Genomic DNA, 72089 nt, shown 5'->3' on the forward strand with positions numbered 1-72089 from the left:
TTAATAGCTCCAAACTAGAAACAATTCAAATCTTCATTAACAAGGAAATGGATAAACAAATATCGATAGTCATTTAATTAAAATGAAAATGAAAAGTAATGACCTACTAATAAATATGACATGAATAAATTCAAAAGCGTTATGTTGTACAAAAGAAGCCAGACCCAAAGAAGTACCTACTGTATGATTCCATTTCTTTAAATTCCCAAAGTACACAGAAATAATCCATAGTGACAGGAAATAGAGTAGTGGTGACCACGAGCCAGAGGTAGAAGTGGCATTGACTGCAAAGAGTCAAAAGGAATTTTCTTGGGAGATAGAAATACTCTATATTTTGATTGTATTGCTGATTAGAAAATTATATTCATTTGTCAAAATGAATCAAACTATACATTTAAAATAGATGCATTTTATTGTGAGTAAATTATAGCTCAATGAAGTTGACTTAAAAGTCTAAAAATAATAGCACCATTAGTCAGATTCTCTGTATTTTTCAGTGATTATTTCATGAAAAAGGCATTAGGTATCAAGATGTCCTTTAACAGTAGTTCTAAGCAAATATAGATTTTGATCTCTCCAGTTAATCATCTGTACTCCTTATGGCTAAATGGTACCCTGAAATGTATGTGTGTGGGTGTGAGTTTTGACTTTTACTATTTCTACCTTCAGAATTGAAAGATTTTGTGGATGAATAAAAAATTAATTTGACTATGGATTTCTCATATTTTAAATTGTGTCAATAAGACCATTACAAACCCGATATGAACTTCAAGGATATTCATTTCCCCGGAAGCTTTTTAGTCTACTTCAGGAGGTGAATACCAATGCAGTAGTAATGTGATAATAATTGTGATCGAGGAGGTATGCACACTTCTGGAGCTGGGAGAAGAGTAAAATGCTTTACACTGATGCAACTACAGTAATTGGTTTGTTCTGCTCTGAGTTCAATTTAAAATGGCAATTATTTTTTGAATATGTGATTTAAATCTTTCAAGATATATTACAATAAAAAGGGAGGAAAAGAGCTTTGGAATTGAAATGTAGACTCACACAACTAGTTATGGCAGAGAAAATTAGTGTCCACAAGATAACATTTAAATTTTATGTTGTGACTTCAATCAGAAGTGAATTTGAATTTTTAGAATGTATTATAAGAGCATATGAATATATGACTAACCTTTTAAAAATGACTTTTAAACTTATAGTTAAACCCTAATTAAAGATACTAAATGAGGTCTCATTCAAGATGGCCAGCTGTGCCACTGTCTGAATACAAGAAAATCCATCGAAGGCTGTTCCACATTATCACATTCATGTTTCCACAATTACAGGATATTATATTGCAGGTAAGGCTACCTAGGTTAAATGATCTCAGCTCACTAACTCTAAATTTTAGAACTGTTCCAGTCAAGGAATAATGGTTTATTCCTTTTCATCACAAATGTGCACCTACAAATAAATGCTGTAGAGGTGAATATTGAGGAGCATAATATTTGTGATTTTACAAAACGATGAAGCCTCCTTCCAATAATTCACAATGCAGAAACTGTAAAGCAGAAAAATTATTATTATGATCAAAATTCAGTAGGATAAGAATCTTAGGAACTAATAAATTACAGTGAAACTCATGATAGTAAAATCACACTAGTTACATCATTTCCATGCAAACCAGGAAAGTCATATAATTGTTCAAAAACATATTGAGGAATGCTCTTTTCTATGCATAAAAATAGGAGATTGGTCCAAAGAATTTCCTTAAATTAATTACTGAAGAGATATATCTATTATTATTATTATTATTATTATTCCATCTCTTAATTTTTCTTTTTGTGATGCACTAGAATTTGTAATGTTTCTCACTTTTATTTCACAGTGATGCGCCCATTTTTCTTTCTAGTTTACAAATAATTGGACAAATTAAACTAATCTATGCTGCCTTATTACTATCATTATTACTTCATTTTTATTGTATGGAAGGGAACTTATAAGAGTTTATTTGTTACTCTTCAAATTTGCGTTTTAGTTTTCATTTCCCCATACTTAGCCTTACTTAGCCTCACCCCTTAGAATGGTTTTAACGAACATAATTAGTAATGTCATGTTGCCAAAAAGATGAGGGAATGGAAGTATAGTATCTTTACAGGAGACAATGGCAAAAAAACTGGCTTACCATCATTACCGGTTCTCTTGAAAGGGAACACGTTCAAATTAAATGGATCTTTTCACCGGTAAGAATTTAATTAGGAACAAAAGCAGGGCTTTTTAGTCTTGGTAAGGAGGAGCAGTAATAATTCCACTTAATTACACTGTTTTTCTATACACACTGTGCTATGTATTTTATATTTATTCTTTATCTCACCCAAAATTTATTAGTTTGATTGTTATTACCATCAGTTTACAGATGAAGAAATTGAATAAAAAATGTTCAAACCAGGGCACCTGGGTGGCTCAGTCAGGTAAGCATCGGCCTTCAGCTCTGGTCATTTCAGAGTCCTGGGATTGAGCCCTGCATCAGGCTTTCTTCTCAACAGGGAAGTGTGCTTCTCCATCTCCTTCTCCCTCTATTCTCTGTTCTCTCTGTCTCTCTCTCAAATAAATAAATAAAATATTTTTTAAATAAATTTTTTTTTTTTTTTAAAAGGAAATGTTCAAACTATGTGTCAAACTGAGGATGAAAGTAACAAGATACCCATTGTATCTGCCAGGTACAATCTTGCAGATCTTTTAACAGAATTAATTAAACCTTAATAAAAACATACCCCCCAGTTCGGGATGAACTTCAATTGTATTAGCCTCTTGGGGCTGCCATAACCAAATATCACAGATTGAGTGGTTTAAACAAAAGAAACTTATCTTACAGTTCTGGAGGCTAGAAGTCCAAGATCAAAATTTCAGCAGGTTTGATTTCTTCTGAGGCCTCTCATTGACTTGAAGGTGGCCACCTCACATGACTGGCTTTCCACACACCTGTATGCCTGTGTCTAACTTTTCTCCTCTTCCAAGGATGTCATATTGTATTAGGACCTACACTAATGACCTCATCAGCCTTAATTACTTCTTTAAAGCTTTATCTCCAAATATTGTGTAATTCCAAAGTCTTAAGGTTTAGGACTTCATACATGAATGTTTGGGGAGGGAGCATGGTTCAGCATATATACCAGCTCACCAAATTCTCTCAAATTATTCTTATCTGATTCTCTCCCTTGAATATAGCTCCAAATTTTTTATACAAGCATAAATGCAGTGCAATTAGTATCAAAAGTAAAACAGTTTCCAATTAGAAGATCTCTTTTTAAACGGTGTTTATTGTCTTGTTAAAATACAAATATGCTGAGGGAAGAAAAAGCAATTAATATCATATATTTTCACCAAATTATGAAATATTTCAGATCTTTTTCTGTAGAACAACTTTACCAGATCAGTTTTGTAGGGACAGACTTTAATTATCTTGAAAACCATTTCAAAATATACCTACTAGGAGAGGATAATTGCCTTAACTTCTTGCTACTAAATGTATGGTTCAGACGGGAGAATAAACATCACGTAGATGCTTACTGAAAATGCAGAGTCTTGCACTCTATCCCAGTCTTACCAAATCCAAATCTGCATTTTAAGTATCCCTTGAGGTGACTGTTACGAATAATAAAATTTGAAAAAGCTCTGATCTAGAATGTACCAGGTTTTCCCAAAAAAGGCAGGATAAATAAGGAATCAAAGGAAATATAAGTGGGAACAAGGTCAGGAGCAAGGGAAACTGATGCAAAAGATTGATTTTCCTTTTGCTGTATTTTTGTTCTTCGAGCTACTCAACTTATAGATGCGTAGACAGTATATTAAAAGGTATTATTTAAAAATGTGTGGTAATTGTTCTATTTGTTGCTCTGGAATAAATGCACTCCAATAATCATGGTTTTGTATGTGGTATTATAGTAGTGGCTTGCAGATTGACTCCTTGAAATACTAGTACTGAAAATATTTTGGAGACGGAAAAGGACTGGCCAATAACTTTGAGCATGTCTGAATATTATACACTTATATAATGTGCATTAATTAACAATGTGTATTAGCATATCAAAGACCTTGAACATTTCAGCAATAAAGCAACATGTCTAATGTCTCACTCTGCCCATGTGCCAAACTAATTTTACCATGGACACGTCTTATCTAAACCTTTACCAACAGGTGAGAGGATCAGTGTAATTGATAAGTGTGCCTAGACTCTTCTGTGCACACTTTCATATTTAAACTCCATCTCCACTACTTTGAGATAAAACTTTAGGAATATTAAACACATCCAAGTCTCTTGTAAGTAAACTGAAGTGTGATGATATTTATCTATATCACAGTGTCACAGGGTAACAAAAAGTTGCCCAGAATCTAAATACATGTAAACTACTTTCATAGAAAATATCTTGGGGAATCCTGAACAGTACATATATATATATATATATATGCATATAGACATGACCTATTCAACATATATGCCACATGTGTATAAATAATTGTATGAATAATTGCATATTTACGTATATAATATATGCAATTATATATAAAATAATTATGTAATATGCATAATTCTATCATCAGTCATGATTTCAAAGCTCATATAACATTAACAGTTTTCATGCTTCACTAAAACCCCAACTTCATATGTAAAAATGTACTAACTCATCAGTTACTCTCAAGAATGCATGATTTTATCAATATTATTTTGTAATTCTCTTTGCTCTCATTCTATAACTTTCCTGTCAGAATGGTCTTAAACGATTGGTTTTCTATAACTCCCTATGTGGTCTTATAAAAAGAAGGGAAAAATCGCTGGAAGCTTAAGACACAGTTTGAAAAATGTATTTCTAATCTTGCATTAGTAGACAAAGTTATGGTTTTTTTGTGTAGACAGAAATGAGTCTATGTTAAGTTTTAAAAGGATATGTGGCTCAGGATTTCTTCAGGTGTTTCTCCAAGTGATTTCTTCAAGAAAGCTGGCAAGTTGGTATTCACATACTCAAATATATAACTAAACAATGAAACTGAACATGAATTATAGTGTTGGCATAAAAACACATTAAGATACTCTCAAAGTCTCCTCTTTCAAGTCACCGCTAATAGTGATCTGAAAGCAAAAATAAAAATTTTCCTGGGCTGCCTGACTAGCTCAGTCAGTAGGGCATTCAATTTTTGATCTCGGGGTGGCGAATTTGAGCCCCATATTGGACCTAGAGATTATTTTTTAAAAGGTGATTAAAAAAGTAGTCACACACACACATACACACACAAAACAATCAATCATACCAAAAAAGTCACACACAAAAAAAATAGTCAAAAAAACCCAGCCTCACACACACAAAAAATTTTTTTTAAGAAATACCAAAGAATACACAAAGATAATTTCTAATTAGTAAGGGCAAAAAAAAATGGAGATTTTTTCCCCTGAATTCTACGTGTCCCTGGTAAATAAATGTTCAATCTGATAGAATACAGACCAACTTCATATACATTTTATTTATTTATTTATTTTTGGAAAGCAGAGTGAATTCTCTATGACATTTTAAATTACTTTTATTTATTTTGTATGAAATTTTCTAGTAAAATTTAGACTTACTGCTAAATTCTGATATCTTTTGGAATATGTTAATTATAAAGTAAAATGGACTTTAGTTGAGAGCTTTTATCATAAAATACTGTTGACTTTGTCAAATGTTTTTTCTACTGAAAGGATTATATAATTTTTTCCCTTCATTCTATTAATGGGGTATTCTTGACACTTTTTAACAATTCTAATTGGTTTCAACAATTGATTTCAGGAATTCTCAGGAATAAAATTACTAAGCTCAATAGTATGAAAATTGTTGTCTAAAAATAGAATAAATAAATTAAATAATTAATAGATGTGAAATTTCTGATAGGATAGTACCAGTATAACTTCTACCAATATTACTTAAAGCTATCTTTTTTAAAAAATAATTTTAACTGGAATTGAATACTGCAATATTAAAATGTTTTCAAAATTGTTAATTTGTTAGGCAAGTAAAGGAATTTTTGGTTGTTCTTATGTTATTTATATATTTGTTTACACTGTAGTTAAACACTGAGAAAATATTTGGAAGTCCTTGTGGTATTTTTTAAATCTAAATGTTCTCTTGCTTTTTGCCATTTTTTTCAATTGAGACCATATTAGTATTTCTATTGATTGATATTATATTTACTTAAGATTATTGATTTATTTTTATAGTTGTAGCAAATATTTCTCATCTAAATTAGTTTAGCCTTTTTATTTTAATTTTAAGCTTGTTTTGGTTCTATGGTTTTTGTTTTGACCAAAACTTTTATGGCTTTATAGAGACAAATTTATCAATATCTTATTTTGAGATTGATTTTGCTTCTAAGCAAAACATTTCTCAATTCACATATATGCATATATTCTAAGTTTAGCTGTACCTTATTTTGTATTTTGTCTGTACTTGCATTTATGTGTGTGTTTTGGCCTAATGAACTGGGTATCTATTTCTTTCTGAAATTATTGACTCACTTGTCCAGTAATTATTCTCTTATTAAGATGTTAAAATTTGATATGAATTAAGATTTATTCCTGGAAGATTAAGTCAATCTATGCTATCTATTACTGTGCTATTACAACATCATATTATAAGTACTTTTTCTAAGGAGAAGCCATTTCTTTTACTACCTATTATGTAACACTGATTAGCACTGTAGAAAATAAAGAGAAAGTTTCTCTCTTACTCAAATATGTTTGTCAACCTCTTTTCTAATATACAGAAGTCATTACTCTTCAGAACCACTCATGTGAAAACCAAATCAGAGCAAAATGACCCCCGAAAAATCATCCTGTAAGGATCAATTGGCTTTCCTTTACCTCAACACCATAGGCAGAAATGTAAGAAATGTATCACAAATACCCTGCTTATTTCATTTATGTTGTTCTATCACCCCAAACTGAGCCAGATGAATATAAAGAGAGGTCAAGAGACATAATTGAAGAAGAATGACTATATATATTTTCTATATTATATATGTATGTATACAGTATATTTATACTTTTATATAAATATATAATTTATATATTTAGAAATTTATACATTCAACTATTTACATATAAATAAATATGCATAAATAAATAAATAAATAAATAAATAATGCATTCCATTATATGTTACTATACTTATCAACATATGAATCTATACTTAAATAATATTGCACCTGTATCATTTTCTTTTTCTGCTTTCTCTCATTCTTACTCAATAACTATATTATATAACTGTACTTAGGAAAATAATTCATAAAAAATAATCAAATTTCATGGCAAAAGTAGGTGATTGATTCAAAGAGAAAACAGGAAAAATGCATAGAAAAGCATTTCTCCTCCTTCTATTTCCATCAGAGGTAGTGAATATTGTAACCTTATAAATCCAGAAAGAGAAACCTGGAGTGAACGACAAATGTTTTCCTCTCCTTGAAACAGCGAATTTGTGGAAAAATGCATTGTCTTAGAGTCACTACATAAAATTGTATATTTTCCCCCAGAATTATGATATTTTGATAGGCTTATTTATATTTTAAATCAGTCTTTTGTTATCCTACCTTTCTGTAGGATTTTGGTCATCTTATCAATTCTTGTCTTTTCCTATATCCCTGGTTATGAGAGTTGGGCATCTTTCAGATTTTTTTTAGCCCCATTGATAGTGTTTTAAATATGATCGCAGTCGTGTAACAGATAGAAGGGTCAACACCCACTAGCTTCATAATTTAATGTCTCTGTGTACTCTAGGGTGTATTTCTTTCCTTGAGTATTGTTTCTTTGATTGCTTTAACAGAATCAATGTATTTTCCTAGGGTTCATCTATCACAAAACAATTTACAGTACCTCATAAAACCCCACTACCTTGAAAAGAATGTATTTATGTTTTTTTGGCTCTGGGTGAATGACTCAGGTAGCACCATATCCCTAAGGCCTTATTCTTTAGGTTCTTTCTGTTTAAAGAAAATACATGTAGGTCAGATACTGAAAAGGGAACTATGTTTAGATAGCTGTGAGAACTGATGAAAAATTGCCTGACAAGCAAACTTTCTTAGCAAAAGTTTGCTGAACTTAAAGTTGAAAGAGCCTTCAGCATTACTGTATTTAAAATTGCAGAATATTTTAAATTAGTGTTAAAGAAAATAACTGCAACCTTTAGTTAATAAAATAATAAGATATTGTTACAGTTTTCTACCCATATCGATGATATTTCCCCTCCTTGATTCTAAAGCAAAATGAAATACGTTGTTTTCATTCCTTGGATAGTTTTCATTGGGCTTTGCATGTAATTATATACCTGACACGCACTACTCAGGCCATAGTATAAGAATGCATTATATGCAGAACTTCAGGGAATATTTCTTTCATTTTTTACCAATATAATTTTGTAAGCCCACAATCAGAATAATAGAGTTATACAGTCCAGTGGGGGTTTCCAAGGAACTCTAAATTGCTTTATGATAAGTTGAAGGTAAGTTGGAAATATATTACCTAGTTTTCCATTCCCTGTATGTTTCTGGGTTAAGCACGGCCATTAGAGAAATTTCTGCTAGATTGGAAAGGGAGAAGTAAAGCTTTTAATTTACACTAGCTCCCCCGGTAATCAGCACAGAGCTAGGGCACCATGTTGCTAATTGCTTCACTCATAGTGTAGACAGCTTGATTATGGCTCCTTCTCCTATGTGAGACTACCTCCTTTAGTTTGAATCTTAGCCTACACATGTGTGCGGGTTTGGGAAAAGGGGCATGTTTTTCCTTGCAGATCGTGCCACCAGAGTCAAATGTGGTGAGAGGTGGAAGGGAAGTGTTGTTGATCACCACCAGTTCCACTTCGACTTTGTGGATTCCAGTTGGTTCTTGTGGGTTCCAGTCTGTTCTACACTTTCTCTATTTTGGATGGAGCTTTTATTCTTGTTTCCCTGTTCTGCTGATCTATGGCATCAGGCCAACAGCCTTCCACAGACTTCCCCAGCTGCTCTCTTTGTAGTCCTTGATTAGTGTCTTTTCCCATATCTGCTAAAGGTTTCTTTCCAGGATATTACTTTCTAACTATTCCAAGAATTGTGTAAGTTTTAAATATAATAATATACTTTCAGTTCCATTTCACTCTCAGGGTTTTCTTTTTCTGATCTAACCCTAGGGAGACATTTGGTGTCAAGAAGGGAAACTGAGACAGAGGCAACCCTAGTTGTTCGCTAAACCTCTTCTCTCGTGTTTTCCAGGCCCAAAGTTAAATTCTATTCCCCAGACTTCTTTGCAGTTTGGTGGGGATGTGTTTGTTTGATCCATTAAAAATTCTGTATTATTCCTCTAATGCACTATTCTTACTTTTCTGCTTGCTGAATGCAAAGTGTCCTGAGAAGGGTTCTAAAGACTATAAGGAAGCCTGAACCAGTAGAAGAAAGGAGACGGGGTCCCTGAATGATGACATGGAGCACATAGCATTCATCCTCTTCAGTGAGTGCTGCCCTCCGACATAGTGTGAAATAAACCTTATGTGAATAAAGTTTTGCAATTTCGGAGTTGTTCATTGTTTTAAAAGCACCCAACCTACCGTGATTAAAAGGTTTGGAATAAAAGCAGAACAGAGCTTACAGATATACATTTTAAGGTAATTTTGAAGTTAAGAATATAGATAAGCTTCCATAGGGAGTGAAAATAAACAGAGATTTACACAATTAAAAGAGTTTGCCAATTAGTTTGCCAAATTGGGTGACAAATATTTGAAAATATATCCCCTCAGCCCTCATGGTGACATGGTGGCATCTGAGTTGGCTGGAGCTCCTGGAATCTCAGGAAAGACTGATTAGTGTATTCCATATTCACAATAAATATCACTACCAATTTTATCTGCCATGGTGTGAAAAACATTGGGAGGCATCAGCCAGGGGGAGTATCTACCTTTATTAAATAGAAGAAGAAAGATAAACCAAAAATGAAGGCAGATATGCAATATTTTTGGGAGTTGAAAGAGGACCAAAAGGTCCCAAATCAAAGTTTCCAGGTGATGGGGGATATAAAATAAACTTTATAAATTTTTTAATTAAATAATTTTATTTTAAATTGAGTAGTAAAAATAAAGTTTATTTGAAGAAACACTATAACATATTTTCAAAGTTGCTGGTAAAAATCTGTTGGGGTATAAAATCAACATATTAATGCCTGAATCAATAAGAGATTAGATGGAGTTTAGATGGAGAGAGTGGAATAAGAGGGCACAGTGAATTCCTTAAAATTGTGTATTTGACTAGGTAACTGCATATTCATATCTACATTCATAAGCAAATCCATAATTTTAATAGCATTGGAAATTAGGAAATGTCATAAACAGACCTGAAATTGTGAATAATTGCTGAAAAGATTGACAAGAATGAAGAAAATAATAAAATCTTTCAAAAAAGTAAAAATAAATACCATGTATTTAAGCATAACGGAAGTAAGGTTAGAAGCACTAGCTGTTACATGAGTTTAGAGGAATCTCTTCAATGATATACAAGTGTACATAAAGATATTTAAGGTTTTCTTGTTATGATCACTATATATCCTTTTTAAAAAATATTATTTGAGAGAGAGAAAGATAGTGAGAGCGAGACAGAGAGGGGGGGAGAGAGCATGAGCAGAGGGGAGAGGGAGAAGCAGGCTCCCTGCTCAGCAGGGATATGGGGCTCATTCTAGGACCCTGAAATCATGACTGAACTAAAGGCAGATGCTCAACTGATTGAGCCCCCAGGTACCCCTATCTTTTTTTATATTCTTAAAGAGAATTAATAGCTGATAGAATACCACAGCAAAAATTAATCAAGAGGAGATAAAGACATGAAATCTAACTTGCAGGGAAGGAGGAGGAAAAGCTATAGTTAGCATAAATAAATGTTCATTCAAAATTTAAAAATCAGTAAGAAATAAAATTCCAGAATATTATGACAAGGAGGGTTATAGTAAAGGAAAAGGATCTGAATGAGGAAACGAAGGCAAGTGAAAGATTTCCTAGTAAATGGAGGTGGGAGGTTTTAGGTACTGAATCAAATATTCTAAGTTCATCAAAAGAATGGTATTTGCAGAAAATGTGTATTAACCAAGAACACAATCAACCAAGAACCAATAAACTATAAAGAATAATACAAAAGTCATGATAAGGTTGCTGTTCATAACAAAAATCAATAGAATTCTTCTACACCAGAAATAACCAACTAGGAAATAAAATAGAAAATGAAATACAATTTATTATAGGAACAAAAAATATGAAGCACTCAGAATCTCTTTCTAAACAAACACAAAACTATCACGTACATGGACTGAATTATATAACATTACAAATAAGATAACTTTGAATCTAAAAATGCATAAACTCCAAGGAATCCCACTCAATTCCAGATATGATAATAAGATCTAATGAAAAATGTACATAGAAGAAATAAAGTTCACAATTAAGGACCGCAATTTTTCAAATAAAGAGTAGGATTCAGCCCAACAGATTAGAAATATACCATTAAGTCAGAACAATAAAAATATTGTACTGAATACAAAAGATACAAAATATAAAACAATAAAAAAAAATGTGCAGAAATTGACTCAAGCGTTAAATAAAATGAAAACTGATAAAAAAAATCAGTCGGGGCAATAATTATGGTGCTGCATTAAGATCACTGCATGGAGATAATATAAAATATCAATACTAAATTCCCAATATATTAAAACCTAAATGATAATGCAATTGTGAATGATATACCAAAAAGTTAATGGAAAAATGTGGTCTAGGATTTGAAAAATACTTCTTGTAATGATACTCCCTAAAGAAAAGCAGTAAGGAAAAAATAAAGGTCTTGTTTTCTGTGAAGAACAACATAAACAAAATTAACTGATGAATTATCAGGCCTGAGAAGTTGTTTGCAATGTCTAGAGAACACAATAATAATTGTGAATAAATTTGCAATAAATGGCTGAAAGAAGGCAGGAAAAATATCTCTGTGTGTTTGTGGGAAAAGGAGCAGTCATGGAGGATAAAAGAAACCCTTTCAAAGCAACAAGAAAAATGTAGAAGATAAATGAAGAATGGATAAAATATATATATTGACAATTTTTAAAATGAAAATGTGAAATAGAGTATTAAGAAAATGCTCAATCTTACCATAATCAGAGAAATGACACCTAGCAGATTGGATCTCATTAATACTCTTAGGACCCAGGCAAATGGTCAAGAGGTGACCCTTCCCTAGACCCTGTGTATTAGAGGATCCTACTTATTATTATAAATATATTATCTATAATCTTGTAATTCTTTTTTGTGCATATTGTATTTTCTTATTATTCATCCTTTGCATCAGACCCATAAGTGCTGCTAGGATTTGTGTCTGATCACAAGTCAAGAAACTAAGTAGTGAGGGTAGGTCCTTAGGATGATCCGCAAGACACCTACCTCAGGGAAAGCAATTCATTTCTTTCAGCAGTGGAAAAAAATGGTAATTCTATGGAAAAAGGAGGCTTAGCAAAACTCAGGGCTTCAAGGGTCAAGCCAGAAACTTCAACAGATTCAACACAATTCTTATGCCAATTTTTAAGGACCCACTTATTTCCAATCAATGCTATAACCTAAAAGTAGGAGATTTTGAAGGATTTTTAATTCAATTTGCATTATAATGGAGCCTCATGTAAGATTGATTTTGGCTATTGTTTTTAGAAAATTCAATGCTATATTCAAATGTCCTGGGGAATAAACTTCAAGGAATAAACTCTAGGAAAAGAATAAGCTCATGAGGAAATATATAAAGAAAGACACGTATTAGTGTCTTCCAACTTACTAAGAAAATATCTACAAAAATGAGGGACATATGACCAGACTATAAAATCTGATGACGCAGACTGAGAGGTTAAAACTATAAATTAATAAAAGAAAGCTATTTATAGAAAAGTTAGAATAGTGATTAGTTTTGGAGGATAGGAGGGATTTCAGTTTGTGATAGATTACACAGAGAACTTTTTTTTTTTAACCCAAGTGGTGCATAGCAAGTATGTTCTTAAATTCTGTATTGTTATGTATGATTTTCAAAACTTTATTTTGTAACACACAAGGTTAATTAAGAAGAATAAAAAGAGCCTGTGGGTGCATACATTACTCAGAATCCATCAGTCAGCATTAGTTCAGACCAAACCAATGCTCTAAACATTTCTTCTCATATATTACAGCTTTTAGGTCCCAGAAAACCCTTCCCCACAACTCTTGTCCTTTGTCTTTAAAACAAATTTAATCATTTCAAATGCCAGTAAATTCTGTTCTTGGATATATACCCCAGAGAAAAACTTGTAAACATGCACGAAAGAAAGCATGAAAATTACATTCACTTAAGCATATTTTCATATATTTGAAGCACATACTCTATAGTATCAGCAAACCAAATGGGGTAACAAGTAAACATTTAAAAAGGGTGGAAATATGCCTTGGTGGCTCAGTGGTTGGGCATCTGCCTTTGGCTCAGGGAGTGTCCTGGAGTCCCAGGATCAAGTCACACATCAGGCACCTGGCAGGAAGCCTACTTCTCTCTCTGCCAGTGTCTCTGCCTCTCTCTGTGTTTCTCCAGAATGAATAAAAAATCTTTATAAATAAATGAATAAATAGATGGATAGATAGATAAATAAGGTGGAAATATCTGGAAGATATATTATTGAGTAATCAAGATGAATTACAGCTAGATACTATTTATGTAAAAGAAAAATAATATCAACTATATAATGCAGCAAGTTTGGCCAAAAAAGTGCAGCATTTAAATATAGAAAAATATAATCTATAATGATAGATTCCAAATTATCTCTAATCAAAGGAATATAACTTTACTTCTAAGGCTTACATTCTTAGAAGGAAAAATTATTTAAGTATTTACATTCTTAGAAGGAAATAGTATTTAAGTATTCTTAGAAGGAAAAGTATTACTTGTGAAGTGAAATAAATGTTAAAATTTAATGTAATCCTGATAAAAATTCTGATAGGTTTTTATAGATTCCCAAATTCAATTTAAAAAAGAAAGTTCATGAAAAAATTTAAAAATTGCAAAATGTATTGCTAACATAAGAATTCACTTACATAATGTCTGCTGTCAAAGTGTTCTAAGCACTATACATATATTAATTCAATCTTCATAATAACATTATGTGACAATACCGTTATTAGTCTCATCTGGTAGGTTGAGAAACTGAAAATAGATTATGTAACTTGTCTAAAGTTACATAGTTAACAAAGCAGAAGACCTCTGGATCCAGGGTCCACATTCTGAATCAGGGTTCCATTCTCCATTCTTATGAGGGCTCATATTCCTTTGGATATCAATTCATAGCCATGTGATAATTATGCAAAATAAATGAATAGACCAGTATATCCATATATATGCATATATATGTGATTCTAGTTGATGATAAATGTGCCATTTTCAGTTAGTGTGCTAGAAAATACTCTTTAATGTTATCATGATAAATTGTTACTTATTTAGAAATATATATATATCTTACCCATTCCTCAATAAATACCCAATGGTTACAAGAATTAAATTCTATGTTAGGAAAGATGTCACAAAGTCAAATATAAGAAGAAGAAACTAAAAAGAAATGAAATGCGTTTTTAAATTTATAAATTCTTCAGAAACAAATGCATCCTTAAAAAGATAAAGGAAGAGTGGTGACTAGAGGAAAATATTATCAATTTTTCAGTAATTACATATTGAAAATATTTTTGTCTGAAACATTTTAAAGAGGTAAAAGTAGAGAAAGTGAACAAAACAACTTACTCTTGGTTACACCTTTATTTCTTTAGAGACTAAATGTCTGAATAATCATTAGCACTTATTCTTCTTATTATTATTTTTCTCAGTATTAATGAAGATTTAAATTTTTATTCATCATAGCATTTGTAATTTAAACTGATAATCAAAAATATTTAACCACACTTTTTGATAACTATATTTTCCATATACTGACTTTATTCTGTTATGGGACATAGATTTTTTTCCCCTTAAAATAACACAATAAGCCAATGTCATGTAAATTTAAGATCTAAACTTCCAAAATATTTTATGATAATAGTGAACTATTTAGAATTCTCCAACTTTTTAAAATATTAACGTCTAGGTTTTCTGAAGGTAGCTCTTGGCACTTTAGAAAGTTTAACTCTGCCTTAAAAGACAAAGGTTGATTCAAGGCCATTGCATTTCTGGTGGTTTAGTATCCTATGTTGTTCTTAGAATGTTTAAAATGTCTCTTCTTGTTTTGTGATATCAAGTTAAATATGATTCTATAAATACTGGCAGTGTCTTACAAGCAGCACTTGATTTACCAGTTGTTTACATTAAAACTGCTGTTAGTGAAATTCATGTAAATGAAAGTGTTCAAATCAAATGTGTAATGGATGCTCAGCCTGACATCAAGAATGCCTATTGGCTGCCTAATTTGCTCAAAGGAGTAGAATATTAAATAAAAAACACATTTTGTGTTTCAATTTGAATATTATATATTCTTTAAATGCAAGTTAGATGTACTGGCCATTGAAGAATTATATAATTTGAATTTAAATACTTAGACTTCACAATAAAAATAATTTCTCAAACTTTTTTTCATTGTATTTCAGAAAGTCTGTTATTTTGCCTCATTTGAACCTAAAAACAGGCCAAGGAAGTATTCCAAATGAAAGGTTTTTTTATTTGTATTGCCTCAACTTCAACAAATCAAATTGCAAATATTTCATTTAAAACAGTAGAGATACATAGAGAAGATAAAACTAAATGAAGAAATGACTGCACAAATGTTTTGAGGGAGAAATAATAAAGAGTTAATAATAAAACATTGACCAAAACTTAAATCAGAAATTAATTTTTGTGTATATAAAGAGTGAAAAAAATTTAGCAAAACCCCCACGTTTGCATTAATTTAAAGTTTGATGACATTTTAAAAACTTATTCAGGTTTTCATATCTATGCTATCTTTTTGTAATTTTCCAAGCAATTTCCTTTTCATCATTTTCTTGACATTTGAGTTACTTTCACAAAAAAACCTTTTTGCCTAATAAAAGCTCTTTTACCTGCCAAAGGGGGAAAAAAATCCTTAAGACAATTTAAAAATGTGAACTGAAATAGAGTATATCTTTTCTACGCTTTACAATATAAATCCAATATGATTCTCTCTCGTATACTTTACTTTTCTCACATACTGACGGTAGGGAGAATCCCCACTTCTCTCTCTCTCTCTCTCTCTCTCTCTCTCTCTCTCTTTTTTTTTTTTAAGATTTTACTTATTTATTAGAGACAGAGAGAGAGAGAGAGGCAGAGACAGGCAGAGGGAGAAGCCGGCTCCATGCAGGGAGCCCTACCTGGGACTCGATCCCAGGTCTCCAGGATCAGGCCCTGGGCTGAAGGTGGCGCTAAACCGCTGAGCCACCCGGGCTGCCCCACTTCTTATTTGTGTTTGTCTCTATTAAGGAGGGAAAAAACATTTTTACATCTTCAGTGTCTAGATGAAAGGCAATGACTACACTGTTCAGATCTGTCTTCACAATTTGTTCTTAATATTATCTCATTTTATTTCTTGTAATTTGACTTATTTAAATGCACATATTCAACAAAACGTTGATTATTGTGTTTGTTGAATTGCTTAAGTGAAATTTAATTTTAAACTTTGGAATATATAGTTATAAAGATTTGACAGATCATAGCACTTTAAAGTAAATCTACATTGTATGATAAGAAAACTCACTGACTATGCTAATTATTTAAATCCTCCTTACTGCCATGTTAATAAATAACTATTTTAAAATAGACATTCAAACTTCAGAATTCTAGGACATATATTCAATCTAATTCAGCAAATAATGAGCATCAACTGTGTAGCTCATTGTGCTGTGCTAGTTACTAAATATACAGAGAAGGTTATATCATGATAACATCACTGTTTTTTTCCAAAACAAAGGTTCAGCCTCAGCTATTATTTTAATGTCTGGGAGTTAATGTACCAAATGGTTACTCTTCTCCTGATAAATGGTGGTCTGGTGGTCAACTATATAACTCCATATTACCAAAAGAGCTCTAGTATTGTTCATTCTAGAAGACTACTCATATATGACTAGAAGACTAGTCGCAACTGGAAGGCTTTGGTCCTGAGACAGGTCATTTGACACTTTGTTCCTAGGTTCCATTATCTAGGTAATGAGGGTCAATTTTTGGGTCAACACTCAATAAAAAAATATTTTACATTGTGTTTTTCTCTCCAATTCTAGAAGTAGGACTAGTTTCCTTAGCACCAAACAAGGTGATTCTTGCACTGATTCTTAAGAAACAAAAAAACTTAAGTTCAATAATATTAAGTGATTCAGTTGAGTATTCACCAGTAATATTTAGTTTTAAGAATTAGTTGTGAGTAAAAACTCAAATTGTTTTTCTTGGGTAAGCATATAGATGACACCACAAAAGGAGCTATATCATGTCTTGTTTTATGTTTTTTCCTCAAATGTTCATTCCCTTTAACACTCTTGATATGTTACTATTTAGATTTCACTATAGGTAATTGACGATTGATTAAATTTTATATAAGGATAATGCTTTCAACTAGAATAGTCTTTTATATCATACAAAGAGAAACTAAACTACATTAAAGGATAAAGTTTATTTTCAAAATAAATTTAACTCCAAAGTTTCTTCCAGCATATTTTAAATTCTTTTCCTCTTTTTTGCTTAATCTTATCATTGAAGTACCCAAGTGATCCAAAAAACTATAAATATTAGATAAGTAATCTTGAAGGATTGTTGCCATATTTTTTTAAACAAAACAATTGAAGGGCTCTTTTTCTGGATAAAATTGCAATCTTTGGAGAGAATTTATCCTGTTTTGCATGTTAAATTTTATGCCTTCAAAGAATTCTGCCAATGAAAAATTGAATTGTACACTTTTATATCTTTCACAAGTACATAAGAATTTAAAGATTATTAACCTATAGCTCTCATGTTCTACCTTTTACTCTCATAAGGAATCAATCCAACTATGTCTTTGTTCCTGGAAAATCAGTTCTTCAAAACTATCTCTTATATTCAGTAGAGAACAAACTTAAAGTTATATGCCAAACATTCCCTAAAATGTAAGAAATGGTGTTCAATATTTACCTTGGAAGAAAAAGTTAATTGAAACGTTATAAATACTGTCATGACTATGTAATCTAATGGTTTAAAGACTAGCAGACTTTATTGCTTTACATTTGCAATGTGCTTTTAAGGTTTTTTAAAATTTTATTTCTTGATTTGATAGAAAGAGAGAGAGAGAGAGAAGGAGAGAAAAAGAGCTTGCACAAGTAGGAGAGTGGCAGGCAGAGGGAGAGGGAGAAGCAGGCCCTCCGCTGAGCAGAGCTCCACGCAAGGCTCAATCCCAGGACTCTGGGATCATGACCTGAACAGAAGGCAGATGCTTAACCAAATGAGCCACCAAGGTGCCACTATTTGAAAGATTTTTAAACAAGATAGAATGAATATATTTGATCTTTCCTTTTTTAACATTTGAATCTATATTCTGATTAAAATTATGATAGTATTTGATGATCATTAGTGGGCATATTTTCTCTTTTTTACTTATTTGAAATACATATAAATGTTACTATGGAAATATACATTTTATTAGCAATTGAATATATTACATTATATTTATCAAAATTTTGTTTAGAAATTATAAGAAAGACACCATTTGCTTCAATGTGGATGGAACTGGAGGGTATTATGCTGAGTGAAGTAAGTCAATCAGAGAAGGACAAACAGTGTATGTTCTCATTCATTTGGGGAATATAAATAATAGTGAAAGGGAATATAAGGGAAGGGAGAAGAAATGTGTGGGAAATATCAGAAAGGGAGACAGAACATAAAGACTCCTAACTCTGGGAAACGAACTAGGGGTGGTGGAAGGGGAGGAGGGCGGGGGGTGGGGGTGAGTGGGTGACGGGCACTTGAGGGGGGCACTTGACGGGATGAGCACTGGGTGTTATTCTGTATGTTGGTAAATTGAACACCAATAAAACATTATTTTATTAAAAAAAGAAGTTACTTTATAAGAAAGAAAGAAAATCTTGACAATAGAAACATTTTAATGATAACAATTTGTAACAAAACAGTAATGTATTAATACTATTAAAGTTTCTTATCTGAGGTACAAAGCATCAAAGAGCACTCTACTAGGCAGGTGAATAGGATTGTACTTAGAGAATCATTAGTTGAATGCCTTGAGAAATTTTCTTTCTTTCCTTCCTTCCTTCCTTCCTTCCTTCCTTCCTTCCTTCCTTCCTTCCTTCCTTCCTCCCTTCCTTCCTTCCTTCCTTCCTTCCTTCCTTCCTTCCTTCCTTCTTTTCTTTTTTCTTTTTTGTTCAGATATGATTAGCATATAGCATTGTATTAGTTGTAAGTATACAACATAATTATAACCCAAATCATTATCAGAATTCACATAAATGAACAATCATCATCAGGCTTTAAAAGAAAAGTTTAGAAATAAAGTTATTATATATTATGATGATTGTTCAAGCCAGGTTTGAGTGGAGCCTGAGTAGTTCAGTTCAGTAGTTCAGTTGGTTAAGTGTCTGCCTTCAGCTTAGGTCATAGTCCCAGGGTCCTGGGATCAAGCAGTACATCAGGCTCCCAGAGAAAAGTCTGAGAAAGTCTGCTTCTCCATCTCCTTCTGCTCCTTCCCCTGCTCACACACACACACTCTCTCTCTCTCAAATAAATAATATCTTTTTAAAAAGCCAGGTTTGGTATGATCCAAATCTTAATACAATTTGTAGTCTCATATTAAAGAAAAAAATTCAAATTAGGCATAGGTCAGCATAGAAGCAGCCTATGTAAGAGTCCCTGAAACCAAAACTTCATTTCCTTCTTAAAAAACTAATGAGAAAAGTAGAGGCAGATTAGAAGGAATTAGATAAAGATGGATATAATGGAAAAGATGAAAATATGTTCCAGACTGTGTTTTGAAGGCAGTATGGTTGGTGTGTTCAAGGAGCTAAAAAAAATTTATATATATAATTTTAAAATTAAATATATATATATATATATATATGGCTGAATGACTGAAGTAAGCATAGCTTGGGAGAATGTGAACATTAATTTAGATAAGGATTATAAGCATGGTTTACAAGCTGCTAAAAAGTATACAAATATTGAAAATAATTATATGTTTAATATTGCCTAGACATTGAGCAAAGAGAAGCATGGTTAAAGAAGATGCCAGTGGGGTAAAGATGGTCCAAGAAATGTAAAGCTCCATAGGCCATTTTAAGAAGTTTGTTCTATACCTTAAAGCAAATGTAACTTTCTGAAAAGTTCAAATTGGGTACGTAGTGATAAGGGTAGGGAAAATGAATATAGACAGATTTGTATTTCATTAAGATTACTGTGGCTCTGCCTACAGCATGTTTTAGAGAAGAGTAAGAGAAATTTGCAGCAAAACAGGCAGAAATAGTGATTTAGACTGGGAGGGTTACTGGGAAATACGGTATATGTGTACTGATCTGAACATATTTAGAAGGAAATATCTATTGGGAAATTTAAGAGGTCAGTGACTATGATGACTCATGGATTCTCTACTTACTTAACTAGACAAGGGGTGGAATCTAGAAGAAATGCATATTTGAATAGAAAGAAGATAATTTAGGTCTTGCTTCTTTAGCCATAAGTAGTTTTCAGAGAATCCAAGATAATAAGGCCAAGTAAATCACTGAGAGGCCTAGATCTGTACAGTCCAATCAGTAGCCACTAGCCACATGTGACTATTTAGGCAAAAAAAAAAAAAATTAGTTTCACTAGCCACATTTCAAGTTCTTGATAGCTGCATGTAGCAGGTGGCTACTGCTTTGGTCAGTATAGGAAGAGAACAATTCCATGATAGTGGAGTATTCTGTGAAGCTGGATTGATCCAGATAAAAATTCAGTTTGTGATTTGTCTGTAGAGAAGTGTAAATACAGACATTAGGTGAAGATTAATAGGCTAAGTGGCAACTTGCAGAATTCCATCCTCTAAGGAGAAGAAAACAATGCATAGACCTAATGACAAAGGCCAGGAAAAGTTGTCATCATAAATCTAAGGGAAGAGAAATCTTCAAAAAACGGAAAATTGTGAACAGGTTTGAGTGCTGTTGAGAAGCTACGTAAGATGAGGGAGCTATTTTGATTCTGGGTTTAGTTACAGAGGGTTTAATAACAGAGGTCTTTGAAACAATCATTGAGACTTCCATTTTCAGGAGAGTGTTAATGGTGAAGGCTATAAAGGAACCGTTTGAAGAGCTAATGGGAGATAGGGGAATGGGCACCACATTATGGGTAACTCCTTGAATGCTTGGTTGTGGAAGCAAGCTGACAGAATGAAGTAGCTTCAAGACGAGGAGAGGTCAAGTGGGAAATCTATCCATTTAATTTTAAGTTTTTAAAAAGAATAAAATGACTTTAACTCAAAGGAAAATGATCGTGTTGAAAAGAAAGAATAATCTATACTGTAGAGTCCTGAGAAAAGAGAAGAGAAATAAAACAAAGCAAAAGGATGGAAAGATAATCTTGAAGTAGATTCATGTGATTTACCAGAGTTTCCTGTGATTTAAACACCACCTGAGTCATCTTTGAATTCGTTGGTTTTGTTTTGGTTTTTCTATCATGAAGTGATCTGAACAACTGGTTTCTAAACACACAAAATGTGTTTACTTACCGATGTTTCTGTCACCATGCTTGTCTGTTGTTTATATTTGTTTTTCCATAATGATTTCACCTAAATGAGTCAACGGAGTTCAGTTATTGCTTGCAAGATTCCTCTGTATTTCTCCCCCATGGCAGTTACTTACAAAATGTGTCCCTCAGAGTGGGAAAAGAACATTGTTAATGAGTTAAATTTAATAACTCCATGGTCAGTTTTGTGTTTTAGGCAGAGAGAATTTCTAAGCCAAGGGAGGAGTAGGTTAGAGAGAATAAAAGTAGGTGGCTGCAGTAAGCAATAGAAATGGCAACAGCCAGTGTTATCAGGGATGGGAATGAGGAATAGCAAGACAGCAAACAATAGCAGACAGATACAGAATTACCTAGGGCAGAAAGAATTCCATTGGCTTCCTGTGTTATTTTTTAAATAACTTAAATCTAAGATTTAACATTAATTACAGAATTATATATTAGTTCTGTCCAGGGTTTGTATGCATCAATATATTATAGATACATAGTATACATCTAAATATTAAATATGGATTATTTGTATATTTACAGCTATGCTCATACACATATATTAACTAAATTTCTATCAAATTTTTAGACCAAATTCTCATTTCATGAATGTTCAGTCTTTTTAATTAATTTTTTTTTAATTAATTTTTTTTGCCTTTATATAGTTTCATTTTTTTTTTTTGCGTGGACTAGGTAGACAAATTTCAGCTGGTAAGTACAAAATATTTCAAAAACTTGGAGTAGCTGGCCCAGCTAGGTAGTGATAATTATAGATAAAGCTTGGATTTGTTATATTTTAGAGTGTGATAAGATACAAATTATAGACAGGAGTAGGAAATTAAGATTATTTTGAAATAATGAGATTTAGTCATCTAAAATGTAGACGTAGATCTCAGCACGTTGTATTTTCCTGAAGTGGAAACCTATGCCTTCACCTCTAGGGTTTGGAAAGGACTTAAATTATTTATTTGTTCTTTATATGTTTTCCTAATCATAAAGCTTAGTCTTGATTCTTTGTCTGGCTTAGGGTTTATACATACAACTAAATGTCTCTCCAACTGACTGCCTTAAAATACTACAAACATCACAAAATATCACAAATGAAACCAATCATTTGCACAATGAAATATATTTTTTCTATCCATTTCTTATCTTGGCTAGTGTCACTAGCCAATGTACCTAGTCACTGCATCCAGAAACTTTAATGCCTTCATCTTTTCTCCACTTTTTTAGTTAGAAGTTCTGATTAATTTATAATTTCTGTTTTAAGATAATCTTGTTCTATTCCACTCCACTTGACAATATTCCCTTTAACAATGACAACAAAAGAGAATTGTAAGCCCAGTTAAAAATTTGTGTAAAATATATTTCCACTATTTCTGTACCCACAGCCTCCATCATGCTTTGAATGTACTCACAAATGGAGTCTATCCTGAGCTCCTAATCAGTCTTTTGTTCATTCTCATCTTCTCTATTGCCATAATACAATAGTTATGCTTTTGGAATTTTCCTGAATTCCCAGGTTAGTTCTGAACTGAAAATGTCTCTCAATTGCATGAACTCTGTCACATTATCTCCTGAGCTACAATTTCTGAGATTTTTGTTAAATAACTACTGCCCACTACATTTTTTAGCCTTCATTTTTTTCTTCAAAGTTTAGCCTGGATAGTTCAAAAGTATATTTGTACCAGTCAGGAATAGAGTTACAAGTAGAACAGCAACCAAAAAATCAACTAATTTTTTGGAATAATTGACTAGCATAACTCAAAAGAGCATCTAGGAAACTGACCCAACATACTACCAAAACCAAGATTTCTTTACTCTGTTTCCATTTCCCTTTTGTCTTTATTTTCCATCATTAGACTGAATTCAACAATCACATAAAGAATACTCTATGTGGCTGTGGAAACACTTTTCCAGAATTCTGAGTTTATATTCTAAGAGCATTACAAAAGGATTGCTTCATGGCATCCATGCTTAGAAATATGCCTTTGATTCACTGACTTAGTTCATATAACCACATTCATAGGCCAGTTAGTAGGGCTACATGTATAAAATTTATGACATGAAGACAGAATGGGAAAGGCAGGCATGATTAGCAGCAACTACGTATGGTAGTTACAATAAACATTTTATTTTACTTTTTTAATAAACATTTTATAATAAAAATATGCTCAACGTGTTCTGTAGTCTTTGATTTTAAATATTACCTTTAGCCGACACTTATATTTAGAAAATGTTTGATTCTTTTATTTGTGTATTGTAAACAGAAAGGAAAAATAATCACTTCCTTCTACTTCTTGGTACATTTGGTCTACTGCTTAAGGAAATCGCAGAAAAGAAGAAAAGATCACCATATTTTTCCTTATTCTTCCACGGTGACTGGAGATAATCTGAATATGAATGAACATACACAGAATGATGCTAAAGTCATAATGGCACAGTATTTAAAGATGCGTGCTAAAAAGTCAACAGGCCTGATTTTAAATGGCAGCTCCAGCACAAACGGAATATAATTAGAAAATAGTAATGAAAGTATTCAGAGGTGGTTCTATGCCAGGATTTGTTCTAAACACTTTGGGTCTATGAGACCTAAGGGTTAACTTGTCTAAGAGGGATCCTCTGTAGGTTATTAGTTTCCTACAAATTTCCATGGAAACTAACTACCACTGAGCTCTTAGGGAGCCAACCCTGGATGAGGTTGAAATGGAGGATCATGATGCTGGCCTGGCATGTAATACAGATGCAAACAGAAGGCTTGGAATGCAGCCTGCTGCCATACCATGATGGTCCCCACATTGGTATCCCTCCAACCACAGATGCTGAGCTGGGACATCTGGACTGGAGCCAAGGTTCTGCCCTTCAGAATGTTGTACAATCCCAGCTCCTTGTCGGGCCAGGGAGGGGATGCTGATCTTATCCTTGAAGTTTAAGTATCCTCACAGCCCCCTGCTTAAGCCCTCCCAGAGTTGGGCAGCTGGTCCTGCTCTATTCCTGGGCTCCACCCCAGAATGTAATGGGTGACGGGGGATCCACATTCTCGCCACTGATCCAGTTTCATTGTTTTTCTCAATAATCATTATTCCACTAGCCCCGATGTGCGTGTTTTCTGACCATTTATTTGGCCTTGGAGGTTGATATCATATTTACAATTGTTATTCTCATTTTTCATAAAACTTTTCTGCATGTAAACTCAACCCAGCATTATAGCTTCCTTCCGTGGCTTTACACAAACTTTCACCTCTATCCAAAATATCCTTTCCCTTTGCTTAGTAAACACCTATTCTTTAGAATCCAAGTCAGGTGTCATTTTCTCTTTTATGCTTCACCTTATTTCCCTGACAGAAACAGATGGTGATAATCCCTGTACTTTGTGCCAATTTTGTGGCTTCCACATATTTCTAGAAAAGCATAACAAAAGTCATAATTTGAATTATTTGTCTAAAAGTTTTGCCTCCCCCAGCAAAATATGTTTTTCAAGGACAGGCAGGATTGATCTTTTTGTCTCTATATCTTAGCCACATACCTGGACTAGAGTAGACATATGATAAGTTTGTTTCAACTGGAATCTACATAAAAACACCCCTCAGAATCCAATGTTTATGGAAATAACCAAAATATTCAGATAATAAAGTTCAAAGCTGCAGTTTGAATGAAAATGATGCCACCATTTGGCTCAACTCAAAGGAAAAGAACTGAACTGCAAAAGTAATCTCTCAGAATACTGATTACAAAGTCAAAATGTATCTAATAACTGTGTAAGGAAATAAAACATTACCAGCAACATTTTCTTGAAATGTCACTCATAATTTCAAAATTGAACTGGGAAACTTGAACAACTATCTGGTTAAATTTCCATGACAGTAAAAAGAACATCTGCGTATGCTGAACAAATGGTCTCATTTGGTCACAATACTTGATCCACTGGTCAAAAAGAGAATCTGCTATTCCTGTCACTTGTATCATTTATTTGTTATGTAGTTATGTTTTGTGCTGTTTCTTCTTTTCAGAAATTGGTAGCTTAATGATAATGATTGATTTAAGAATGTAATTTTTATCCAGTCATTCATCCAACAAAACACTTCCCTTAAATATGTGTTCCAATTATTTCTTAAGTTAGTGGATAACTTGTACTGTATAACATTTTCTTTTTCGTAAAGTTTTATCTTTTTCTATGTCACATTGCATGTTCTTATATCACTGATAATAATTTTCAAAGATACCAGACATTTAGGTTTCTCATTCCGGAACGCAGGTATGGGTTCAGGCAAACACATGGAAGTTGTCTTTTATCACATAGGGATAATTACATAAGTAGATATTCAATGAAAATCTTCTAGTGGGAGCAAAGCCCAGAGCAGTTGCAGAAACAATAAAAGCCCAGTCAGTATTCCTGAGGGGCACTTGAACCCAAGTAATACATTCACCCAGCATACTAAGTACTCACGTTTTCAACGGTGGAGAAATTGTTCCTAGACTGAAATTAAAGTAAGTCCGCGAAAACAAATAAGAGCAAATCTTCGTAGAGAAAACTCTTCTCTGCCTGATTAATTTTGCAATGAGCATACAAATTCTCAAATGAGTTTTTAAACTAAATGTCACATGGTAGATTTTACTTAAACTGAAAAAGTGATCAGCCTTATAACCTAAATCATAGACGTCTCTATTCTTCCAAGATATTATGTAAATGGAAATTTTTCTAAAGAAATCTAAAGAGAAAGCAACATATAGAAGATTCATAAATGTTTTATATAGATTTTCTTAAAAACAAGAAAGGTGGACAAGGAAGCTAGTCTCCTTTTGTGTATACTTTTCTCATTTTTAGAGACTAAGCATGCCAATCCCACCAAACACTTGCTGAGCATAGTTAACACAAAAGAGCCAATTGAAATCCAACTCACACAAATCAGATATTTCATTCAGCTTCAAGCTTTATTAATTATTTCAAGTAAATGAGCTTTAAGAGGCACAGGTAATGCAGGAAGAGGTCCAGTATTTTCAGTGTGTTTTTCTACCCACACTGGATGTACTCTCCTGCCCCACTTAAAAGTCGAAGTCTCAAGATGGGGAAATGTGCAAATCTCCTAACTTAAGAGTCAGGATCAATTCAGTTATAAAGATCTGCATTTTTTAATTCAGATAGATATACAGTTTATGCGACATTTTTCAGGGAGCTATGCTTTATTCATCAATAGATTCCAGGTCTGTTTTACATAAGCAATCTTAGATCATAGGCATCCAGGATTCCATATACTGAAGGAAGCATATATGTTATGGTCATGGAGACACTTTTTGCTGGCATATAACCTTAATTTGTTTGCCAGAAGTTCAGTTATTACTATCTTCATAAAGAAATCATACCAGGATCAACTGCCATTATTTCTGTCAGAGTGACACCCCCCGCTCCCCAGCCTCAGGAATAGGAGCAAAATGGACTGCAAATTGCTCCTTTAACATCTTTGTTTTCAGTGTAGATGTAACAAATGTAGTTTGAGGTAAAAGCAAACCATTCCCTTTCTATGGTCACTCCTTTGAATTGGACATTGGGTGAACCCAGAGCAAGACACTTAACAGTAGGAATTTCAGGTACAAACAAGCAGCAGTAAATCATTAGACAGTGATGTTAAACTGCCTACTTTAAGGAACCAATTGCAAATATGATAATGTACAAAATCTCTTTTCTTTTACTGAGAGCTCCCCAAGGATTTAGCACAAAACAGAAGCATGGTAAATATTTATTGAGTCGAATTTTTTTATGCAGAGAAATTCATGTTTTTTGAAACAAAAGATTTCAACTTAGAGATTTGATTTAGCTTTCATATATTCTCATTTAAACCTCTAAAAAGTTTTTAATCACTTTAGCATAGGTAAAGTCAATTTGGCAAGTTTCAGAATCATCAGATTTTGTACTTAAACTCTAATAAAATATATAAATTCCCTGGAGTGGCAGATAAAAAAAATAAAGCTGGTAGAAAAAGCAATGCTATTTTCAAGCTTTGAGAAGTATGTAACAAAAATTAAGGGTGGTAGTAAAATGTATGCACTGTAACAAAAACAAATACACCTGACAGAAGTTTAGTTGACTCCTACTATCTTTTATTTAAAAGGGTATTAGCCTAAATTAATCATACTCTATACTATTGGTTTAATTTATTAAAAATTAATGTTACTGTGGTCACATTTGTTAATAGTTTAAACATATGTATCAATGGTCTAAAACTACGATTTGTCTCTTTCATAATTTGGCTACTGCACTGTAGAAAAAAAACAACAAAAATATTCATCAATCCAAGTATCTATTTTTAAAAATGAATTTCTATAGGATGCCTGGATGGCTCAGTTGGTTGGGTGTATCTGCCTTTGGCTCAGGTCATGATCCCAAAGTCCCAAATGAAGCCCCACATCTGGCATCTGCTGAGGCAGGAGTCTGCTTCTCCTTCTACCCCTCACCTTGTTCGTGCTCTCTCGCGCGCGCTCAAATAAATAAATAAAAAATCTTTAAAAAAATGAATTCCTGAAAGTTCATTGTCTTCTGAAACTATTATAAAGTGAAACTGTAGATAAATAAATTGGGTAATATGAATAATAAGAATTAGGTGTTTCAAATTAAATTTGACGTGGTTTAATAAAAAATATTCCCATCACCTAATGAGCTTAAAAAGTAAATAAAAAAATAAAAGTAAATATATGCATAATGATGACTAATATAAATTTCTACTTTGCTTTTTTTTAAATTTTTTTTTTTGTTAACTTTTATTTATTTATGATAGTCACAGAGAGAGAGAGAGAGAGAGGCAGAGACACAGGCAGAGGGAGAAGCAGGCTCCATGCACTGGGAGCCCGACGTGGGATTCGATCCCGGGTCTCCAGGATCGCGCCCTGGGCCAAAGGCAGGCGCTAAACCGCTGCGCCACCCAGGGATCCCTACTTTGCTTTTTTTTATATTAAATTTATTTAAATATGTGTATCCTGCTTGTAACTAAACTCCTCACAATATGTGATAACTTAAGAATGAGTAAATCTTTTTGGAAATAATTTACCAGGCAAATTTGTGTAGGAAAATATCTTAAATGATGAAATTTTCACCATTATTTCATATTTGTTCACCTTCTGATTTGAGATTATTTCCAGGAAAACCCAGATTAGACTATAACAGTAAACTGTAGGCTTCAACAATTATTAGTATTGGCACTAATTTGATAGTTTGTATTTTTCTTCCTTGAGCAAATGTATTGTGAAATCTTTTCCTTTTTAAATTAAAGTATAATTAATTCTGTGAAATCTTTTTTGGCACTTAATTTTTAAAATTTAAATTCAATTAATTAATATATAGTGTATTATTAGTTTCAGAGATAGAGTTCAGTGATTCTACGGTCTTATATAATACTCAGTGCTCATTAGATTACCTAATGTCCTTCTTAATGCCCATCATCCACTTAACCTCATCCCACCACCTCCTTCCCCTCCAGCAACCTTCAGTTTGTTTCCTATGATTAAGAGTCTCTCATGGTTTGTCTCCCTCTCTGATTTCATCTTTTTATTTTTCTCTCCCTTCCCATTATTTCAGTTTTATTTCTTATTAATTTCAATATGCATGAGATGATATGACAATTATCTTTCTCTGATTGATTTACTTCTCCTATAATACCCTTTACTTCTATCCCCATCATTGCAAATGTCAGGATTTAATTTTTTGATGGCTGAATAGTATTCCATGTGATATATATATCATATATATATCACATCTATATATGTGATGTGATAAATATAGAGACAGATATGATATATATATATATATATATACACATATATATAACATCTTCTTTAAAGAATATCGCATCCTCTTATCCATTCATATGTTGATGGACATCTGGCCTCTTTCCATAGTTTGTGAACATTGTTGCTATAAACATTGGGGTGCTGATGTCCCTTCTGATTATTACATTTGTATTTTTTTTCTTTTTTTTGGAATTTGAAATTGTTTAATTAACATGCTACCATATCCTTTATAATATCATGCATATTACTTCTTTCCTTTGATTAGTAAAATATATTTAGATATTGACAAAGACTATCTTCCTGACTAACTTTAGGCTCCTCTAAGCCTTGACCTTAAGGTCCATCCTTGTCAGACCTGCACCACTTAGTTGTGGCAAGAATCTTGGTGAGGCAGTTTATTTTTTTATTTAAATTCAATTAATTAACATATAGTATATTATTAGTTTTAAAGACACAGTTCGGTGATTCTACAGTCTTATATTATACCCAATGCTCATTATATCACCTTCCCTTCATAATGTCCACCCCCCAGTTACCCCATCCCACCACACCCTTTCCCTCCAGCAACCCTCAGTTTATTTCCTATGACTAAAAGTCTCTCATGGTTTGTCTCACTCTGATTCCATCTTGTTCTATATTTTCCTCTCTTCCCCTATGATCCACTGTTTGTTTCTTAAATTCCAGATATGAGTGAGATCATATGATAATTTTCCTTCTCTGATTGAATTATTTCACTTAACGTAATACCCTCTAGTTCAATGCATGTCCTTGCAAATGGCAAGATTTCATACATTTTGATGGCTGAATAATATTCCATTATATATAATGGAATAGGTATCCATATATAATGGAATATATACATATATTATATATATATATCTCATATATATATATACATATCACTCTTCTTTATGCATTCTTCTGTCAATGGATATCTGGGCTTTTTCCATAGTCTTGCTGTTGTGGACATAGTACAATTGCTGGGCCATAGTGTAACTCTATTTTCAACTTTCTGAGGAAACTTCATACTGTTTTCCAGAGCAACTGCACCAGCTTGCATTCCCACCAGCAGTGTAAGAGGATTCCCCTTTCTCTACATCCTCACTAACATCTGTCATTTCCTGACTTGTTAATTTTAGTCATGCTGACCAGTGTAAGGTGGTATCTCATCATGGTTTTGATTTGCATTTCTCTGATGCCAGGTGATGTTGAGCAGTTTTTCATGTGTCTGTTAGCCATTTGCATGTTACCTTCGGAGAAATATGTTCATGTCTTCTGCCCACTTCTCATTTGGATTATTTGGTTTTGGGTGTTGAGTTTGATAAGTTCTTTTTAGATTTTGGATACTAGCCCTTTGTCTGATAAGGTATTTTCAAATATCTTCTCCCATTCTGTCAGTTGTCTTTTGTTTTTGTCGACTATTTCTGTTTTGGTGTGCAAAAGCTTTTTATCCTGAGGAAGTCCCAATGTTCATTTTTGCCTTTGTTTCCCCTGCCTTTGGAGATGTGTCTAGTAAGAAGTTGCTATGGCCAAGTTCACAGAGGTTACTCCCTGTGTTTTCTTCTAGGATTTTGATGGATTCCTGTCTCACATTTAGGTCTTTCATTCATTTCGAGACTATTCTTGTGTATGATGTAAGGAAATGGTCCAGTTTCATTCTGCATATGGCTGTTGAATTTTCCCAACATCATTTATTGAAGAGAATGTCTTTTTTTCCATTGGATATTCTCTCCTGCTTTGTCAAAGACTAGTTGACCATCGAGTTGAGGGTCCATTTCTGAGTCCTTTATTCTATTCCATTGCTCTATGTGTCTGTTTTTGTGCCAGTACCATACTATCTTGGTAATTACATCTTTGTAGTAGAGCTTAAAGTCTGGAATTGTGATATCATCGCCTTTGGGTTTTCTTTTTCAACAATTCTTTGGCTATTCAGGGTCTTTTCTGGTTCCATACAAATTTTAGTATTATTTGTTCCAACACTGTGAAATAAGTTGATGGTATTTTGATAGGTACTGCATTGAATGTGTAGATAGCTCTAAGTAGCATAGACATTTTAACAATATTTGTTCTTCCTATCTATGAGCATGAGACATTTTTGCATTTCTTTGTGTCTCCCTAAATTTCTTTCAGGAGTGTTCTATAGTTTTCTGACTACAGATTCTTTACCTCTTTGGTTAGGGCTATTCCTAGGTATCTTATGGTTTGGGGTGCAATTGTAAATGGAATTGACTCCTTAATTTCCCTTTTTTTTTCTGTCTCATTGTTAGTGTATAGACATGCAGCTTATTTCTGTGCATGGATTTTATATCCTGCTACTTTGATGAATTCTTGAATGAGTTTTAGCAATTTTGGGGTGGAGACTTTTGGGTTTTCCACATCGAGCATCATATCATCAGTGAAGAGTGAGAGTTTGACTTCTTCTTTGCAGATCCAAATGCTTTTGTTTCTTTTTGTTATATGATTGCTGAAGCTAGGACTTCCAGTACTATGTTGGATAATAGTGGTGGTAGTGGTGGTAGATATCCCTGCCATGTTCCTGACCTTAGGGGGAAAGCTCTGCATTTATAATATTGAGGTATGGTCCTTCTAACCCTGCACTGTGAAAAACTTAATCAAGAAAAGATGCTGTACCTTGTCAGATGCTTTTCTGCATCTACTGGGAGGATCACATGGTTCTTGTCCTTTCTTTTATTAATGTAGTGTATCACATTGATTGATTAGTGGATGAATCCCCCCTCCTCTTGCAATCCAGAAATAAATCCCACGTGGTCATGGTGAATAATCCTTTTAATGTACTGTTGTATCCTATTGGCTAGTATCTTGGTGAGAATTTTTGCATCCATGTTCATCAGGGATATTGGTCTATAATTCTACTTTTGGTGGGGTCTTTGAATTTTGGATCAAGGTAATGCTGGTCTCATATTAAGAGTTTGGAAGTTTTCCTTCAATTTCTATTTTTTTGAAATAGCTTGAGAAGAATAGGTATTAATTCTTTAAATGTATGGTAGAATTCCCCTGGGAGGCCATCTGGCTCTGGACTCTTTTTTGTTGGAAGATTTTTGATGACTGCTTCAATTTCCTTGCTGGTTATGGGGTCTGTTCAGGTTTTCTATTTCTTCCTGTTTCAGTTTTGGTAACTTATAAGTCTCTAGGACCACATTCATTTCTTCCAGATTGCCCAATTTGTTGGCATATAGTTGCTCATAATATGTTCTTATAATTGTTTGTATATCTTTGGTGTTGATTGTGCTCTCTCCTCTTTCATTCATGATTTTATTTATTTGGGTGCCTTTTCTTTTTCTTTTCACAAGTCTGGTCTGTGATTTATCAACCTTATTAATTCTTTCAAAGAACCAACTTCTAGTTTCACTGATCCATTCTACTGTTCTTTTGGGTTCTATTTCATTGCTTTCTGTTCTAATCTTTACTAATTATCCTCTCCTGCTGGGGTTAGGCTTTATTTGCTATTCTTTCTCCAGCTCTTTTAGGTGTAAGGTTAGGTTGTGTATTTGAGACCCTTATTGTTTCTTGAGAAAGATTTGTATTGTTATATACTTCTCTCTTAGGACTGCCTCAGCGGCATCTCAAAGGTTTTGAACAGTTGTGTTTTCATATTTACTTGTTCCCAAGAATTTTTAAAAATTCTTCTTTAATTCTGGTTGACCGATTTTAGTGCTTTCCAAATTTCTTATTATTCTTGAGTTCCATTTTCAAAGCATTGTGGTCTGAAAATATGCAGGGAATGATCCTAGTCTTTTGGCACCAGTTGTGACCTGATTTGTGACCCAGTAAGTGATCTATTCTGGAGAATGCTTCATGTGCGCTCAAGGAGAATGTGTATCCTATTGCTTTAGGATGGAATGTTCTCAATATACCTGTGACATCCATCAATGTCCAGTGTGTCATTCAAAGCCCTTATTTTCTTTCTCATCTTCTGCTTAGAAGATCTGTCCATTGCAGTGACTAGGGTGTTAAAGTCTCCTACTATTATTGTTTTAATATTTGTGTGCTTATTTAATTTTATTATTAATTGGTTTATATGATTGGCTGCTTCTATGTTTGGGGCATAAATACTTGCAATTGTTAGATCTTCTTGTTGGATAGACCCTTTAATTATGATATAATGTCCTTCCTCATCTCTTATTACACTCTTTGTTTTAAAATCTAATTTGTCTGATAAAAATTCTACCCCAGCTTTCTTTTGATGACCATTAGCATGATAGGTGGTTTTCAACTCCCTCACTTTAAATCTGGAGGTATTTTTGGGTCTAAAATGAGTATCTTGCAGACAGTATATTGATGGGTCTTATTTTTTTTCTGTCTAATTTGATACCCTGTGTCTTTTGATTGAGGCATTTAGCCCATTTACATTCCGAGTAACTATTGAAAAATATGAATTTAGTGCCATTATATTACCTGTAAAGTCATTGTCTGTATATTGTCTCTGTTCCTTTCTGGTCTATGTTATTTATTTATTTATTTATTTATTTTGGCTCTCTTTACTTAAACGGTCCTTTTTAATATTTCTTGCAGAGCTAGTTTAGTGATCAAAAGTTCTTTTAACTTCTATTTGTCTAGAAGCTTTTTATCTCTTCTATTTTGAATGACAGCTTACTTGGATAAAGTATTTTTGGTTCCATATTTTTTTCTTATTTAGCACCCTTATTTTATCATGCCAGTCCTTTCTGGCCTACCAAGTCTCTATGAATAAGTCTGCTGCCAGTCTAATGTTTCTACCCTTGTAGGTTATATACCTTTTGTCCCAAGACACTTTCAGGATTTTCTCTTTGTTTCTGAGATTTGCAAGCTTCACTATTATATGTTGATGTGTTGATCTCTTTTTATTGGTTTTGGGGGAGGGATTGCCTGTACTTCCTGGACTTGAATGCCTGCTTCCTTTTACAGATTAGGGATGTTCTCAGCTATAATTGCTGCAATATACCTTCTCTCTCTCTCTCTCTCTCTCTCTCTCTCTCCTCTTCTTCTGGGATTCCAATTATTCTAATATTGCTTTGCTTTATGGTATCACTAATCTCTTTAATTCTCCCATGTGATCTAGCAGTTATTTATCTCTCTTTTTCTCAGCTTCTGTATTCTCCATCACTCTGTGTTCTATATCACTATTCTCTCTTCTGCCTCATTTATCCTAGCAGTTAGAGCCTCCATTTTTTATTGCATCTCATTAATAGTTTTTTTTTTAATTTAGACTTGATTAGATTTTAGTTCTTTCATTTCTCCAGAAACGGATTCTCTAGTGTCTTCTATGCTTTTTCTCAAACCCAGATAGTACCTTTATAATCATTATTCTCAACTCTAGTTCGGACATCTTATTTATGTCATTACTGATTAGGTCCTTGGCAGTCAGTACTGCCTCTTATTCTCCTTTTTGAAGTAAACTTTTCTGTCTTGTCATTTTTTTTTAAAGATTTTATTTATTTATTTTTTGAGAGAAAGAGACAGACAGCATGAGTGGGGAAGGGGGTTGGAGGGGAGGGGCAAGAGGAGAGGGACAAGCAGGCTCTCTGCTGAGCAGGGAGCCTGTAGTGGGGCTGAATCCAAAACCCGAGGATCATGACCAAAGCCAAAGGTGGACACTTAACTGACTGAACCACCTTGGTATGTTCCCCCCAATCTTGTTATACTTACAAAAAGTGGTAGCTTTTCTATTTGTGTAATTACAGCAATTTTTTTCTTAGATCTCAGATTGAGTTTACAGGTGTTCAGAATGATTTAATAGCTTTGTAGCTGAATTTCAGGAACCAGACAAAACTAAGATCTCCTATTCTTCTGCCATCTTAGAAAGTCCCAATGCTGTGAAATCTTATAAACATTAAGAGTTAAAAAAAAAAAAAAAAAAAACATTAAGAGTTGATTTTGAAAAGAAAAATAGTTGATTTTGTTTTCATCAATTTAGGAGTAATATTAGAATGTCAGGATTTCTGAGGTTTATCTGTAACAAGAAATTGTGACCTTGGGATCCCTGGGTGGCGCAGCGGTTTGGCGCCTGCCTTTGGCCCAGGGCGTGATCCTGGAGACCCAGGATCGAATCCCACATCAGGCTCCCGGCGCATGGATCCTGCTTCTCCCTCTGCCTGTGTCTCTGCCTCTCTCTCTTTCTCTCTGTATGACTATCATAAATAAATAAAATTAAAAAAAATAAAAAAAAAATTAAAAAAAAGAAATTGTGACCTTCATCTTAATATTAATTTTTTTATATTTTAATTTGCATTTAGATATCCTTGTAGATGTGCTAATCTCAAATAATAGGCTTGTCTCTTTAATAATTGTTCTCTTTTATCTTAGTTCATATGGACTAGGCAAGAAGATTATTTACTCATATAGATTACTACTTGCATAAAAAGTTATGAATTAAGAACTATCAGACCATTGTAAAAATTTTCTCTAATTTTCTATGCTGGGTTCAAAATTATTATAAAATACTCTGATGATGAACATGTTAACTTACATTGTATGTATGTATTCTACATTTACTGCATTTTGATATTAGTAGAACACAGAAACATTTAACTTTGAATTAACTAACTCAGATCAATTTTTTTGGTCTATTCTTTGATATCACAGGATGATTTTATGATGTAAAGGGCTGATGATCTAAGTTTCCAAGCACACTATAATTTACCTTTGGAAAGTTCTAGCAGGTTTCTTTTGTTTTTTATTTGCTTAGCTTTGAAATTATATTATTAAAAATTCAGAGAATGAGTGATCTAAAAGGGAACAAAAATTATATTTATTTTTAATATGTATCTATTGAAAAAGAATATATTCTGACAGAAACTCAATACATATTAAATTGCTTATTAAGATTATTTACAATGTGTACTGAAGTATAAAAAAGGGTCAAGAACAATGGTTCTTTTTTGAGGACATATTTTTCTGGAATTTTAAAATTTTTAAAGTTTTAATAAATGACTTGAAAATGAAGTGATGAAATATACATATATTTAAAATGGCCATAATTATCGCTTAAAAGATTTATAAAGCTATCTAAAGAAACAGTGGTTTACTCATCACTGTTTGGAAACCATTGCCATAAAGAACACCAGAGCAACTGGCATATGCATGTGCAATAGATGACCACTTATATCATCTATTTCCAGGTGTTCTCATGATTAAAAAGTAATAATAATTCAGAAACTTAATGGCTAGAGATCTGCTTCTTAAGACTAAGGCTTTTATACCAGATTAAAGAAAAATAACCTTAGTCAAATCACACTTGAAATTTTTTTTCATTGTAAATGTACGAATAAGTTTCTGTGGAAGAAACTAAAAAGAAAGTGAAGTTTGCTGAGTGGGGCCTAATATTTGCACTTTGGTTCTAGCTTTTGTACAAATGTTAACTTACAAGTTTGAAAATGTAAAATATTGTTTTATAATGAACAAGTTAGCCCTTAAACAGACTAAGAAAGATTATACAATTTGCTTACAATTCTTCCTCCCTTTTTAACATTAATTACTATGACTTGCTGGGAATGTAACATAATTTCTACCTCATTGCTATGGGTGAGTCCATATGATTTGCTTTAGGCAATAGAATGTAGGTTTAAACACAAAACACTAGTAACAATCTGGGCATTTAATAAGCATCACTGTCCCCACTTGCCCATATAATGGTCTGCCATCTGCTGTAAGAACACTTGAACTGGAAAGTCACTGGTCTGAGGAGAATAAAGACATACTTTAGAATACATCTGACCTTATATGCCACTTCTGCTGCTTACCAAGTAAGCACAAGTAAGAAAATATTAATTTTATTCATCAGAAGCCAATGTGACATTGGGGTTATTCGTTATTAACTGGCCTCCAATCAGTTTCTCTTTTATTTTTTTTTTTAATTTTTTTTATTTACTTGTGATAGTCACAGAGAGAGAGAGAGAGGCAGAGACACAGGCGGAGGGAGAAGCAGGCTCCATGCACCAGGAGCCCGATGTAGGATTCGATCCCGGGTCTCCAGGATCGCGCCCTGGGCCAAAGGCAGGCTCCAAACCGCTGCGCCACCCAGGGATCCCCAGTTTCTCTTTTACAACAATTATTGAACACTACATCTGAAACTAATGACATACTATATGTTGGCTAACTGAATTTAAATAATAATAAAAAAAGAAAAAATCAATTGGCTAGCCATGATAATATATTCTAGCTATACTGGAACATAGATATAGTTAAAAATTTACTGAATTGATTTTTTTTTTTCCTAAAGGGAAAGCAGAGTGTCAGTCCATGCATTGCTCTGTTGCTTTTGCCTTCATACACTGAGAATTCACATATCTATGTTTGCAGTGTTCACAGTAACACCTTTTAAAATATTTTACTTGTTAATTCCTGCCTTAATTAACAAGGCAGGAAACAACAAATGTTGGAGAGGATGCGGAGAAAAGGGAACCCTCTTACACTGTTGGTGGGAATGTGAACTGGTGCAGCCACTCTGGAAAACTGTGTGGAGGTTCCTCAAAGAGTTAAAAATAGACCTGCCCTACGACCCAGCAATTGCACTGTTGGGGATTTACCCCAAAGATTCAGATGCAATGAAACGTCGGGACACCTGCACCCCGATGTTTCTAGCAGCAATGTCCACAATAGCCAAACTGTGGAAGGAGCCTCGGTGTCCATCGAAAGATGAATGGATAAAGAAGATGTGGTCTATGTATACAATGGAATATTACTCAGCCATTAGAAACGACAAATACCCACCATTTGCTTCAACGTGGATGGAACTGAAGGGTATTATGCTGAGTGAAATAAGTCAATCGGAGAAGGACAAACAGTGTATGTTCTCATTCATTTGGGGAATATGAATAATAGTGAAAGGGAATATAAAGGAAGGGAAAAGAAATGTTGGGAAATATCAGGAAGGGAGACAGAACATAAAGACTCCTAACTCGGGGAAACGAACTAGGGGTGGTGGAAGGGGAGGAGGGCGGGTGTTGGAGGGGAATGGGTGACGGGCACTGAGGTGGACACTTGACGGGATGAGCACTGGGTGTTTTTCTGTATGTTGGTAAATTAAACACCAATAAAAGTTAATAAAAAAAAAATAAAATATTTTACTTAATCTATGCATACTTCTCCCCATCTTTCATCTAGAAAACACTTTATATTGTTGTTTGCTATAAACTCTAACTTGGCATTCAGGGCTCTTCACAGTATTGTTCCAACCTATAATTCTGTGCTCATCTTTATTCTTTCCAGTACATTTAATGTAGGTCATTCAGTTAAGAATGCTCTAATGTGTTTTTCAGGCAACTGTGCCTTTATTTATATGATTTTCTCTAACTGAGAATCATTCCATGTTCCAGCTTTTGTATTCCTCACATTTAATTTTTGTCCCAGAACCAAGTTGAAGATCTTGAATTGAATTAGTTGTAACAGTTTCTAATTGAAAAACAAAATTAAAAATAAAACTTAAAACTTATGAAAAACAACTCAGAGAACAGTATATACAAGAAAGAGAGTAGAAATTATTTTCCTCTTTTTTTTTTTGTAAAGAAGAAAATCAAAGAAAATGAAAGGTGATTATAAGAAAGATACAGAAAGTATGAAAAGATACTGAGAAATCCTGGCTTATAAAAAAAAGAGATATAAAGAAAAAGATATCAAAGGAGATATTTTCAAAACTCTACCAACGGAGCAGGAAACAGAGTAAAAGAGAAGGTCACGTTTGTGTGCAATGCTGCCCAAACCAAGAAAGAAAATGATAACCCATTTTTGAGATTTTATTTTAAAGGCCAAAAGGATAAAATACAAGCTATTATATCCCAGAAAAAAATCCTTCTTTAAATTTTCTTTTCGTGTCTATTATGGTACACTTATTTATTTTTTAATATTAATGGTCATTATTTAGAAAAAATTAATATATGGTAAAGACTAAGAATATGGAAATATTAGGTCAGCAAAACCTGTTGGTTAAGAGTGTATATTTTATAAACCTTGCAGATTTCTTGTGGTTATGATACTAATAGTAGACTAGTATAATTTTCCACATAATGAAAAGTTCAAGATTTGTTAAATAATATCCTTTATGAAAATATGTGAATGTAAATGCAAAATGACTTTTTTTTCCTGGGATGGCACAAGATACACTTGCCACTGCAGAATCTAAATAATACTAATTATGTGATAATTGCTTATATTAGAACAAACTTTCTGAAAGGTTTCCTTTCTTGATCCTTATATTTATACATATATAAACTTTTTAAATGTATCAATTACATATGTGCCAAGAAATTATAATATCTTTTTCAGATAAAATGCATTTTAATCTTATGTTAAATTGCAATGATGTGAACAATTTTAAAAATGCTAATATTTTTATTTATGTTAAACTAAAGAAACATTCTGAACAAAAAGGCAAGACATTTATATGCCTTGGTTAAAGTGGCTACAGTGCTTCATTACAGGGAGCTCTAGGAAAGGTGAGGATTGACCCTAAGAAAATTTGACAGTATTATATAGACAAACATATATCTTTCTGATATTTTATAGGCTCCATACTTCAACAAAACAAAAGATATTTCTTTTTTTAAAATTTTATTTATTTATTCATAAGAGACACACACACAGAGACAGAGAGAAAGAGATAGAGAGAGGCAGAGGGAGAAGCAGGCTCCATGCAGGGAGCCCTGGGCCAAAGGCAGGCACTAAATTGCTGAGCCACCCCGGGATGCCCAAGAAAAGATATTTCTATTTAAAAATATTATCTATAGTAAATCCCAGATATGTCAGAATTTGAGGGAAATCGGTATTGTACAATTTTTAAAAGCTGATGTATTTTAGAAAATGATCACATTTCTTAACTAATAACCTTAACAGAATATATAATAACAGAGACAAAAATCGGTCTAAGCATGTTTATATTAAGTCTGTGAGGTAAATTAAAATTGCCAACAATTTTGAGCTCTTGCTATATGTCCTAAGAGCTATACTAAGAATATTATAGGAGAGCATCATTTGATTATTGTAATGATTCTATAAAAAGTATTAGAATTATTTTTCAGAGGAAACTGAAGCTTAGGCCATCATTTACCTAAAATTTCAAAGTGATGGACCTGGAACTACATTTATTCAGGTCAAAATACTTAAAAAAAAATACTTAGCTATTTATCACTTATTCATTTACATTTTATTATTCCTTCTATTAAGGTGAATTCAGAGAAATAGTTCCTGAGCCATTTCTGTGTTCTAAGCACAATCCTAGGTAGTGGGACAGTAACAAGCAGAAAAAAAAAAAAAACCTGCCCTCCCCATGAAATGTGTCAGTAAAAACTAAGGAGGAAATAAAGTGGGGAATTAGAAGAGGGATTATAGGGCTCGGTATTTATAGTTTTAGAGGGTTGGCTAGTGAAGGCCTAACTAAAAAGGAGATAGCTAAGTAAAGTCTAAATATGGTATGGGAAGAGGCCTTGTTAATATTTTAAGGGAGAGTATTCTAGGCAGGAGAAAAGGGTTCAAGGAGCAGCAGAGTATAGTATTTGGAGCATAGGAAACAATAGAGGAGCAATAGGAGACATGTTCAGAGAGATAATGAAGGGCCAACTATGCATTTTCCCATAGTTGGTGGTGGTATATCTGATGTTTCACTCAGAATGATTTGTGGAATATTGGAGAGCTTTAAGTGGAAGATTAACATGATCTGGCTTATGTTTGCCAGGATCATTGTGACTGCAATGTTGAGAATATATTGAAGGGGAGCATGTACAAACACAGTTTAATATTTTAGTATAAAAGAGTGTGAATTTGTAATGAAGTGAACAGTAAAAATAAAAGTAGAATGTGGGCTATGGGTTAGGATAAGAATAGAGTAAAAGCTGTAGAGTCCAGAATCTGGGTAGACATTTTACCAAAGAAGACATACAGATGACCAACAGGTACATGAAAAGATGCTCAACAACATGAATCATCAGGGAAATACAAATCAATACCACAATGAGATATCTTCTGTTAGAATAGCTATTATCAGAAAAATAATAAGTAAGTCTTGGCAGGGACATGGAAAAAGGGAACCCTTGTGCACTGTTGGTGAGAATGTAAATTGGTACGGCCATTATGGAAGACAGTATGGACATACCTTAAGAAATTATACATGGAAGTACCATATGATTCAGTATTTCCACTTCTGGGTATTTATCTGAAGAAAACAAAAACAGTAATTTGAAAAGATATACACACCCACATGTTGTTCATTGTGCCACTATTTACAATAACCAACATTTGGAAGCAACCTAAGTGTCCACTAATGGATGAATGGATAAAGACATGGCACACACACAGAGAATGGAATACTATTCAGCCATAAAAATAAAATATTGCCATTTGCAACACAGTGATGAATTTTGAGGGTATTACGCTAAGTGAAACAAGTTAGAGGAAGACAAATACTGTAAGAGCTCATTTATATGTGGAATTTATAAAACACGAACAACAACAAAAACAAGCTCAGAGATACAGAGAATGGTGGTTGCCAGAGGTGGGAGATGGGTAAAACGGTGAAGGGGGTCAAAAGATACAAATCTCCAATTATAAAATAAATAGATCATGGGGATGTAATGTACAGCATGATGACTCTAATTAACAATTCTGGACTGTATATTTGAAAGTGGTTAAGATGGTAAATTTTGCAAGTGTTCATCACAAGGAAAATTTTTTATAACTATATATGGTGACAGAGGCTGACTAGATTTATTGTGGTGATCATTTTGCAATAGAGAAAAATATCAAATCATAATAAAAGAAGCTATAGATTCCAGCAAACTGCAGTCCTTAGAAAAATGTATCATATGCTTTATTAAAAATTGGAGACACAAAGGTAAAACTTACTAATAGCTTTTCCCAATTATTATTGAAATGATTGAAAAAATGTAAGATTCTCCCCAAATTAAGTTCAAGTAAGGCATTTAGGAAATTACAGAAATAGTGAAGGCGAGGAAGATCAGTTATTTGCAAGAGTGGTGGACATGAAGAAAACTGGAGAGATTTTAAAAATCCTTAGAGCATAAAGATCAACAGAATATAGTGATGGGTTACATTTGAAGCATCAAAGAAGAGAGGCAAGTGCCAAGAATGCACTTATCCTCTGGCTTTCTGTTTGTGAAATAAAAACGAAATTCAAAGACAGAAAGCAGGTCCCTTGCACTATCCATTTCTTAAATGTAATAATTTATGATCAATTTGACGATGAGGGATAAAGCCACTGATGTGGATAAAAACCCCCGAGGAGGAACTATAAAACAACAGAACCTGATTGAAGGAGGTGTATTCCAATATTTACTGAATCAGTAGAGATAGGGCTAGAGTGGAGACATACATAGAGAAGCAACGTGTACTATGTTTTCTATGGAAGCAGTGTGTCATTCAGGGAAGCAGAAGACGTCCTACAGGGCAGAGTCACAGTAACTCCCCCTAATTTTGAACACTCATGCCTGGAGGCATGGGTAGACCACAGGCCAGACAGGGAACACAACAATTGGAATTTATTCCACCTGCAGAGCATCAAAAGCATTCAAGAGCAACTGAATATGGAAGAACCAAGATTATGCAGTGATCCACGGAGTGGCTGGGGTTTTCCCTGGTGCACCAGAAAGGAGGTTGGACTTAGCAATGAAACAGATACAGGAAAGCTAGTAAGAAAGCCAGGTCAATCAGAAAGCTAAATGCAGAAGCCTTGCTCCCAGGGCAGCCACCTCATTCACACAGTGAATAAACAATCCAGAAATGAAGTTCCTCTGCTGGAACTGCCCAGAGCTATAGTTCCCTTGCTATTAGAGTCATTCTGTTAAATTGCTGTACGGGAAATGTAAATTTATATCAACAAGCCCTCCAGCTTAAGATCTGAAGAGACTACTAAAATAGCAACTAGGTAAACAGTGAGGAAATTTCAATAAGAACACATTATTGCAAATTGTTAATATATGCAAGATGGGGTACATACATAAATTCAAGAGAAAATAAATAGAAATTAAAGAAGGAAAAAGGAAAGGAAGAATGGATGATCAGTTTAATCAACAAAAGAGTCTATAAGATAAAAGGAAGTAAAATAATTTGTGAGCTTTTGTGAAGAATAGGTACAAAAAGCCAGTAATTTTTCCTCCACTTGTATCACTACCTACCCTTGTTACTTGTTATAAAGCTTTGAGAGCCCTCTCAGTCTGACTCTGCTCTGTCTTGTGCTTTGCTTTACACTGGGACATCAGCAAATGATTAAGCACTTGAGAAGTGATTGTGCTTTGGGGCTTATCCTCTCTTGGAGCCCTGCTGCCCTATAAGAAGTTTGGGCTGGCTTGCTGGATAAGAGAGACAAGTGATCCCAGGCACACAATCTACAGCCAAGCAATTGCAAGTCACTTGAGTAAAGCCATCTAGGATTAGCCAGGTGAATAGCACAAACCTAGACTAACTGAGCATGGCTCAGAACAAAAGAAATGCCAAAAAACTGTGAGTGAAATAACTTGTTGTTTTAAGCCACTATAAAAACTAATTGATGCAGATATTTACCTTTCAGGAAAATTCTCTAATACAAAATATAATCTAACCCAGATTATGTGTCTACCTATGATTTTGTGCCAGTTGAATAGAGCTGAGCCAAATGAGATAAAATTAGGGAGTCATGCCATATCAAAAAGAATAGGGAATTTTTTTTTTAACAACTGACAATAAACTATAGTTTTTAAGCAAGTTGAAAATGTACAAAATAACTCTTGCCAACAGAAGTATCTAGCAATGAGAACATAAAAATAGTAATAAGTCTGAAATCCCATATTATATCAATAAAAAACAGAATGTGGGCTATGACCAGGGAAACATAATAAAACATGGTTGTTTGATTTATACAGTAAAGACTTGAGATATCTTTTTGTTTTGATATTATTAATTTAAAAATAGGATCAACTACATATTTATAAAATGCCATTACTAGTAGACTTAAAAATAGGATGCAAACCTAAAGCACGCGGAATATATGTGAACTATATCTTAAAGACAGGCATATAAATTACATGATAATAAATGTGAGATAAAAGACATTAGTTTTTACAAAATACATAAAAGGAATAAAATCAACATTTAAAGACAAACCTCACAAATTAGTTTTAAAAATCCACATATTGGGGTGCCAGGGTGGCTTGGTCCGTTAAGCGTATGACTCTTGATTTTGGCTCAGGTCATCATCTCAGCCCAAGTTGGCTGACATGAAGCCTGCTTAAGATTCTCTCTCTCTCTCTCTCTCTCCCTCTGCCCTTTCCCCCCCCCCCACCTTATACTGTCTCTCTCTCTCTCTGAAATAATAATAAATAACTAATAAAAAATTAAAATCCACATATTATTATTTACCAGGGACCCACTTAAAACAAACTGAGTGATAAAGACTAAATATAAAATAATAGAAAATATATACTGGGCAAATGCAACTACAAGTAAACTGGATAATACCATCACAAGAAAAAGAAAATGAAAGCAAAACTCATTAAAAGGTACAGTCGTTTGATTTTTATAGAGGGTATAATCTACAATGCAGATATAAAACCATCAACCTTCACAAGCTGAACAAAGCATTGGCAGAATAAAAGCAAACAACTAAAAAATAATAACCTTAGAATTGTAATAAGAAATTAACATAAATTCTGTGGTATAAGATTTCATCACATTTCTCTTTCCCTCTGGATAAATGAATTAATAAAAAACTAAATAAGTCACCAAATCTGAATTATTCAAAGAAAAAAACTAGTGTTCTATCAAATTCTAAATCCTGCAAAAGAGAATATGACTGCCTTTTAAATATCCTTGAGCAATTTACAGAAATAATATCCACTTCAGGCTGCTCAACTAAAATATTTCAAGTAGCACAAAGTACATAGTTGTTTCTCAGAATGTATGAACATTAAAATTATTATTAAACAAATTAACAAAAAGAACCCAGCCACTTGAAAATATTTTAACCCTTTTAAATAGTGTTTATGATCAATCCTCCCATAAAATTGTGATTGAAAAATATTTATAGAAAAACAAGGAACATGTCAAAATTTCTGGAATGAATCCAAAGCTCTGTTCATACAAAACTGCTCAGACGAAAATACTTTCATCTTTAAATTTAAACAAACACATAAAGTTAGCAACCAATTTAATAGATATGACAACAAAGAAGTCCAATAATATTTAATAAGCATAAACACACCGACCCAAGGAAAAGTGTCTCTCAGATCATAGTGAGTGAAGAGAAGGAGAAAGTAAAGAAAGCTTTTCCTTCTACAAGACTCCTTCATCCTTACATTCCCTAGATCATTTCCTTTACCTGGTGGATTTCCTCAGAGCATTTCATGTGAACAAAGATTTCAAAGACTAAAAAATGTGTAGAGAAGTCTTTTTTAGAGCAATGCTACTTGTGGGTTTTGAGGTAATTGTTTTGTTTTTAAAATTTTACTTTATGTAAATTCAATTGATTAACATCAGGTGTATTATTAGATTCAGAGGTAGAGTTCAGGGATTCACCAGTTGCATATAACACTCAGTACTTATTGTTGTAAATGTTTTGAATAGATGTCAAATACAAAAATAACATTATATCAGCAATACACATGGTAACTGTACTGCAATAGCTTACTATTATAAAATCTAAAAAATAAATGCAAATCATGCATTTGTCAAACGTCCAACAAGAAATACAAAAAATCTTCATGGCTTGGACCCCTGGGTGGCTCAGTGGTTGAGTGTCTGCCTTTGGCTCAGGTCGTGATCCCAGGGTCCTGGAATCGAGTCCAGCAACCGGCTCCCTGCTCCACGGAGAGCCTGCTTCTCCCTCCGCCTACGTCTCTGTCTCTCTCTGTGTGTCTCTCGCAAATAAATAAATAATATCTTAAAAAAAACTTCATGGCTATGAAATGAATTTAATAAAATCCACCATATGTATTGATGGAAAAAAGGAACTAGGTTAAATAAGATACAGATCATTTTAAAGTTAAGAATAAAACTAAGTTTTTGTATCACTACTGTTATTTAAAATATTTCTAGTATTAAGTATAAGCTTTTGCTCTGTCTCTATCCAATAAATAAATGAATAAAATCTTTAAAAAAAAAAAAAGGGGGATCCCTGGGTGGCTCAGAGGTTTAGCGCCTGCCTTCGGCCCAGGGCGTGATCCTGGGGTCCCAGGGTTGAGTCCCACATCAGGCTCCCTGCATGGAGCCTGCTTCTCCCTCTGCCTCTCTCACTCTGTCTCTCATGAATAAATAAATAAAATCTTTAAAAATAAAATAAAATATTTCTAGTGGTTCTTGTTAATATGAACAGAAAAGGAAAGTGACAATAAATATGTGTGTTAAAAAAAAGGAAATAAAACTCTCACTATGTTGATCTTAATAGTACCTTTTAAGCAAATGCCAGAATATCAACTATAAAAAAAGGAACCAATTTAAGAGTTAAGTTATACGGACAGCTGTAAAATGGATTTAAAATAGCTAATACCTATAGCTCCTGACATAAAAATTATAAATAGTTTTAAAACATTCATAGGAAAATTTAGGTTATATACTATAGCTTTAACAATTGCTACAAATACATTTAAAAAGATGTATTAGAGACTATAAAGAAAACAACAAGATTTTACTAGTGTTAATAAGAGAATTCTTAAACATCAGAAGTTTCAAGGTTCTGCTTGGGAAAATTCCATATCCTACAGACACTTACAAATATTTATTGCCACATTTTTAGATTGCACAGATTACAAAATAATAATAACTGACTAATAACTCAACAAACATCAAAAGTTTCAAGGTTTAACTTGGGAAAATTACATATTCTGTAGATATTTATTAGCAAATTTTCACATTCTATAGTTACAAAATAATAACTGATCATGAAGCTTCTGGTCACAAATATTCTTTTCTTTTATGGATTACCAGTGTCCAAACTAAAATGAAGTTGATGTTTCATAAAACATGAATCTAAAGTCTCTACCTCAGAAACTTTTGAAGTTGAATATAGACAAAACTGGATAATAATAAAAATCCTTTTGGGGAACATAATTAAAGTTCAAGTCAATATAGGATTTAAAAATGAGAATGTTATTGTTTAATGTAAAAAGAATTCTTGCAGATTCAAAGAAAGCACTGCTTTTTTTTTATTTGAATCTAGTTGACACCCAATATTACCTTAGTTTCAGGTGTACAACATAGTGAGTCAATTTCTTCATGGAATATTCTGTGTTCTCCAGCTGCCATCTGTAGCCACCATACAACACTATTATGAGAGCACTGGCTATATTCTCTATGTTGTGTCATTAATTCCCGTGACTTCTTTATTCTATAATTTGAAGCCTGTATGAAGAGATTACTATTTATCTAAATCATATAAATAGTCCTTCAAATGCAGAAATACATATGATAAAGGCAATAATAATATTTCAGTTTCTTTATTGATTAGGTAAGCTTTTCTTACTACACTCTTCACTATTTCCTAGCAACACGAATTCAAAGCAAGCTTTTCAGCTCTTTGCTCATGAACATAGTCTAAGAAGGACTGACAAGAGATTGAGATGAGTGTGACACTGTCACAGCAGCAGGCTCACTGGATTATGGTATGTTTACTCTAGCTTGGAGAACCTTCATACTTTACAGGAACCCTGTGCTATGTGTGGAATATCTTAAGCCTTATATGGATTTGAAGACTATGTGGTTTTTGAGACGATGCCATATAAGCCATACAAGGCTTATGTGTTTTGGCCCTATGAGAACTGGGTATCTTTATGCAGTTCTCAATGAAAATTAAGCAGTTTAACAAATCTAATTAAACAGAATGTTCTCCATGCTGAAAAGACTAAATGAATCTCTCCATGTTGACAGTCATAAACTCAAATGCCTAACCCCACCAGGAAATAGTGTAACTGAGTGAAAGGACCAGGCTGGAGTTCTATCGAGCAGGATAGCACATTCTTTCTCAAGAAGGGCAGCTGCCACTGAGTTTTGGCTCATTACCACCTCGGATGGATGTGGCTCTTTCATTTTTCACATAATTCTCCCTGTGTTTAGTTATTAGAAAATAGTTTAATTTTGTTCAAATGGTGTGCAGGTAGAATGCACAGCATTTGGCATGAAAATTATTAGTTGTAATCTCAGTTTTTTACCCATGCAGGTATCAGTAAAAACACAGGTATTTTTTTTTTTTTTTTGTAAAATAACAAAGTGATAGAACTTAGGATGCAGCTCCTAACATCTCTAGGACACAAAATAAGCATGAAAATATACAATATGTAATACAACAAGCGATAAATATGCCAACAGAATGAGGAAGAAGCAGAGCTTCCAGAAAAAGTGCTAAAGTATGTGTGAGAGTCACGCTGAGGTCTCTTCTCTTCATTGAATCAAACTACAGACACTGCTGTGATTACACATATTCCAGGCTAGGAAGGACAAAGGGAACAACCCAGATTCATAACATCCTCTGGCATGGCCTGCTTTCTAGTATGTCTCTTTCTGAAAACTATGGAAAGAAAGTTCACACAACTTTGGGTGTCCATGTGCCTGAAGCAAGATGTGAAAAATAACAATCTCACTATATTCTTTTGCAGGAGAAAAAGCAAAAGTTGTAGAGTTAGAAGACCCAGAGGGAAGGATGTCCTAAGGATATAAAAGACACAGCACGTTTATTATAAGGAAATCCTAATGATATAAGGGATAAAATATATTTAGTGTACTTAATACAGGATAAAATATGTTTACTAAATACTACTGTATCCCAGGTGCTTTATCTACATTTACTTTGTTTATTCACGGCGGCAACCAATACAGTGTTATGGCCCATGGCTTTTTTTTTTTTTCTGTAAAATAATTGATGCTAAAAGTGGGTAATTAACTCACCAAAGGACAAACAGCTACTAAAGATGTTGATTTCAGAAAAAAATGTAGTTACATCTAGCATTTTCAATACAACACCCTGCTATGGATCAAAGGAAAGGGGAAAATGCTTCCTGGCCAAATTCATTGTCACCAGAAGGTTTGGAAGAAAGGAGGGGCATAATTAAATTCTACTCTTTTACTGACTCTCTCACTGTCAATCTACTTATCTATCTTGTTTGTGAAGATGAATATAAGTTTGTTATAAAGGATCATCAGGAATTTTAGGTTAGGTCTCTTTACCTCACATAATCATAGCACTCAGGTTTATGTGTATATATATATATATAATGATTATGATGATAATGATTTCTTTAAAGTCAAGTTACATTATTTTATTTCAAAATAATATATAAAATAGGGACACTTGGGTGGCACAATCATTTAAGCATCCGACTCTTGGTTTCAGATCAGGTCATCATCTCATAGATGGTGAGATCGAGCCCAGAGTCAGGCTCCATGCTCAGCAAGGAGCCTGCTTGAGATTCTCTCTCCCTCTTCCTCTGCCCCTCCTCACTCTTTAAAAAATAAATAAATACATCTTTAAAAATAATAAAATAATATGTAGCTCACTACAAAAAACCAAAAATTCAAATACTAAGAAACACATACAATAACAATTCTGCGTTCCTAACTATAGAATCTCTTCTCTTTCCAGAGGTAACCATGTTTAATAGGTTTTTATGATCTCCTTCAAGTCATTTATACAATGTATGTGCATGTAGATTTACATCTCTCTCTCTATATATAAATATACATGTACATATGTATATATGTGTGTCATGTATTTCTAAATGTATATATGCACATGAAAATATAAATTCAATGATTACTAAAGTAATTAGCAAAGAAAACAAATTCCCTTGAACCTTAAGCATAATTTCATATATAAGCATTGCACCAATTAAGTTTTTTTGTGACTTCAAATATATCTAAATAAAAATAAGATTAAAAGTATATCTACAAGGTGCTTAGCACCCTTTTTTTTTGTGATTAAAAAAAATGGAAACCTCCTGTCTCAGTACAAATAACATAATTGAAAATTTTCTGAAATATTCTTGCTCTAGGTAGAAAATATTTATTTACATCGATGTCAAAGAGTTTTCAATAAAAATAAAAAACAAGAACTAAAGTACAAGTCAGTATTCAATATGTTCTTCTAGTATTTTTGATTCTTAATATAATTTCATCTGCCTGGCATACTCATTTTGGATTTGTTTCATCTCTCTGCAATTTTACATCCTCTTTTTTTTGTTTTTTGAGATTTTATTTATTTATTTGAGAGAGAGTGAGAGCCAGAGAGATCATAGAGGCAGAGGGAGAAGCCGACTCGTCACTGAGCAGAGAGCCCAATATGGGGCCCGATTCCAGGATCCTAAGATCATGGCCTGAACTGAAGGCAGGTGCTTTACCAACTGAGCCATCCAGGTGCCTCTGCAATTTTTTTATCCTCTTTAACAGAGCTTTCATGAAATAATGATGGGTGCTATGCTATAAAGTACAAAAAAAAAAAAAAAAAAAGCTTTCTGAAGATGCAGAATATTAACACATGTAAAGAAAAAATACTTTTATTGGCATTAGAATATTAGAGTATGGGGCGCCTGGATGGCTCAGTCGGTTAAGTGGTTGGCTTTTGATTTTGGTTCAGGTCATGATCTGAGTCCAGGGATCGAGCCCAGCATAGCAATCTGCTTGAGATTCTTTCTCTTCCTCTGCCCTTCGCCCTTCTCCCCACTCATGCTCGAAAGAAAGAAAGAAGAAAGAAAAGAAAGAAAGAAAGAAAGAAAGAAAGAAAGAAAGAAAGAAAGAAAGAGTGTAATTATACCAAAAGTTCTGCTAGAGATTTATTTTTAAAAACAAATTATTAAATTTTTTTTTGCTCATTCATTCAACAATAATTTTTGAGATTTTTGCGATTTATTTAAAAAGGAAAAATAATTATTCTAAAGCTTCTTTTTAGTTTGACGTCTTAGTGACTTCAAACTAAAACCTCTAAAAATTAAAAACAGAACAAAAAATTCAGCTCTGGGCATGGGTGTAAATGTAGACATTCTGTAGCTATTTACAGCTTGGTCATTAGATATCTTCCTAACTTTGCCCTGGCTGTTAGATGTTTGGAATCCATCACATTTTTGTGCTTGCTTGCAGCAATTTCACTGGAAAAACAACAACAACAACAACAACAACAACAACAACTCTGTTTTATGTTGATCCAAGTAATAAGGCCTAGGCTTTTAGAACTTCAGCTGGTTCTCAGAAGTATCTGTCATTTAATTAGGAGCTTGTCTTAATACCTTCACTAGGCAATTTATGCTGGATTGCTCACCTCCACAATCAAGAGGAAAAAACTTTGAAAGGCCTTTATATCTTATCTCATAGCTGCTCCCACCTAACAGAAATGGAAAGAAATCACCAGGGAGGCTCATTCTCTTAAGTTTTCTTAAGACTCAGTGTTTTCACACATGTTCTTCCTTCTTCCTGGGATCTTCTTACTCTCTCCTTTATCTAGCTAATATTTATCAGGCATGCTTTGTTTAAACTTTATTTCCTCAGGGAAGTCAGATTGTGTGAATACTCTGTGGGAAGGGTGTATCCAGATCCTTCCCATCTCACTAGTGCTGACCTGCAAGGCTCTGTTGGACAGACCCATGTGTCACTGCCCTTCTGACATCAAGTACCTCACAGTCTCCCTTTCACCCCACACCAGCCACACTCGCCACTTTGTACTTTCTCGAGCATGCCAAGTATACTCTTTTCTCAGAAAAGTGTGACATTGCTGACTCCCAGTACGCTCTAATTGCCCAAATCTGGCCCTTTCAACTCATTCAAGTCTTTATTCATGTCATTTTCTCAGCTTTGTCTTCCCTTAGTATTCTTTTTAAAATGAAGTCTCTCAATTATGCAGCAAACGCCCTTCCTGAGTTGTTTTCCTCCATAGTACCCACCATCATCTGATATACCATACTATATAATTTGTCCTAGATAGTAAACTTCAAGAAAACAAGGGCTTTTGCTGGTTTCATGGACCGTTAAATCTCCCCTATATTGGGACAAGGCCAGCTTTTAGCAGGTGCTTAATAAATATTTCCAGTAAACAAATGAATGGGTGAAATACATTAGGGATTTTTAAACTGGGATCTATTGACTCAGCTTGGGCCCATAGATTGACCTCATGGGTTCAATGAACTCTTAAAATTGATTACAAAATATACGTAAGTCTGTATGTATTATGAAAAATGTGTGGTGAGCTATCATCATCCCAAGGTTTAGAGATTACAAAGATAATGTATCTTTCAATACCTAACACATATTAGGTGCTTAAATTTAGTTGGTAGTAGTACTACAGTAAATGATAAGTACCTATTTATACATCTGTTTCTCATATTAGACTACAAAGTTCTCAAAGAATTTTATACTCATGTTATCTAATGTAATCTTTGAACTCATATTATCTCATATTTGAAATTATCATTGAACCCATATTATCAAACATAAAGCAGCTAATCTTGCTTAATGAATATTTGATGAACTGAATAATTATATTAACAAAGTCCATAGAGAAAAAAGAAACCTAGGTCAAGTTGGTAGTTTGAGTGAGCATACATGCTCATCTCCTCTCCTTCCTAAGACCCCAGTGAAATAGGTTAATAAAACAAAATGTGTAAGACAAACACAAAGATTAGAATAGGATATGAAATCATTGAATATGTAATTTTATTAAAATTGTGGAAGATGGAGAGTGAATGGAGAAAGGGTTATTAATGAAGATGATTTCAAGAAATTGGAACCTCTAGCCTCCAGAAAGGCTAAAGATGCCTGACATGCCTAGTACTTCAATGAGGCAGGTGGTAATAAGGCAGGGAACTGAAATCTAAACATTGTTTGAAAATTCATAATTGAATAGTAACTTTAAATTTAAGGACACTCACACACTGAAAGTGAATAAACAGAAAATTATATTTCAAGCAATTGGTGACCAAAAGAATGCAGGAGTAGCTATCCTTATATCAGACAAATGGACTTTCAGAAAAAAAATGGACACAGGGGGCAAATCAGATCATTACATAATGATAGAAAGGTCATTTCATCATGAAGATATAACAATCATAAATATTAATGGACTCAGCACAACACCAAAACATTTATAAAGCAAAGTTGACAGCTATAAACACATATATCTAGAAAAAAAGAAAGATCTAGACCAAACAACCTAGTATTATACCTGAGGGTCTAGAAAAAGAACGAGCTAAGCCAAAATGGAGTAGAACAAATGAAATAATGAAGAATAGAGCAGAAATAAATGTAATAGAGAATATAAAATACTTGCAGCATAAAATGGGGTATGGGAGAGAGGAATCTGTAATGTAAATATTCTAATCTTAGTTAAGAGAGATTTTAAAAAGACAGCAGGGATCGACCTATTTGACACATGACAGATTTATGTGCATTTTTTCCTTAAAAAAATCAATCAAAGAGGGCCAATAGCAATCCTATTGTTTTGATTCTTGAAGAAGCAGAAAAGCTACTTGTGGATACATCAAGGACAGAGCAGACGGAAGAATCTTGATTGTTTCTTCCAACTAAGGTGTACAAGCCAATTAAGGGAAACAAACTTAGCCATTGGTACTAACCTCCACAGAATCCTTAATACAGAAGTCTCTGTGAGAATACACACTCATTTCCTGGGAATAGATTAATGTAAATTCATAAATTGCTAATTAGCAGTTAACATTTAAACAGAGAAAGTACTATATTTTCCCTTAATCCTAATACCTAGGTGTATTTTAACAGTTCTATCTCTTTTAGGAATTTAACTCCTTAATTTATTCATTTTTCGAAGAACACCAAAAAGAGATCTCCTTTAAGTAATCACAACTAATAAACTATTTTGCCTGGTTAGATCTTCTTTCTGTACCATCTACCTATGAAACAGGATTTTAATGCTAAATTTGAGCTCAAAATTGTACCACCGTCTCCAAAATCTCGCATTCATCTTTAAACCTGAATGTCCCAAATTAAATATATCATCTTCCCACAGCTCCCCCTCTTCCCTCACCACCAGGTCTTTTCAGACCGCTTTCCCTAGAGGTCTCCAAAAACTAACTTCATGTCTCATTTCTCTCTCTATTCTGTCAATTTCTTTGCTGCAACTGTTCTCCCAACTTTCTAAGAACTTTTAGTTCTTATGCACTGGTATCTAAAAATTGCATAGGTTTAAACCCAGTCTCTTTTACTCCATTGGTGTTCTTTGAACAAGCTCTACAGGTGATTCTGAAGCAATCTCAATTTTAAAATCACTACCTTTGAATATTACCAACTTTGTAAGATACTTTAGCACTCATGTAGTATGATTTTTTTTTTCACCAATAAAGGAACTAAAGGTTTCAATATGGTTGACCTTTTGAAGTTCTCATAACTCACAAGAGGCAAGCCAAAAACTAAAGTCAGGAAATCTTGATTACCAGTTAAAATCTTTCACTGCATTTGCAGTGAGATTTGCATGTGACTTGTGGCACATGTCACACGTTGACTGTCAATAGCATATTAGTTTTGTTTCAAACAGAATCAAAAGTGTATATACGTATATAAACTTATCTAAATACACTGAAATGACAATTGCTCTTGTAAGGACACGTGTGGAGAACTGAATCTCAGCAGGCTAGCAAATCCAGCTGGAGTAGGGTAACGACAAGTGAGGTTCACAAAGAAACACGTTAAGGACACATTGAACCAGCATGGTTGATGAGGCATGATTATAGAGTCTGAGACATGATCATAGCGTAAAGAATAGGCTGGAGTACCAGAATCAGAAACGTGAGCAGGGGCTCTGCAAACATCTGCTTTAACGCCACTCAAGATTATTATTCCCATTTACCCAGGGTAAGAAAATCAGCTGCTCACACTTTATCACACTTAAAGGACAATTCAGAAACATGACAAGACAAAGAAAATGCATAGGTGTGTTTGTGTGTTCGGATGTACAGAAATATCCAGAAAACAGATTTTCAAAAATAAATGTAATGTAGACTTAAGTATTTAGATAGATGGCATTTTAGTATTCCCAAAGACATAAGATATCTTTCAATACTTTGGTAAGTTTAGGAAAAAAATAACTATCATAGTCTCTTCTTGGAGATGTATCTGTATTTCACTGTACAAATTATCCTTAAGGTGTTTTACAGAAAATAAAAGCTATCTTAAGCCTTCACTACCCATTGTTATTCGAAATAATTTTTCTTTCTCTTTTTCTTTCCCTTCCTTCCTTCCTTCCTTCCTTCCTTCCTTCCTTCCTTTTTTCTTTCTTTCTTTCTTTCTTTCTTTCTTTCTTTCTTTCTTTCTTTCTTTCTTCTTTCTTTCTTTCTTTTTTTCTCTTTCTTTCTTTCTTTCTTTCTTTCTTTCTTTCTTTCTTTCTTTCTTTTTAATAGTATTTCATTTGCCACTAGGGACAGACACCCTCCTCTTACTCTCCTGAGCTCAGTGTCCCCATTTCCCTACTCTGCTGTGGGAAGTGAAGCAAGAACTATATACACCAATAAGTACTAACAATCCTCTAGAAAAGAAATCACAGGTTGGAGAGATTTTTTTTTTTAATGTTCTCTTTTTTTAATTTATTCATGAGAGACACGGAGACACACACACACACACACACACACACACACAGAGGTAGAACAGGCAGAGGGAGAAACAGGCTCCACGCAAGGAGACTGATGTGGAACTCGATCCCAGGTCTCCAGGATCACAACCTGGGCTGAAGGCAGACGCTCAACTGCTGAGCCACCCAGGCATCCCTGGAGAGATTTTATATACAAATCTTGATTTTGCCTTATTTTGAAACAAAGAAAAATCTGAAAAGACTGTGCTTACCTTCCTGCAAGATGACAATGAACTTACCTCTTAGTAGCTGCTGTTTTGCAGAGGCGAGGGCACTTTTTTAATTTTTTATTTTTCTTTCTTTTTCTTTCTTTCTTTCTTTCTTTCTTTCTTTCTTTCTTTCTTTCTTTCTTTCTTTCTTTCCTTTTCTTTCTTTCCTTTTTCTTTTTGCCACAAGTGCCCACCACAGCCTGATTCACTCAACTATTTTATCTACTTGCCCCTGTACATTTCAGAATCTGTTATTCTTGCTGTGGGACTTAGAAGGAAAAGAGTCATCCACTTCAGATGACAAGAAATTGTCAGTGATTTAGGTGGAGATTGGTCATTAATTACCATGCAGCTTAGTGAATCTTGCATTTGTTTAAACTACTTGCTGATGATAGCTGTAGGTTGGAAAGCAAATAGTCAAATTATTCTTCACCTGCATACCCACTCCCATCTTGTCTGATTTTAGATGAAAATAATAAAGAGACTATTAATAATTTGTAGTCTGAAATGTGCATGTAAATCAAAACTCTTTCCCCTATGTTCTAATAAGATGATTTAAAAATCATATCATCTCTGCTCTTTGGAAACCTAACTTTTGTTAATTAATATTACAGGCAATGTTATTCCTATCATCTCCTTGTACATGAGGGAATCAGACTGCCATTTGCTTTTATTCTATTTAAACATCTATGAGGAACAAGAGTAGAATGATAAATATGCTAAACTTCTTGTTTGAATTGCTGTTTAATACAGTGCCTAGATTTTATTGTTTGAAGAGTATTCCTTCGGCAATAAAATAATTATTATTTAAAATGAAATAGAGAAAGTGTGGGAATAAAATAGTGTATTCAGTTTTTCTCTCCTCTGGTTTCTAAAAGCTGCCTTTCTTCTTCCTTCTGGGCATGAAAAGAGGATAAGCCACTCTGACTTTCTCCTTCTGCTCATTTTTTTTTCTTCTGGCTATGTCAGTTCCTGAAGGGAATAGAAAGTGTCAAGAAGCTTAGAAGGCAGCTTATGTGTTATCTGGGCTGGTTTTTCCATTCTCTGCCAGCACAACAGGGAACCATGGAATAACAGTCATCGTCCTCAGTACTGTTGGAGCCTTTTTGGACACAGAAGATGATAATAGGGAGCATTCTTTAAAACTTTCTTTTTTTTTTTTTAATTTTTTTTTAAATTTTTTATTTATTTATGATAGTCACAGAGAGAGAGAGGGAGAGAGAGAGAGAGAGAGAGAGAGAGAGAGAGAGAGGCAGAGACACAGGCAGAGGGAGAAGGAGGCTCCATGCACCAGGAGCCCTATGTGGGATTCGATCCTGGGTCTCCGGGATCGCGCCCTGGGCCAAAGGCAGGCGCCAAACCGTTGCGCCACCCAGGGATCCCTTAAAACTTTCTATGTGTAGTTGATTTTACATCCACAAGAGAGCTGCAAAAATAGTACACAGAGTGTCTACATACTTTTCAACCCGCTTCCCTTATGCTAACAATTTATATGACCACAGAATATTCATCAAAATTAAGAAATTAACACCAATCCAGTGCCATTTAAACTGAAATACAGAATTTATGTGAATATCATTTTTTTCTACTACTGGACTTTCTCTGTTCCAGAGCCAAGCTATGGTCCGACAGTACATTTGTTGGCAGGTCTCCCTGGTCTCCTCCAATCTGGGAGAGTGCGTCAGTCTTTTCTCATCTTTCGAAAACTTGACACTTCTGAAAAGGACTGGTCATTTTGTAGAATGTCCCTTAATTTGGGTTTGCCTGATTTTTTTTTTCTCTTGTTTAGATTGGGGTTATGCATTATGGTATCTCAAAGATCTTATGACTTTCTCAGTACATCATATCAGGGATACATGATGCCCATATGTCCTATTACTGGTGATGTGAATTAACCTTGACCACTTAGCAAGAGTGATGTTTGCTAGGATTATGTACAGCTTCTTTACCCGCCTTTTTAATTACTAAATATTCTGTAGGTGATATGTTGAGACTATAGAAACATCCTGTTTCTACTTAAACTGTTGTCCATTAATTTTGGTATCTGTAGCTGGATTGGTGCTTTTTTCATTTACTGCTTTCCTTCCACCGTGAATATTTGAAATTCTTTTGTGAGAGGATATTTGTCTATTCTCTTCTACTTATTGGTTTATTTTGTTATTTAATATATCATATAGGCTCATTAATTTGTACTTTTTTTGGGGGGTTAGCAATTTTTCTTTTGTTGTTCATGGTCTGTCTTTGGTCATTGGGAGCTCTTTCAGGATGGCCTATGTGCCTTTTTAATATTCATCAGTCTGCAAAAATTTTTTTGTACTTCATTATGTTCAGACATCATAAGATATTCCAGGTTTATCTTCTATTTTCCCTGACTCACTTCTGGAAACAGTCATTTCTCCAAGGAACTCTGATTTTTTTTCATAGAAAATGGTATTTAAAACCCAAACTCTCGGCCATAGTTGTGCTCAGTGTCACTAGGGTGTCACCACTTCCAGACCCACTACCAGTGAACAAAATGTGTGTATATACATGTACACACATATATACTAACTTATATGTACATGTATCTGTATTTATCTAAGAATCAATCTGTGTATCTATCTATTGATTTATTGATTTACCTATCTAAAACTAGTCTACATTGATACCTTCTATTTCAGTATAGCACCAGGGGGCTCATTTTAGCCTTTTCTCTTTTCTGATTTGTAACTCCCTTCTTGGCCATTGTCTCTCATTATCTATAATATATTTTCTAATTTGTTGAGCCCCAATATACAAATGAAGTAGTTTCAAAATCCCTAGCCATAGGGCATCCCTGGGTGGCTCAGTGGTTTAGCCCCTGGCTTTGGCCCGGGGCTGACCCTGGGATCTTTGAGTCCCATGTCGGGCTCCCGGCATGGAGCCTGCTTCTCCCTCTGCCTGTGTCTCTGCCTCTCTCTCTGTATGTCTCTCATGAATAAATAAATAAAATTAAAAAAAAAATTCCTAGCCATAGACCTACGGGAAACAAATTTGCCATCTAGAGTACAGTGATTTTTGTCTTAAGCTATAACTGATATCCACTCAAAATTCTTTTTCTTAAAGCTATTTAGGTTACTTCCTTCCCTTCTAATTAAAAGTGCCATTATTAATAAAGATTCTGGAGAATTTTATATGACCTAAAGCAAGAAATGCAACTGGGCTTCCCCTGCAACTAGAACTATAAGTCTGAACATTTTCAAATGTTTTCCTTATGTCACTGTATTTTATTTTTGAGTAACTACTTCATTTATTTTATTCTTTAACATATTTTCTTTATATAGACCACTTTCTCATTTATCTGTTCCTCATGTTGAGAACCAAGCCCACATTAAGTCCTGGAATTCTGTTTCAGGCCTTTATCGAACTTCCTTTATCCAAGAGAACTGGCGGGAAAGCTGGTGCTAGGTTGGTACTAGTCTGACATTCTCATTAATGGTCATCACATTGCATTTTCTCAGCACAAAAAAACTGTTTTTTTTTCCACATACAAAACTCTCAAAAGATCCAAGCTAACCATAAATCCAGTTTCTCAAAAACCAAACCAAATCTGCTCCTCTCACCTGGAAGATATTTCTCACCTGGAAATGTCATGTTTAGTCCACGACTTCACAGTGTCACAGGGCCAGTGTTCTTCTAATCCACATCCTCTGTGTGTCATTCCTATTGTCGCTAGTCAGTCTCAGTCCTTCTGGATTTGTCTCCTTTCTCTTGAAACATAGAGTCTAAATCTAGGGTTGACCAAATTGATTCACAAGACTAGTTGGTAAATATTTTAAACCTACAGGTGATATGGTCTCTAGTAAAACAGTTCACTTCTGTCATTGTAGCACAAAAGCCGTCATTTACACCATATGAACAAATTAGTATGGTTGCGTTTCCATAAAACTTTATTTGTGGATGTCAAACTGAATTTATAGAATTTCATGTTCCATGAAATATTATTATTTTAAACTATTTTTCAACTCTTGATATGTAAAAGCCATTCTTAGTTCACAGATTGTGCAAAAACACAATGAGCAAGATTTGGCTCAAAGACCTTAGTTTGACAATTAGTGCCGTAAATAATAAATGTAACCCTTTGCAAGATATCTGATACACGATGTGGAAAAAAAGAGTAAAAAAATATCAAGGTAAATAGACAGGAGAAATGGAGTTGCATTTCCATTTTAAATCAGATAGAATAGATATCACCGAAAAGGTGATGGGGAGGGGGGAGATTTGAAGAAGGTGAGGGAACAAGGCCTCAAAAAAAATGGGAAGTCAGAGTCCCTAGGAGATTAAGAGTCAGTGTGAGATCTCTAAGGTCCTGTGGCCAGTGTGCCCGCAGCAGAATAAAACAGGGCAAAAGTAGCAGTAACTGAAGACAGGGATGAAGTAGACTGTTTTGGTTTTATTCTGTAGAGACAAATAGCTTAGTGAAACAAATGGATGCCAAAATTTAAGAGAAAGGAAGGAAGGAACAAAACAGAAAGAAGGAAAAAAGGAAGGAGGGAAGGAGGAAGGAAGGAAGGAAGGAAGGAAGGAAGGAAGGAAGGGAAAGAAAGAAGAAAGAAAGAAAGAAAGAAAGAAAGAAAGAAAGAAAGAAAGAAAGAAAGAAGAAAGAAAGAAAGAAAGAAAGAAAGAAAGAAAGAAAGAAAGAAAGAAAGAAAGAAGGAAGGAAGGAAGGAAGGAAGGAAGGAAGGAAGGAAATGAGAGAGAGGAAGGAGGGGGAAAGGTGGAAAAGTGATAAAATAAAATAAAATATAGAACAGACCAGGCTTGAAAATCCCCCAAACAGACAAAACCATTTAAGCCATATAAGTAAAATTAAATCTAGCATATTTCATGAACAAGCATGGTTATTTCTTCTGATAATTATTTAAAAAATAAAGCATCTTTAAAGCAGTATAAGATAATCACTTTTAACCAAATCCCCTAATGTCTGGAACCCCCATTCTCATAACCAATCATTATAAAGGCTAAAAGATTTCTTTATTTTTACCTTATAAACCAACTTATAATGTTAAGCCTCTGAGCTTCATGTCAGTTTTGGATTTAAGGACTCCTGGCTTATAACTCTTCTTATATGCACAATAGACTTTTGCCTAGTATTATTTTATTGATCTGGTTTTAAAAGTCAATTTCTGGATTTAAAAAAAAAATTATTTATTTATTTATGAGAGATACACAGAGAGAGGCAGAGACATAGGAAGAGGGAGAAGCAGGTGGGGAACCCACCCAATGTAGAACTCTATTCAGGACCCCGGGATCATGCCCCAAGCTGGAGGCAGACGCTCAACCACTGAACCACCCAAGCATTACTATTTCTGGATTTTGACAGAGGGAAAAAAGGAAGAAGGAATGGAGGAAGGAAACAAGGGAAGCAGGGAGGGGGAGAGGAAGAGAGGATGCAAAGAAGGAAGGAAAGAAAGGAGGAAGAAATGTACTACTTCAAAGAGATTTAGTATGATTAATATAAACGAATCTTAAGTAAAATCTCATAAATAGTACTGTATTTTTGTAATATAACATTAATAAATATAACATTTAAAAGATATAAACTTCACTGTGAAGTTTATTTTGTGCCAAGCATAGCACTGAGCATTTTCTACACATGTTCTCATTTAATCTACACAATGGAAGTAGAGAATCTTCATGACATTGTTTTAAAACATCCATAATTTGGAAATTGGTGGATGATGACTATATGCCTATTCAATGTCACGCAAGAGTATTATCTAACAGGACTAGCCAAGAGTTCTGTAATTGTCTAGTGCTATACACATTTTATTTTATCTTACTTTACTTATTTTATTTACTAATTACTATTGATTGGGGATTTAAATACTCTGTAAGGTGGCTATTGATTTGTATTAAATAGAGAGTACTGCAAATACTTCATGTCAAATAACAACACAAATTGATTTTGAGATGCAAATAGAGATACAAGGATGCTAAAGATTTCACCTCAAAGTTTTATTTTTTAACTTGTTTTGTATATGAGTAGAACTCTGATTCCAGCGTTCTATCTTTCTGAATAGAAAAGAAATACTTTGTTTTTTTCTTAAACTTGTAAAAGCAATCTTACCGTTCTGCAGGTTTCTCATTAAGAAGTTTAATACATTTTGACATGAGTTTATTCTATATTTCTGTGAGAATTATGCCTTCATCTTTTGAAAAGTATACTTTGACAATTTAAAATGGGATGCCTCTGATGAACCTAGTCGATAGGAGAAACTCTCAAATGGCTGAAGCTGTAAGATTAAGATTCTGGAATTATTCTTGATTATGAATACTTCTGTGGACCAAAATTTGGAAGGAGTGGGATCTACAGAGAGACAAGATGAACATGCATAGAGAAGATAGAGACAAGAGGTGGAAAGAGTCCTAACATTGTTCAAGTACTCAAGTCCACTCTTTACTAAAAGCTAAATCAGATCTCATTCTTGACTTCCTTAAGACAGACTAGAATCAAGTGTTCCTGTATAGCTTAGTGGTGTAGCACCTGCCTTTGGCCCAGGGCATGATCCTGGAGACCTGGGGTTGAGTCCCACGTCGGGCTCCCTCCCTGCATGGAGCCTGCTTCTGCCTCTGCCTGTATCTCTGCCTCTCTCTGTGTGTGTCTCATGAATAAATGAATAAATAAAATCTTTAAAAAATAAATAAAATAATGATTCTAGTCTTTTTTTAAAAAGATTTTATTTATTTATTCATGAGAGACTCAGAGAGAGAGGCAGAAGCAGAAGCAGGCTCCATGCAGGGAGCCCGACGTGGGACTGGATCCCAGGACCACAGGATCATGCCCCAACCGAAAGGCAGACGCTCAGCCACTGAGCTGCCTAGGCATCCCTAGAATCATTATTTTAAAATCACTACTTCTCAAGCTAATTTAAGTGGGTGTGTTATTTGGTTATTTGTTTGTAATGCAACACCAGATATAAGAAGTTAAACTATTTCAACTACGATAGATCTCAAAATCTATAGCTGGCTATCTGCTGCATCCAATGAAGGATTTCTTTAGAGTGGGTTGGCAGACACCAGTCTTTTTTACTATTGCCTGTTTTATTCTAAGGCACATGCTAGGAAACAACTGGAACTGAACGTTTAATGTGATTGGTGGAAAATAGCAGGTTACTAGCATATATATATATATATAAAGTATCTACTCTAAGGACTTGGAAAATACTAGTGAACTAAACTGATAAAAAAAAAAAATATTTCACTTCAACAAGAAGCTTGCATTTCGGTAAAGAGTTGTTTTTAGTGAAGTCTTATCCTCTTTGGTATGGCCTGCATGAGAGTAATTAAGTACAAGTGCAAGCTACTACTTACTGTACTCCACAGTACAAGCTAACTTTGTAAAAGGAGACTCTTCTGTCTTCAGATATATGTGAGGGAGTGTGAGATTTTCAAGATCAAGAAACAAATTATGGGAAATGAAGGTATGGGGTGGATTCTAAGATTGTAACCAATACAATTGCTGTGAATCCTTTCCAGGAAACAAATAACAATATATTTAGGGACAGAAAGATTAGGTCTCCAAGCCTGTAACTAAGATAAAGAGCCAGAATAATGGGACCCAAATTAAATAGCAATATTTCACCAGAATTCTGGAGTTTTGTTACCAGCAAATGGACTCCTTCAAATGAAATTGCTAATCAGCAAAGTTTTAAGTATTATAAAGTTTAAAATTAGTTGATAAGTTTTATATAATTTTTGAATGATTGCTATCCTATAGGAGCATCCTGAATTTACTGAAAGATTTAATTAAAATATGGGCATGATTCATATCTTTGAGGAGCTCATAATTAGGCTATGTGAAGCAGTGAGGAAATAAATAACAGTACAGAGTAGAGAAGAAAAAAAGTCCAGAGGGATGAGCAAAATCATAGATACCGCAACTGCCAAAGGGCCTATATTTACTCTAAGCCTGAATCTATACACTTGACATTCAGAGTAAAGCCAAATCGCACTTTAATGAGACTATTTTATCATCAGCTTCTGCTTTTCCTTATTTAAGTAGCTAGCTGGTAAAAGCAGTATGTTAATAATCTACTCTCAAAGCAAACTTTGAAATAAAAACTCCTAAAAATATTTCTTTATTCATGCATCATTACATTCATATAGCAGAATATTTTTAATCAGTGTCTATGCTCTCTACTATGAATATATTTGCAAATGGTGCCTTAGTGCCTTGTGGAAGGGAGAAACACATAATCCGTTCAAGAACAATAATAACAAAGAAATAAAAGAGGGTAAGGAGGTCTAATCCATGAACTCTCACATTTAGAGCGAGAAGAGAATTTAGAGATGGTTTCTCTCACTTTGAAGTTAAGAAAAGCAGATAGGTTAATTCCATGTATAGAACCAGGAATAAATAAATATATTCCAATGAAAGTGGAAGCCAGAATCACAGAGAAACTATAGACTTTAGTACAGTCTTATAGCTAAAGAAGACACACAGGCACACACACACACACACACACACACAGATTCACATATACAGATAAACAAACACACAAAAGATCCCCACTCTCTGGTTTCTTTGTTCTCATTGTTTTTTAATGTACCAAAACACCAGATTTCATTGATTCAGTAAATATGTATTAAAAATGTACTATACACCAGGCACTTTTGTAAGTATTAGCAAATGCAGTGCCTGCTGAAGTATTTGTCTTCTGAAACAAACAGAACCTGTGTGACCATGCATTGAAACAAAGATTATGTTAAATCAGGCTTTACCTATCCAATGATGCTATGACTTTTAATTCTCACTAATGTCTGATTCTAAAGATATAAATATTCCTCACAAGAGTATGTTCAGAAAACTGCAGTGTATGACATAAATTGATTGCATGCCTTGCTAAAATTTACTGTAAGAAAGAACAGATGAAGTTATGATTGCCACAAGATGGTTATCAGAGAAACTAATAGAATATTAGTCTCCTACAGGATAAGGCCATTAATTCAAGAGGAAGACATAGAGAACTCAAATGCCATCCAGGCTAACACCAGTTGCCAGCAATATTCACTCTGAGATTATATAGAGTAACATGTGTGGGGAAATTACTGTAAGATAGTCATTGTTCACAAAATTTTTCCAAAAAATTGGGAGATTTATCTGGTTTAATAGAGGAATACCAAAAGATGCAGTGACAATAAGAAAGGTCTCAGAAAGGAGATACATGTGAGAGGAAGTCAAGGTTTCTAGATAAAATCTGCATCATGGGGGTTCCAGATGACTTGGAAAACAATTCCTAGGATATAGTGCACACCTCATAAACTTATTGAATTAGTCCATAAATTAATAATGTCATCATTCACCACTCTAAGTAAGCCATGAAACTCAATCTTTTTTTCTTTCTTTTTTTTTTTTTTTTTTTTGAGCATATGTTGCTTTGGTACCTACAATTTCAAAGTATTTTGATAGGTTTTATTGATGACACAAAGTAAAATTACACAGCTCTGACCTCAAAGAGTACAGAATTCATCCAGAGAGCTTATAATTCATAAGTAACACAATAAATGCAAATAACTGACAGGTGTAAGATTCAAAGAAAGGAGAAATCACTTGAGGTCAAAAGAAAAAGTGAAAGCTATCATGTGATTATGAGCAAGAGAGCAGCCGAGATGGAATGGACAGGTGTACACAGTCATCTAAGATGGAGCTATGGTTGGGCCGAACATAAAGTATAGAAACAATGAGTAGAGTCATAAGAAAAAGCTTTTATAAGCTACAGTGGAGTCAAATTCTAAAGAGTCTTTACTTTAATGATATGAAGGATCTGAAGGGTTATGAGTAGTAGAGTCAGATCCAAGTGGCTTTATAAGGTCATTTTGATAATCATTAGTGGGTTAGGTAGAAAAGAAAGAAACTGGATGCATATAAATCAATTTGAGGCCTATTACAAAGGTCCAGATTAATAAACTTTAAAAAAATTATAATTTTTCATGAGTTTCAGTGTAGGAAGACGTAATATCATATAAAGTAATACTCTGATTCACATAAACTGGCTATTTTATAGTAAATTCTAAAAAGTCAAGTATTGAGTGTTTTAGAAATGTCAGGAGAAGTAATAAAAAATCAATGTAATATTAGTTATCCTACTTTACATTATAGCAAACTCATAACCACTATCGACTAAAAGCTTTGAAAGTTCTTTAAGGAACATTATAATAGAGTTTTTAATGGAAAAAAAAAGAAGGTCAGTTTCACAGCAAGAGAGGTCTCCATCAAATGATAGGAGAAATTCACAGTTCACTGCCTTTTCTGGAGTGCATCTTCTGCTTCTGTTTCTTGCTTGAGTTTGGGGCTGATAACAATGGCAGGTGGAGATGGCAAAGGTCAAATTGCTGTGGAGGTGAGGAACTAAATCATTATATAGAGAAAAAAAAATGATAGAAAAAGCACGAGCAGAATTCTCCAGGGAAAAAATTCTTAAAATAAAAACTATTTGCAGCTGCCCTGCAAAAAAACCAGATTTCTGTTCTCATACTGTTGCAATCAATTCTTGATTATCTACACTAATTGGGAAAGTAGTGCCACATTAATCTCAAATTCATTTGTATGTGGTGACTGACTCAAGGACACTTGATAATATTCATGGCCTGTTGAGATTCTCCAAGGACCATGTTCTAATGATCTAATACTAGTATTCTAACACCAATTCTTAGGAGTCTTCAAGTGCCCTTAAGAAAACTGTGAAAAGCAGTGCACAAAACAGAAAAATGAGTATTCCATTTTACTTCACTAACTGTAGAGAAGAGGATGGGCCTGATAACATCAACTAAAATACAATTTTCACAGGGCTGTCCTGGGATACACTACCTAGGCAAAGTTGTGAATTCAGTTCTCTAGCAGAAACAGCTGCTCTTCTAAAAACTTACAGAAATAAAATCTAAACCAACCTCCTGTATGATGAAGCACTCTACAACTACATCAATTCAAAATCTGACTCCAGGGACCAACAAATTCTGCATTCATCATATTCAGATGAGTTAGACTTCCAGGACTTAATCCAAAAGCACTTCCCCCTCTCTCTCTCCATATACACGCATGTGTGTGTATGTTATTTACAAGTCAATTTGCTAAAATTTCTCCAGTGTTCATTGTTAACCTGTTTGCAACCAGACATTTCCTTAGCAAATGCTTTATTAGTTACAGGATTTATTAGTAAAAGCAGACTCACATATAAAGGTTTTTGGCTGAGCCTAGTTTATTATAGTTGGTCTATGTTTGTAAACAGATCATCTGTAATACCAGAGTATTTGTGTCACAGATCTTCTGCATCTTCCTTGGACCTGAATCTAATGTTATGTTTAGAAGGTGAAGTCAGTTACTTTTTGATGTTTTCTCACTGTTTGAGTGAAATACGTATTATCGTGTCAGTTCTTGCCATAAATTGCTCAATAAAATGGATTTTTTCTATATTTCAATAAATATTGGTACCTCCCTGAAATAAAACAAGTCAATTTGCAATCCTGATGAAAGTTCTATACCCTAATAAAAAAAAAATGTGTCCAATGTGCCTTATAATTTGCATGCAGTTTGAGGAAGTTCAGTGATCCCCTAAAACTCTGGTCAAACGATGATGTTTTTTGTTTCCGGCATAAGGTCTTGGATCTCAGTCAATGCTACCCAGTAGTTAGTAGTGCCTTGTGTTATTGAGAGCCAAGTGTTCTTTACATTTGTCTATGTTCCAGTGTAGATGATCGGGTAGTGAAAACAATCATAGTCGTACTCATAATTAAAAGCATCAATGCCAATACCAGTAGCTGAATATTTTATTTAAATTTATTTTAAATTAAGCTTGTTGTTTAAAATAGGAGAAATGCATCATTTGTTTCTATAAGTGCTGATAAAATAGGAAACTACAAGGTTTTTAATAGCTACTTAATCCAAGATTGTAAACTTAGTCTGAAAGTTCCCTTAGAATATGAAATTCTTTTTTTTTTTAAAGATTTTATTTATTTATTTATTTATTTATTTATTTATTCATGAGAGACACAGAAAGAGAGGCAGAGACATAGACAGAGGGAGGCTCCCTGAGGGAGCCTGATGTGGGACTCGATTCTGGGATCCCAGAATCAGGATCTGAGCCAAAGGCAAATGCTCAGCCACTGAGCCACCCAGGTGCCCCAGAATGTGAAATTCTTAATACTGACCCTGTGTTAACTAAAGCAGAGCTTTATCCAGGATGAGGTTCTTTAAAATCCTTGTACTACTTTTCTTCTGATTTTAGGTACCATAGGGGCCCAGGCTTCCCCAGAATTTGTCACTTTGGCAAATTGACTATTGAAAATAAAAGTTACTTAATAGGCAGCATATGCAAGAAAGGCACTCACTCAGCCCCTCTTCTGTCCCCTGAAAGCAGAAAAGTCTCCCATGTGAAAAGTGTCCTCCCTGGACCAGGGAGGAAAGGGACAATCTTATCACCAGAGATGGGAAATTTAGAGCCAAATAGCCCTTGTTAGTTTTTACAAATTTACCATCCCATCCCAAATTCTGTTTAGAATCCTTACTAATTAAAGCTTCCAAAGTTAAGTTTTCTTTGTCCTGTCAATTCCTCACAGATTTATTATTGCTTTGTCTAAAAACTATAAAAACTGCCTTCCTTGGTCATTTGTTTGGGTTTTAATGTCATTAATGGGGCCTCCATGTGCATGTACATGTTTTTTTTTCTTCTGTTAATTTGTCTTATTCAAATATAATTCTTGGTCCAGCTGGAAGACCTGGAAGGTACAGAAGATTTTTCCTTCCTTTCAATACTTTCTCAATTTTACATCAGTCATTTCTATGATTGACGTGTGGCTTTGTGATACACAGGACAATTTTTAAGTTATTTTAGGAAGAGAACCAGACATTCCCTTTCTGGAAGCCTAGAAGAATGGTTTTCCTTTAAGGAAGAACCATAGTGTCTCTGGTGTTACAAGCACTGACTTGCCCAAAAGTGGGGTAGAGAGATGGAAAAGCAGAGTCCTCAAAGCAGCTGGAAGACAAGGGGAAGGGTGGAAACTGCACTGTGAGAATGCCAAGAGGATGTTTTGCAGGTTTGGTGGGATCCTCACTGGGTTTAGGTGCCATCAAAAGTAGTGGGATGTGGGGGCCCAGGAGCTAGTTCTTCCACCTGGGGCACCGCTATGTCCTCTGTATTCTTTCCCTACACAACATATCAAATCAAAATATTTGCCTGGGGATTTTGGAATATTTTTTCTTAACCATTACTTTCTCTGTGACCAACCCAGTTACATATCTCTTTTAATGTGTAATTCTACTCGTAGTGATGATATAAAGTTCATTTTAAAACATGTCAGAATAGAGTGCTCTTTGGGGTCATCCCAACATTCATATATACCTTCCTCTAGCTCCTTAATGGTGACTTCCTTCCTTCACCCGTCTTTTACGTACTTCAAGATTGTACCTTTGGTTTTCTTCTCTTTCTCCCCTTCTCCCACATGTGGTGCCGAAAAAGAACGTGTAAAAAAAAAAAAGACACAACAAAAAACATTGATTCTTTTTTCTCAAAAAATTGCGTGAATTATATTCCCCTTTGTGATCCCCACTATCTAGTATAAGCATTCATTACCTCCCCATCAGACAAATGTACAGCCCTCTACTGGTACCCAACGGTATCCTCCTCTCCTTACTCCAGCCTTCAAATCAATCCTTTGCACAAAAGCACTTATTGAGACAGAACAAATTCCAGAGAATATTCTGCTCCTTGAAATATTTGGACCTAATCTTCCTTTCTATATACATTGCCAATTCTCTTGACATCCACCAAACTTCCTTCTTGGAACCTGTATTTTCATACTGTCGTGTCTACTTAAGATGCACCATCCCCCCCCCCCCCCATCTTTTTTTTTTTCTTTCATGGCCAATTTTTCATGAGTACTTCTTTCATTAGCTCCTCTATGATTTCCAAGTCATAGTATTTACTATCTTCTCAGGCGCCAAGAATTATAATTAATTTAACATTTCTATTTTTGTTTGCATTAAATTTGCTTAGAATTCTTTGGAAAAGCTCCACTTTTAGAAAAGCCTACCCTTTTATAAATGTTTGTGCCATTAAATTTATATTCAAGTTTCTCTGTTGTTTTGTGCTATTTTCATTCCCGCTTACCACTCTCCATCCCACTCTTGGTCATCTTTTTCTATCTCAGAGTAATTCAGGAATCGCTCACTTAGGATTTTTTTCTTCTCTAATGTTTGTAAGAGGAAAGTTCCATCAAGTGAGGATGGATATGGTCAAATTGTTTTGTAATCGGATAGAATTTTGTTTGAGTTTTGCATCCAATGCTGCCTAGTTATGTGGACTTAAGTTACCACGTACCTTACCTTAACATAAGTTACCACTCTTATCAAAATTGCCTCATTTATAATAGTTACTGTAGTGCTTATCATTCAGGATTTTTTTTACAAGATTTTATTTATTTATTCATGAGAGACACACATACACACACAGAGAGAGAGAGAGAGAGAGAGAGAGAGAGAGAGAGGCAGAGACATAGGCAGAGGGAGAAGCAGGCTCTATATAGGGAGCCCGATGTGGGACTCCATCTCGAGACTCGGGGATCACACCCTGAGCCAAAGGCAGATGCTCAACTGCTGAGCAACCCAGCCATCCCTATTCAGGATTTTTTAAAAAGATAAATGCCTTAGTGAATGTTAACTGTCCAGCTAGTAAAAGACATTGAAGTATATCACTTCTCTTCTTCCTCTTGTTTATGTCTCAGCACAAGTAGAAAAAAATGAATAAACTTAATTAGAAACCACATAGGCAAAATTCCCACAATGGGCTTTAATTATAGCATTAAGAATATTGTTTTATGATTCATTCTTAACGATGTTAATATCCCAAGTGTTCTGCTCGTGAAAACAAGGTAGTACAGTGAAAGAAGCCTGAGTTCCAATCCCAGCTGTGTCACTCCCATGTTGTATGACTCTGGGCAAGTTAATTAAACTGAGTTTCAGTTAATGTATCTGTAAAAACTCAGTGTAATAATGCTTAGCCCTCAAAGGATTGTTTGAAGATTAAATAAGAATGAGTTTGATGCTTAGTTATACCTATGCATGTTGTTAAATAACAAAAATTCAACTGAGTACATTTTAAAGATCTAATTGTCATTATTAAACATGTCATGATTTAGGCAGGATCCCATCTAGAAAGTAGAGGGGAGCTCTGGGGAATTGTAGAAAATGGAAGGTTTTTAGAGAAGGAGTTGGAGCAAGAATGTTACTAGCAAAAGAAAAAGATTGTTCTAGTCAAGGTCCCTAGGAAAAGCAAGAGGTCTTATCATGCAGATTAGCTCATCTTCCTTTTGAGGGGATGGATAGGGCCCAAGTGGCGGACTCTGGCATTGATCTAAAAATTCCTGACTGGTTAAGACTACTTCTGGGGGAAGTTGAAGCGGCAATTAGATTATGTATTAAGCCTCAGTGTGGGAACTCAATCTAATTGCTGTAATTTTAGGCCTTTGGTTTTCTTTTTTATCAATGTATAGATAATGATTCTCAATGGAAATAGTCTTATTTCCATTGAGTAACTATTTCATAAGTTGAATGACATGTCATTGACAATTGACACGAAATCTTACAACCAAGTCATTCCTAGTAGCAGGCTCTAGAAAACAGGTCCCTCCATTTGTGCTACTCTTGCCAAACAAACACACAAGAAAAAACTTAGCAGAGCTAATATTTTACAATCTTACACACCTTCTTTTATCTTCATTTTATTTGTATACATTCTACTCTTGTTCATTATGAATTTGACTCTGTATATGCCTACATTTCTTCTTCTCTTCTGTCATTTTTTGGTTCA

This window comes from Vulpes lagopus, chromosome 1 (assembly GCF_018345385.1).
Source record: "Vulpes lagopus strain Blue_001 chromosome 1, ASM1834538v1, whole genome shotgun sequence".
NCBI lineage: Eukaryota > Metazoa > Chordata > Mammalia > Carnivora > Canidae > Vulpes > Vulpes lagopus.